Here is a 70981-nt window from a genome sequence, read left to right as displayed (position 1 = left end):
CCCAGAAGGCCACACAATGTTGACCAAAACAGAGCCAACTCATCCCCACATGTCCATCTCACACAAGCTAAGACACTGATCCTAAAATCACCATTTTTAATAGCCTTAAGTCAGGAGGTTCCAAACAAAATTGGAGGTATGGGAGAGGCACTGGAAGTATTACATATTTCCAAAGAATCCCACAATTTCATGGAACACGCTTTGGAAAAACGCTGCTTCCGTGCCACTGCTCCGGCCTCTGCCAGTCCAGAAAGAGCAAAGAGGTGGGATCCGTGCTCTGCGCAGAAGCTGTCACTCGCCTCACGCAGTTCGCCCTCCTGGGAAAGAAAAGGGGCTCCATCAGCCTTCCTCACCCTGGTGCCATCCAGTCGAGTTGGACTACAGTGCCCATCAACCTCAGCCAGCACAGTGGGGGTCAGCTATACCAAGTAATGAGGAAGCAGCAAGGACCTCTGAGAGGAGACTGGAGAGTCTTCCAGTTTCGTGCTCCAGCAGGGAAGCCTCTTGCATTACACAAGCCCCATCCCCAGATTTCAGAATGTGGGGGGGGGGGCACCACACAGCTTTGCTCCCTCCCCAGCAAGAGAACTCCCACATCTGTCATTATCATGGTGGAGGCAGCCTGTGAACGGGAAGTGGCAGCCCAGGGCAGAGAGGAAGCAGGGCCGTTCTCAAAAACAGGGGGTCTTCCGGGGTCCCCAGGAGGCCAGAGCCCCTTCCCCGTCCCATTGGTACTTCCCCAGCTTTGGCAAGTGTTCCCCCCCCCATTCTAAAGGACTGAGGCTCCGAAAACGTTCAGCTCCGCCATGCTGGACCTTTTCACTCTGGTGCTTCCCAGCATGTCTCAGAAATGGACTCCAGCCATGAGGATGAGACAGATTTCACACCTGATATCATATAGCCCATACACCCACATGGCAGTGGGGTGTACTGGTTAGAGAGCTGGACCTGGGAAACCCAATTTCAGATCCCTACCCAGACAGTGGGTGAGCTCAGTCTACCCTACCTCACAGGGCTGTTGTGCAGATAAAACAGGGAAGTCAGCAATGTGTGATTCTCTGAGTAAAGCAGGATCTATGTATCTATCTAGCCATCTATCAGCCTGAGGCATAGAGGGATTAAGGGCTGAAGTTTGGAATTGCTGACATAATTTTCTTGGTCCGGAAACCATGCTCCAAGAATGGATGCTAAAAAGCGGCATCGTCCTCTGGGAACAGAGGTAAATTCTCAAGTACTGGAGGGTGTTAAGACGATAGGAGATTAGGAGGGTGCCTACCTGGAGAAGGGCCTTCTCTGCGGTGGTGCCCCAATTATGGGATTCGCTCCCCAGAGAGGTTCGCCTGGCACGGCTGCTTTATTCTTTTTGGCACCGGTTAAACCCTGTTTATTTTCCCAATGTTTTAAGATCTGATTGTTTTAATGGGGATTTCTTGTTAGCTGAATTTTTAGGATGTTGTGTTTTATTTTACATTTTGTATTGTTAAACCGTCCTGAGACTTTAGTAAGGAACAGTCTGGAAAAGTTTCAAATAAATAAATAGCCATGTCCCCAAGGAGAAGCTGGAGCCACGCCCCCCCCCCCCCCCCCCCCCCCCCCCCCAATTTTCACAGCATGCTCCAAAAGGCTAATACGCTGGCTAAAAACCCCGCCACGGGGCATAAGCATTGCAAACAAGCCCACCACTCAGAAAACCTGACATCTGAATCAATTGTGTGATCAAGTGACGATGTGGGCGCCAGCCTCACCAAACTCCCAAGCACTTGCTTCTGACTGCAAAGGGTCAGCTTGGAAATGGACAAAAGCAAGAAGTTGCAAGGCAACCTTGGTTCACATTTCTAAAGGAAAACCAACCTTGCAAAGAAGTTGCTGTCCTTGAAGTGGCCAGCAGGAAGTGGAATCTCCACCCAAGAAAAGCACAGGCAGATGAAAGTTCCTGCACTACTTATACCCTGTTTTTCTCCTTGAAGGGCTTTGCAAAGCTCTGCAGCAACTACCAGATCCTTCCTCTGTGCTAAACTGTGAGAAGTAATAGCGAAATTCGAAAGCCTCGTTATCCCCTCATTCTTTTGGCTTCGCAAGGTGGATCCCAGGGGAACGGAGCCACAGCTTCTGCCCTGAAATAACCCCCAGAACTGCACTTCCCCTGCTCTTCCCCTACTGGCCTGGCCTTTGCCACTGGTGCAAAGGCACAGTTCAGGACTTCCTCCCAGTGGAAATGGGCCATTGCTTAGTGTCTGAGTCAGGAGCAAATGAAACCATACAGAACTGCAAAACAGCAGTTCTGAGAGAGGTTCCTCTAAGAATGGGTAATGCTCAGCAAGAAGTCCGGGCCCAGTGCTCTCCAACATCTTCATTAGACTGAGATGAGGAAGTACAAGGAAAGATAATCAGATTTGCAGATGACACAAAACTTGGTGGAATAGCAAACACCCCAGAAGACAGAATGAAGATCCAGGGCGATCTTGATAAATTTGAACACTGGAAAGCAACGGGATGAGATTCAGTAAGGACAAGTGCCAAGTCCTCCACCTAGGAAAAAGAAACCAGATTCATTGATACAAGAGGGGGAATACGTGGCTCAACAGAACTGAACAAGAAAAAGAGCTCAGAGTAATTGTGGACAATAGGCTAAACATGAGCCAACAATGTGATGCAGCCACCAAAGGGGCAAATGCTATTCTGGGATGCATTAAGAAAAGTGTTGCTTCCAAATCTCAAGAAGTAGTAGTCCCCTTATACTCCTCACTAGTCAGACCCCATCTGGAATACTGTGTCTAGTTCTGGGCACCAAGATTTAAGAAAAATGCAGGCAAATAAGAAAGGGTCCAGAGGAGGGCAAAATGATCCAGGGTTTGCAAACACTGCCCTGTGAGGAGAGACTGAGAGAACGGGGCATGTCCAGCTTTGAGAAGAGAAGATAATGGGGGTCATGATATCCCTCCATAAGTACCTCAAAGGCTGCCACAAAGAGGAAGGTCAAGATCTCTTCTTGCTCATGCCAGAATGCAGGACACGGAAGAATCAATTCAAGTTGTGACAACCCGGATCCAGGCTGGGCATCAGGAAGAGCTTCCTCACGGTCAGAGCAACACGATAGTGGAACCAGCTGCCCAGAGAGGTGGGGGGCTCTCCCACACTGGAGGCATTCAAAAGAAACTGTGCAGCCTCCTGAATGTGATGGTGTAACTTGGAGTCCTGCAAGATCAGGGGGTTGGACCCGATGGCCTTCATGGCCCCTTCCAACTCTACTCTTCTATGATTCTGTGATAAGATGCTGCTTCCCAGATATTGCAGGATTGCATCTCCCATCACTCTGTCCCTTGGCCATACGGGCTGGGCCCGATGGGTAGAGTAGTCCAGACATCTGGAAAGAGTTAGAAGCCATCTCTATGCCCACCCCATGGATCACTGCATTGACTGAAGGTGCTTCTAAATTAGGAGACATGCCGTAAAAACGACCCCCCCCCACCCCACGTGTTTCTTGGACAGTCAATGCATGCTCCTCTCTTACACACACCCTTTTCTTGTCAGGCGGGGAGGACTTTGCAGCTACAAGTTTGGGCAGTATGGTGTTGCAAGAAGACTACAAGCCCTCAGGCCTTTGGCCAGAAACCACTAAACAGCACGGAAAGCTTTAGTTAGCAACCCAGAAAGCACTGAGGGAAATTTTGAAACTTTCCTTCCTCTTTCATGCTGGCTTAGTTTTATTAAGTGCTGGCTAAACCAACTTTTGGAGACGCACTGTCTCCAGGTGGAAAACTCATGATTAGACACACCAGATGATCCATTTGTGTGTGTGTGCTGCGAACAATGCCAGGAGTGCTGCGAAGCTGCAGTGTGGAAAAACGAAGGGCGCGTGTGGCGTTCCAACCGGATTTGATATTCTGGAATAGGGGAAGGGTGGAGAAAAAGAGCAGCCCTGAAGATGATTCCAGAATCCAAATATTAGCCGCAGTCCAGTGCGACACAAACGTACACGAATGAAGCTAATGGAATCGTCTCGAGGGGCTGCATTGGGCAGGAAGGAGGGATGTGGCCAGAGGAAGAAAACCAGATGCGAGAGGAGATAATTTCCCATGAACTGCAAGCTGGTGGAAATCTACAAAATGGCAGATCGAATGAACGGGGCCTGTTCGCACCTGTGTGTCCACCTGAGTGCACAGTCCAAGGTGCGACAGTTTGCGAGGCGGGAGCCATGCCTTTCGCACAATTGTTGCACACTCACCCCCCCTCACAACACACACACAGCTTTTGTGACATTTTTCCCTGTTCGGGAAGATGGGAACGGCTCTCCGAAGGCTTCGTTACCGGAGAAAAGAGCTTTGTGCCCAGATGGGCTGACATTTTGGGTATCTCAGGCCTGCGTCATGGCGCCTTCGGCCCCAGGCTCCACTGGCACATGCCCCCCATGGGGCACCTCCAAAATTCATGCAGCCTGAGCCTGAAAGGGTTTCTGCCCTTCCCTCCCTGAAATTTCCTGTTCTGACAGTGTAGAGACTGAACCTGTGAATTTTAAAGCAACGTTATCAGGATCAGGATTTAGAAGCCCTAGAGGCCTACAACTCCCATCAGTCACAGCCAAAGGCCAGGGGTCATGGGTGTGGTAAGCCAAAATCCCTGGAGGACCCCAGGTTGCCCACCCCTGCTTTAAAGACTCAGATTCAGACTCAGTTCTAGATCCATTTACTTGGGAGAGAGTGCACCATTGAATTGAATGGAACTTCTGATTAATGAGGATTGCGGTGCTATTGCAGAATAAGATGAATGAAGGGTTAAGCTACCTGACAGACAGAAAGGAGGGATAAAGGCGAGTCATGAGGAATGAGAGTTGAATCAGGTTTTTATCGTCTTCTTCTTCCATAGGATTTAAGACTGTTCATCCTCACAAGTCTACGGGGTTGGTTATGCTGAAAAATAAGGACTGACCCAGGCTCACCCCAAAAAGTGTTTGAGTGGGGGGTTCAAAACAGGAGACCCCCAATCTACATCCAAAAGATCCTATCCATGTTTGGACAGAAAGAACACCAACAATTCCCAGTATGCTCCACTCAGCATGGCCGGCTAGAGGAATCCTAAAATCTGTAGGAAATTTCTCTGTTTAAACCTGCATAAACCAGCCTCCCCCAGTCAGTGCCTTCCAGATGGGCAAGGCTAAAATACCCATGGACTCAATGGAGAGCAGGTTCTTCCTCCCACTGAAGGGTTCAACTTACATCCAGAAAATAAATTTAAGTTGTAAATCCAGAAAGATCGTGAGACCATCAGTCGGAGCTCCCCTCCCTGTTTCCCGAGAACTTGCAGCTGCAATTTCATGGAAAGAACACAGGTTCTTCTTGCATTTCATGACTGCAGCTCGCCGGCGTATTTGTTCGGCTATTTATTTCAGAAGGCTTTCCAAGCAAGAACCCTCTCAAGGCAGTTAACAACTAAACTGACAAACCCAACACAAACACAAAACCCCCCAACCTGATACAAACTAACACTATTTGCAACCTTTAAAAACTAAAACACACCAAGCGGAGATTGGCTGTTCAGCTAAACATGAAGCTCTTGCAGGGCCATAGAGAAACAGTCAGGGAGCAAACCAGGCGCCGCTCCGGCAGAAGAGCATTCCCTCAGGAGGGGCCATGGCAAAAAGGCCCTGTCTCTTGTGCCCACGGATCTGGTTATCCTTCAAAAGTGACCACCAGTACTTTAAACTGGGCCCCAAAATGCCTGGAGAGCCAGCATAGAATCAGTGCTCTGTGCGCTCATCAGCCACTGGAAGTGGCCGGATGGCTGGATTGCGCACCCATTTCCAATCTGTCTATAGAGCGCGCATATTGCACCAGTGTATTTGGAATGTAATGGGGACATGACTAGCAGGAGGGCAGCTGGCTTCCCTGGACAGAGATGCGCAGATGGTAGCAGATTCCCCCAGAATGCCTGCCCGGAGGCTCCCTCAAATGGCACCAAGTCCAAGAGAACCCCAAGAAGCATGCTTGGTCCACTGGGGGAACCCAGCCCCAGTCGACCCAAACCAGGAGATGCCTTTATTTTGCATGTATATATTTATTACCCTTCTATCACACCCCATGTCAGATGTTCTCAGGGAGGTTTGTGACAATTAAAACCATAAAATGCAACATACAAAGGGACTGGAAAGTATAAACATGCAGCAGAAATAAAAGCACAAGCCAAAGAAGAACCTGGCAGCAATGCAAAAACTGAAAATACCGTTAACAAGTTAGAGCAGAAAATGTGGGTGCGATTCTTCCAATGCAGCCTCAGGGGCCCAAAGGAGATCCTACTACCTGGGAGCTGAGACTCCGCAGGCCAAGGTCCAGGTGTCACCTCCCCTGCATCTGGCTGCTTTCCCAGAGGTCAGAAACGCACCTCAGAGCGGGGAAGGGAAAAGGAGGTGCAGAGCAGAGAGAACTGGACATCTGCTTTTATCTCTGGCACGCCAGCTGCTTTGCTTTCCTCTCCCTTTATCTAGGCCTCGTTCCAAACGTCCCAAAACCTGGACCCTGAGGTCATCATTGGGCGACCTTCTCTGGGGCATTTGTCAGCACACCTCCACCAGGCCCTTCATGTGCATAAGTCTAGATTCAAGACTTCTGTGCATCAAGGGTGGGGGCAACAGGATTAAAGGCCAAAAAGGCCTGGATGAGCCTCTCCAGGAGCTCATTCAACAACAAGGGTGCCTCCCTTAAAAAAAAATCCTCCACCCCCTTCTCTGGATCAAACTTTTACTGGTTTGCCGTCATCCATCTTTCCCTCTGCGCCTTGCCATGCATCTGCTCAGGGGGCAGGAGGGTCCCTGAAAGACGGTGCTGAGCGAGTCTGGCCACTGGCTGGAGCTGACCCCTGCCAGAGCGATCCTATTTGGACGACCCCTGCGAGTGTGGGGGTGGTCGGGCTTTAGGTTAGGGTGCTACTGCACTGGCAGGTGTCAAGAAAGGTATTTTGCACTCACCTGCTTATGCACTATGGGTAACAGAACAAGAATCCAAGAGTGCAACCCGGGGGGGGGGCGGTGCTCTAAGATGAAACATTTGCTCCAAAAAGCCCACTCCAGCAGGGAGGGGGTCCCCCATCTCCCCACTGGGGAAAACTGAACATCCATTTTGGGGATACCCTCTGCACAGACAACAGTGAAGGCATTCTCAGCCAGGTGCCCTCCTATTCCAATGGGCTACTGGTAGTCCAACACACCTGAAGGACACCTGGCTCAAGGAGGCTGATGTGGAAAGGCACCCGATTAGTCTGGATGACTTAGTATGCCTGTATTTTAGCGCACCCTCCGTGAGCTCACCAGAACCCTGCAAGGTACGGCTCAAAGACAGTCGTGGCTTTCACCAGTTGCCACAAACACACCGGCTCCTCAAAGACACACACAATCACTGGGGGCCAACGGTGCGGGTGCGCACCAAGACCCCACGTGACCTTGAGTTTAGCCTGCCAAAGTCATCCAAGAAAACAGGCTTCAGCCACTGGCGGCTTATGCCACAGCAAACAGGCTTGGAGACCACCGTTTACCCAGCCTCAAACACACAATTTTACAGGGGTGAGGGTGCCCAGCCAGCAACCTCCCTCCGGGGTGTTCCCACCACTTCTTCCCTGCTTTTTTATTCTCCCCATCATGGAGGAAAAGACGGAAACAATGCACTGCTTTTGGGGATGCAAGCAGGGGATCGGCCAGCACGCTCCCCGTGGCTCTGCCGCATTCCTCCACGGCCCTGGAGACGCATCCCGAGGAGGGGACCTGGAGGGGAGCTTCTGCTCAGGTGTCTGCTGCACTGGAGCCCAGGGCTGGACATGCCATAATGACCGTGCCCATAGGGGCAAACAGCCCCGCTCCAACCCGGCCTGCGGGGTGTGGGTAGAGAAGGAAGGGGACGCGGTGAGGGCCCCTGCGCCTTCCCCTTTGGGAAATCCCTTCCTTTCAACATGGTGCCATTCCCAAAATACCAGGGGGCTCCGAGCCTTCTCCTTCCTATCCAGCCCTGCGCGGCAAGGAAGAGCCACTGCAGTTGAGGGAAAGCCAGAAGCGTTCTACACACGCTCAGAGGCATACCTGAGAAGCCTTCTGTACGCGCTCCGAGGCTCGCAGCTCAAAGGCACCCGCTCCTTCCCCCTCGGTTGCCCTTCGCCCAGCCCCGCGGACCGATCCAGTCACCTCGGCGGGCGGGGCGGTCTGGCTTCCTCGCCTGCCGGAGGGCCGGCCGGGCTCGCGCATACGCGGCGGCCCCTTCGGCGGCCGGGGGGGGCGCCTCTCGCGCGGGCAGGTGAACGTCCCACCTGCGGGGGAAGCCGCGCGGGGGCGGGGCGGGAGGGGAGGGGCGCGCCAGCCCGGCACCCGCCTGTCCGTGCAGAGGGCCCGCCGGGGAGAGCCGCCTCTCTTCCTCCGCCCAGGTAGCGGCGGCGGCGCCGCCCGACGCGCAGCGGCTCACCTGGCCAGCCCTGCCGGGAGGCGCCCGCCGGCCCGCCCGGCGGCCTTCCTCTCCTGCTCCTCCTCCTGCTCCTGCTCCCCCTCCTCCTCCAGGCGCTCTGCAGCGTGCCTCTCGCCGGCAGCGCCGCGAACAAAAGTAACCCGCGCCGCCCCCAGTGCGCAGCGCAGTGCGCCCCCCCCCCCCCGCCCGGGCCGCGTGCGCGCGCGCGCGATTGGCGGCCGGCGGCGCCCGGCGAGCCTTATTGGGCGGCGCGCGGGAGCGCCTGGGCCTGGCCGGCCCTTCCCGAAAGCGGCTCGGTGTCCCAACCCACGAGGACTAGAGCCTTACTTCATTCTTGGGGCTAGGCTAGAGCCGCCTGTGCGCCTACACTTTCTCTCCCCCGCATGATCCGCCCTGGTATTACGTCAGGCTCACGTCCCTGCTTAAATCTGTCCCGCATTCATAACCAGGAGGACTAGAACCTTACTTTGTACGTGGCCTATGCACATACATTTCTTCCCTCTTTCATGGTCTGGTTGCTATGCCGTCCCGAGACTCGGATATTAATGCTTTAAAGAATTAACTAATAAATATAAAGGGGTTCCCTTTGCTCCTTCTTCAGTCTGCCTGTTAATCAAAATCATGAGGACTAAAACCTTTATTTTTAAATACAAGGCTGTAGAAGCATGTACACATATTTTCTCTCTCTGCCACCTGATCTGAGCTGGTATAAGGCAGCTTCTCACATTCACATTCACACTTAAACCTGCCTATTATGCAAAACCATGAAGACTGGAACCTTTGTTTTTAAGAGAAGAGAAGCAGTTCATTAGTTATACAGCAGCAAAGATTCGCAAAAGTCCCAGGTTCAGTCCCTGGCATCTCCAGGTAGAACTGAAAAAGACTCCAGCTTGAAATTCTGGAGGGGTGGAGGGATGCTGCTAAGTAATTTTAGACTTAGGACTCCTCTGCCCCCTTCTGTTGCAAAGCATGGCATTCCCATTTCTCTCCAGCCCACAACCACCATTTCAGGTTCTACATTTTTTCTGCATTTCTGATACATGGAGAGGAGAGGAGAGGGACAGAGCTGGGCATGTTTAGCATAAGAAGAGAAGACTGGGGGGAGAAAGGATAGCCCTCTACAAGTACCTGAAAGACTGCCACAAAGAGGAAGGCCAGAATCTTCTCCATCATCCCAAGAGTTCAGAGCATGGAATAACAGGCTCAATTACAGGAAGCCAGTTTCCAGCTGGTCATCAGGAAAAATTTCCTGATATTTAGAGAGTATGACAGTGAAACCAAAGACCAAGGGAGGTGGTGGGCTCTCCCACCCAGGAGGCACTCAAGATGCAACCCGACAGCTGTCCGAGAGGGATGGTTCAGCTAGGAGTCCTGTACTGAGCAGGGGGTTTGGCCCAATGGCTTCCTGGCCACTTCCAACTCTAGAATCTTGGATTTTATGATCCCTACAGGAATGAAATGTTTACTTCTGATGGCCTGAAGCTAAGCCTTTGAAACAAGCACATTTTTAATGTAGAAAATTATAATAATTGAGAAGGAAACTGTAGCCATGCTCATGCCCCATCAGATACCCCATATTGTAAACGGATAAGACAGGATTTTGTGGCATGAGATACCCATTGTGGTCAGCCACAGTCTTATTAATATTATTACATTGGATTTTTACTCTGCCTTTTTTTCCTCTCGCAAGGAGAATCCTTGCAGCAGTAACGATCTTTCATCTACACCAGCAGTTTTCATCGTTTTCAGAGCAGGGGAGTGGCGAAAACAGGAAAACCAACTCGGAGACCACCCAGGCAAAAACAAAAAGCACCATATACATAATACAGTATTCTGCATATTAGTTTCCAAACACAATACTAAAAAAATATGAAAATTCTCCAGCCAGAAACAAGCAACAAAAAATGCCAGCAATAGAACGAAATACCAACATCGGCATGGCATGTCTCCCAGTCAGCTCCCACCAAGATGTCTCTCCCACCAGTGTGACCCCTCAGGATGCCAACTGCAGGAGAGGTGGTGGAGCACAGCCAGTCCCCATGCCAGTTCACCGAGAGCAGGATACGGCCCACCCCACAAACTGGCAGGAAACCCCTGGCAGACCAGCGCTGGTCCCTGGACTGGTGGTCGAAAGCCACTGATCTAGATAAGCTTGAATGATGGGTGGAAAGCAAGAGAATGAGATTCAGAAGGGACCAACACCGAGTCCTTCGCTTAGGAAAAAGCAACTGAGCGCATCAAGACACGATGGAGAATACAAAGCTGACCAGTACTGCAAATGAGGAAGACTTCGGAGTTGTTGCACACAGCAAGCTAAATATGATCCAGTATGTGTCCTGCAACAGCAGAGGGTTGTTGGCCTTCATGGCCCCTTCCAATTCTACTATTCTATGATTCTGTGTCCTGAGGTCTCCTCCACGCCAACCTCACGACAACTCTGTGAGGTAGATCAGGCTGAGAGTCTGTGGCTGGCCCAAAGTTGCCCAGTGAGCTCCATGGCTGAGCGGGGACTCAAGCCCAGATCTCCCAAGTCCCCAGCCCAACCCGCTAACCAGTACAACACACTGGCCCTCCCCTGGCAACCCAGGTATTGCTACAGGGCCTGTTTCCCCCTGGCCCCACTACCTGCTGTTCTTTTGATCATTATGTAGGGTCTCTCTGGACTTTGAAGGACCTGCACTGTCCCATAATGGGGCTCACGAGCTCATAAGGGAGTGCTCCAGGCCTTTGTGAGCCGCCCCGGGGCTTTGTTGCGATGGGGGAGGAATAGAAATGTTTTAAATAAATAATAATAATGAGGGTCTGAGAACAGGCTGTGCAGAAAACTGACTTGCTGTGAAGCTACTTCCTGCATTCCTACTTAAATCTAAAACCATGAGGACTAGCACCCTGCTTAATTTGGGGGTAAGAGTTGCAGCAACCTGTAGAAATGAATTTTCTCTCCCACATGGTCTAACCTTGTGCTTTCCTTCTTAAATAGGCCCGTGATTCAAAACCCCAGGGACCTTAATTTTACTAGCTTTTAAGGGAAGAGGAACAGATGGTTTGCACCAGAGACAAAATACACATCCTCTCTTGAGAGACTGACACACCTTTCCTGACCTTGGGTTCCCAGATGTTGTAGGACTACAATGCTCAACAGTGCCAGTCAGCCTGGCCATTGGTTGGGGACAATGGGGGTTGTAGTCCAAAACCATCTGGGATGCCAAATTTCAGGGAAGCTTGTAGAGGCTCTGGGTAGGGGAGCTACACCCAGAACAATGACAAATCAAGCATTTTTAAAGAAAACGTTATTTCTCCATTGAGTGGAATATGAAAAACAAGATTTATTCCACGAAAGTGGAATTTCGCACCATCTAGTCTGCATTCCGCCTGCAATGCAGCCATAAATTATTTGAATCCCTTCCAGCCCATATTCAACCCCAAAGCCTGCAAGTGACAATTCTAACCTCTGCCAGATTTTTCTCCCCCTTTGCTCATACTAGAACCCAAAGGGCTTACCCTTTCCTGTCAGTATTTTGTATGTGTTTTCCTGTCTCCCCAAAATCTCCCGGAAACCTGCAGCTCCCTGCTCAGTTTTTTCCCAGCCAGAGGCATAAACAGAGCTCAGCAGCCTCCTTGTCTCTTGCCCCTTCCTTCATTCATATTTTCCACGTTCCCCTCCCAACTTGTCTCTGCAGCCGGTGACTCATTTGCAAGCCTGCTTTCCAGAATATCTGGAAAGTGACGAGATTTTGTCAGGATGGAGCGTATGATTCAGGGAGAACCCTTGGAAAGGCTGTTTAAAAACTGGGTATTTGGCGAACAGGGCAAAAGACTCAAGAGGAGGAAAGCTACTCAGCTAGAGCTCTGTCCAGACTTGTGCTTCTCACCCACATGCTTACCACGAACCTTTCCCAGCAATACAGTCTCATGAGCTATCTTCTACATTTCCATATTTATTGGAAGTATTTTTTAATCCAATGCCTTAGCACAAAAGACTTCTGAACTGGTTTTCTAGTAAGTCTAACTCTGCCTATGACTCACAAGCAAAAAAGAACGTCAAGGGGAGATTTAGAAACAGGAAGGAGAACTTGACCTACCAACATTTCTTAATTCTCTCTTTTAAATCCGTAGCAGGTTTTTTTTTTTAGGAGTTAAAGAAGGCTGGACACGTCTGAGTGTATTTGACACTCTCCAATTCATTTCATTGCATTTGCTTTTCGTGTTTATTAATGCTATTACAAAAGCTGGGGCTCGAAAGGTAAAGTCTGCTCACAGGTGGCATGGAAAGGACCGTACCACCTGCACTTTGAAGTCTCAACTGGGCCTTGGAGGGGAGAAAAAGAGTTGTACCAGGCCATTTCCTGCCGGAATTCCAGCTTCCTTCACACCCCATTCCCTGGACATTTCCCCCAGGCAGCTGGAAACAGCTCTGCCAGTTCCAGTGATGGAATTGCCAAACGGCACAGTTGGGATGCTCCAGGCTGGCACTGACCGCGCTTCGGAAAGAAGCCCACCAGTTTGGGTATCTGAATAACTCCAGTGAGGGGTTCAGAAGCAAGGAAGCCAGCTCTAGTCTGCAAAACGGTTTGGCCCGCCCCCGAAAACAGGCCTGCTTCTGTTCGGGTGGCCAGAGAAATCTGCAACAGCTGAGCCACGAGCGTCGCAAGTCTACTCCACGGATTCCACAGTGGATCAGCTTCCCAAGAAAAATGCACAAAATAAAAAGCACCGATCGAAAAAGCACAGATCTCCCCACAGAGGAAAGTATGAAAATATTTGCTCATTTTAGGCATATTAGCGATTTTGTGCAAACAGGGGCACGCACGAGGCCATGAAGCCGAAGAGCAGTTGCCTGCAGAGCCCGAAGTGGCCAGTCCCGCAGTGTCCCCTCCAGTCCAAGACGTGGTTGTCGTTCTGCCTGCGTGCAAGTGTGACTCATGCAAGTCCCAACCCCCCGCAAGTTCGCCTGGTGGAAGCCGGTTTTTCTCTGGAAAGTAACCTGATTAGGAACAAGAACAGTTTAAAACGCAGCGCAAGTTTTCACTGGAGCGCCCCCTGCTGGCTCCATCTAATCTTGCAGCGACGAGCCCTTCATTTCTCTCCCAAGGACCAGACCCTTTGACAGGGAGGCAGAGGGAAAGTGACGCCTGGTTCCGCAACCGCACTTTCCTTCCAGAAAAGTCCAGCCAAAAAAGAAACCTGCTTAGCAAAGGGGAGGGAACTTGGACTCTCACCCTTGTTCCCCAGCAACTGCCGCAGCAACCGGAGTCGCGGTCACAACAAAACAGAAAGCAGAAAACTGCCTGACTACTGAAGATTGGAAAAATAAATTAGCAGAGCATTCAATGATGGCAGACTTAACCATCTATATAAATAGAAGGCCGGCCAAAGAATTTGATGCTAAATGGAAACCTTACTATACATATTTTACTTGACAATTCAGAGAAAAAATAGAATTTATATAAGGATGACCGAGCTGATACATTAACAAACCAGCTATATGTAGAAGACCGGTTAAAGTATGTTATGCTAAATGGAAAGTCTATTATATATCCTTTATCTAGCAATGGGGAGTGTTGCTATTAAGTATTATGTACACAACCATCAAATTAATATAATTGATTTATGAATTTAACTGTATTATATTGTTTTATCTGGGGAAAAAAAGGAAAATTCAATTATTAATTGCTGGTAGGTTTGTGGATATAAGGTGAGTTATTATTTACTTGAAACCCATGATAATGCTTTTTTGTAATAACCAAGTATTAAATCTAAATTGTAGTTATAAAATTGATAGAAGTAACAATAAATATTGATTTTTTTGTGTAATTTCCCACACATAGTGCTATATGTAATTTTTGTGTAAGGTCCCTTGGTATCTCTTTCATATTAATTTTTCTTTATGAAGTACAGATTAGGGTATCTGAGTAACTGCAGTGAAGTACAGATTAGGGGAGCTCTGGATGCGAGTGATCACTCCATCCTTTGCTTTGAGATCAGGGGTCTGGGGACGTGCAACAGGTCAAGCACTGGAAGCTGGGACTTCAAGAGGGCCAACTTTCGCTATTGAAGGCCAGACTGGGGAAAGAATCCTGGGATAGGTTACTGGAAGGCAAGTGAGTTGAGGAGGGGTGGATGGCACTCAAAGGGGAGGTTTTGGAGGCGCAAGCCTTGATGATACCTCTAGTCAGTATGGTGGGGAGGCGGAGGAGAGTGCTGCCATGGATGCGAAGGAAGGTGGTTAGAGGGATTAGACGAAAGAGGAACCACCACAGGAAATGGGTACTGGGGGAAACAGACAAAAGGGTATACCAGGAGGAGGAGGCCCGTTGCAGAAGGATTCTTCGCAAGGCTAAGGCTGATTAGGAGCTGAGACTTGCCAAGAATATCAAGAGCAACAAAAAGGGCTTCTTTCAGCATGTAAATAGGAAAAGCAAGGGGAGACAAGTGGTGGGACCACTAAATAAGGAGGAAGGAGATCCAGTGACTGATATGAGGGAACAGGCACAGATGCTAAATGACTATTTTGCCTCTGTGTTCTCCCCAAAGCAGGATGGGGGAGATCCGCATAGGAGATTAGATGAGGCCAGGGACTTAGGGGCACAGATTAGTCAACCCCCTTGAAGTCGAGGGGCTCCTCAGGGCATTGGACATTACAAAGGCACCAGGCCCTGACGGGTTACACCTGAGAGTACTTAGAGAGTTGGCAGGGGCTCTCTCACGCCCGCTGGCCTCCATTTTTGAGACCTCGTGGAGAACGGGTGAAGTTCCAGAGGACTGGAGGGTGGTGTCAGTGGTCCCAATTTTCAAAAGGGTATTAGAAAGGACATGGGGAATTATAGACCGGTTAGCCTTACGTCCATTGTAGGAAAAACAGTGGAAAGCCTCATAATAGAGAGAGATCTAGCGATGCTAGATAGGGAAGGGAGGCTGGCAGCCACACAACACGGCTTCCACAAAAACAGGTCCTGCTAGACAAACCTTGTGGGATTCTATGACAAGGTTTCGAGATGGCTGGATGGAGGGGATACAGTGGATGTGGTATACCTGGATTTCAGCAAGGCCTTTGACAAAGTGCCCCATGATGTCCTGGTGGAGAAACTGAGGAGTTTTGGGATACACCAAAGCACTGTCCAGTGGATTAGGGCAGGGTTGACTGACCGTAAGCAGAAGGTAGCCATTAACGGGGAATCATCAGGATGGCGGCCAGCAACAAGCGGGGTCCCCCAGGGCTCTGTCCTGGGGCCGATCCTGTTCAATCTTTTCATTAACGACATGGAAGAAGGGGTGAACAGTCTGCTGATCAAATTTGCAGACGACACTAAAACTGGAGCAGTGGCCACAACTGAGGAGCAGGTACTCCAGATCCAAAAGGATCTGGACAGACTATGGAAGTGGGCAGGAGACAACAGGATGGTGTTCAATGTGGATAAGTGCAAGGTCTTGCACTTGGGGCATAGGAATGGGTGTCATAAGTACAGGTCAGGGGACAAGTGGCTGGAGAGCAGCACCTGTGAAAGGGACCTCGGGGTGCTGGTTGACTGCAGGCTGAACATGAGCCAGCAGTGTGATGCGGTGGTCAAGAGGGCAAACGTCCCCCTTGGTTGCACAGCCAGAAGCGTGGCTTCCAGATCGAGAGAGGTGTTACTACCACTCTATTCGACTCTGGTGCGCCCGCAACTGGAGTATTGTGCTCAGTTTTGGGCCCCTCATTACAGGAAGGATATAGCCAGGTTGGAGTCAGTGCAGCGCAGAGCCACAAGGTTGGTGGCCGGTTTGCAGGGGATGGGGTATGAGGCGAGACTGAGGGAACTGGGTCTCTTCAGCCTGGAGAAGAGGAGACTCAGAGGGGATATGTTGGCGACATGCAGGTATGTGAGGGGATGTCACATGGAGATGCATAGGAACCTGTTCTCCCCTGCAGAGGAAGGCAGGATGTGCTCTAACTAAGCGAAGCTCAGGGAACCAAGGTTCAATCTGGATGCCAGGAAGCACTTCCTGACAGTTAGGATCCCGAGGGTGTGGAATGGGCTTCCCCGGGAGGTGGTTGAGGCCCCATCGGTGCGGGTGTTCAAGGATAGGCTGGACGTCCACATGGTGGGCATGTCGTGAACGGAGCCAGCTGGTGCCAGAGGTCAGACTAGATGGCCCGGGAGGCCCCTTCTGACTCGCTCTGTTTCTATGTTTCTATGTTATCCTTTTATCCATAAAAATAAAAAAGGAAAAAAGGAGGTAAGCATCACTAGCCATGCCTCTATTGTTCTCCACAAATTTGTTTAAGTGAAAGCCACCACTTTTCCTAAGCAAAAGCACCCCATCCGCTAATCTTTCCTCCCGGGGTAGCTGGACCAGTCAAGCTTCTTTGGGCATCTTTCCCACACTTGGCCCCAGCTACGACGTGTGCCAAACCGAAAACAAGTCCTCCAACACTTGGGAATGCCAGAGGCTCATTTGCACAATGCACACAACGTACACAATTCTTTGTGTGAGGTACACAAAGCCTGCAGGTAGAACTTGCTTCCTGCTGGCCACCCTCATGAACACTCAACGTGAGGTGGACCTGGGGCAAAAGGATGCAGGCTGGGGCCTGAGAAGCCAAGCAGAGCAGGTTTGACGCTTTCTCACTCCAAACCAGATTCCTACACAATGCTAGGCAGAAGATAAATCCCCAACACGTCCGGGAGGTTCTAGGAATGACCTCTGCTTGGAACCCGGAGAGATCCTGCTGTGTTGGTGTGGATCAAGACCAATGCCAGATGCTTGTGAGCTCACGGACAGCTACCAGTGAGAGAAGCCCCGAGAGAAACAAAATTCTGAAGACTGGCCATATGTCCTGCATTTAATGTAGACCTCCACTGCACTTCCTCCCACAACCTGTTTTCTAAAATCTCTGGTTCTTCTCATTTAAGAAGAAATTTGCGGATTTGGGGAAACCCTTACCCAGTAACATACCAAACCGCCATGGCTAAAAGGTAGACACTAGAAGGGAAAATCACAGAGTAAAGCAAAATGAGGTAGTACCAAAACTAGAGCTTTATTTCTCTGCTTTTAAAATAAATTCTATTCTTTGGAAGTGTCCTTTTCCAAGCCTAATCCTTCCCCAGTTCACACAGCAGGAGCAGCAATGGATGCTGTGGAATGAAAGAGATGGAGATGCTTGTTGCGCTGGGAAGCAAGGGCCAGCTTTCACTAGCTGGGACCCTTTGGAGTGTCTTGGGCTATCGGCCTTTGGGGGGCCTGGAACGGATGATAGAGGAACTCCAGGTGTAGGAAATTATGCTCCCACTCTGGCGCTCTTTGCATGCCCCCTGCAAAAGCTAAGAAGACAGACATACAAACCTCCGTTCCACTCATCTTCCCCATTTTCCTCAGTCACTGTGTCCCAAATGCCACAACAAATTGTGATTTTATTTTTCACTTTAGCCTGCATGAAAATGGGTACGTATCTTCATGCCCTAAAAAAACCTGCATTTTTTGCACATTTTACCTAAATGGATGCATTTTTCTGCACACTGATGCAAATGCATGCAATTTTGCATGCTTTCCCCATCAGAAATAAAAGCAGTTTTTGAAAGGTATAAATTTTGTAGGGTAGGGGCAGAATGAACCCCATCTCATACTTCAGAAATGTAGTGATTCCTTCAGCAAACAACATTTTAGTTTGGGATTAGGTTTGGAAAAAGTTACAGTGATCATTTTGCATTGCCGTGCAAGCCAGCTGAAAGTCTCACCCAGCAAGTAATTGCAACAGCTTAGTGGCTGCTGTTTTCTCCAGATGTTTGATGGAAACCAAGTATGACCTGGCTGGATTGGGAGCATAACCCTAAGAAGATTCACCACGTGCTGCGTGCATTTTCCGGTTCTGCTTGGTGCCCAAGCTAAGAATTCCAAAGACCACCACAATTGCATCCCGGACAGCTCCCATCTTGTGGTTTACGCCAATTCCAGGCTTCTCTTTGCTCCTAAAATGTCTGTTCCCTCATTCAGACGCTCCGAGCTGAAAACTTTGAGCAATTCTGCAAAACCATTTCTCCCCAGTTCCTAGAAAGGATGGAACGCCAACGTGCACAAGTATAAATTCTACAGCTGTTTGCTTAGGGATGGGTTGATAAAAGTCCAGGATCATTGCAAGAGGAAGGAAGAGGAGGCAGGGTTTATGCTTAGTGTATGACTTCTGTAAATACAAGAGAGAGAGAGAGACTCATTAAAGGACGATCTACCATTGTTAATTGTGCCAGGGCTGGCATTTCTCACGCCAAAAACCAAGCAAAGATCAGCTGAAGGGATGAACCATGGAGGCCCATGATTGGCTATCCCCACTACTTCTCTATAAAACATCTGGAAACCAGCTGCCGAGAACTGCAGTGCTGGAACAGTGTTAAGCAAGGTGAGGCGTGGAGAAACTGTGGAGGTTTATACTTGTCCTTCATGCCATTTTCCTGATCGAAATTGCCCCAGCTGATGTTTCGGTGGTCAGTTGATCTAATTCTCTGTTCTTCCTCTTAAGTTCAAAAGAGCCCAAGCAGCTAACAATAACACAAACAAAATGCTTTAAAAAAAAACATGCAGCCATTTAAGCACCAGAGAGCATTAGCTCACAAAAGGCAGCAAGGGGAAAGCTGCATTTTGCTACAAGCGGTGAAGTTTTTCCCCTGCAGATCAAGTGCGGTTCCATCTCTAACATGGATCAGGGCTTGGTGCCATTTTAAAAACCTTTGTGCAACAGAGTCCTGGCAAGCTTATTTGAGCAGAGGCCATCAATGGTTAAAGAGAGAAGTGTGGGCAAGCGGGGGTCCATCTTGGAGGCAGAAATCCATGCACGCTCTCTCTCTGGACCTTGCGCACTTCACCGGATCAGCAGTGCCCGGAAATCCATCACGCTCAAAGGAGACGGCTCTCCTTGACGCAGCACTTTGCTGAAAACATGATCCAATGGGCAGAAGGTCCAAACATGAGTTCTGGCTCACTCACGCTGGCTGCCCAAATGCTGCCAAGCCCAATTCAAGGTGCTGAGCTTACACCACTTAAAACCATGCCACCTGCTGGAGGGCCTCTCTTGGCCCACCTGTTGTCAACCGAGGCTGCCTTCCAGCAGTTGTCTCTGAGGGGCTTGGAAAGCAGGAACGGGGCAGAGGCATCTCTCCAGTGCTGGCCAGCACCCTTCGCTGTCTTTCATTCCCTTCTTGCCTCAACGAAAAACTAGCACCAGCTGCATTTGGGGTCATTTTGGACCGAAGATGAAAGTACCTCAAGTAGGAGAAATGCAGCGCATGAAAAGTCTTGTTTCTGGCTGAAATTCACCCTCACTGTGAGGAGGGCTTCACCTGACCTAGGAACTGGCCTTCAGCAATTAGCAAGTTTAGGTAACTTCAGGTGTTTCCTCAGGTGAGAAAACCCAAATTACTGGGCTCGGTCCATTTGACCTTTTCTGTGCAGAATAATAACTTGACTTGCTAACTTTAAAAAATATTCATAGCACAGCCATCCCTTGATGGATTTAATACTGTTTGCTGAAGTGTTTAGCTAAGAATCTTAGCTTTAAAAGGTACTTGTTGTGATCTGTGCTGAACCTTCCTTTGTTTGGGGCATAAAAGTTATCCATACAATTATTTCCATGGACATTCCCGGGTACTTTTGTGCCCCCAGCATCTTTGGTTGGGGAAAAACTGGAAAAGGCATAAAGTTGAAATCTGGGGATGCTTTAGACTAGGTGCTTTGTGACGATGTCCTAGAAGGACAAACCATGATGCAGGATGTGGTGACTCCACAAGAAAATGATTTTGCGGGAGATCTGCAGCCGTCCTGGCTCCCCACGCATCAGTTAAAGCCCAAGGGAAGATGGGATGGACCAACTCCTTCCTTGGGGCTTTTTCAGATCCAGAAGTATGGGCAGCTGAGATGCCTGCAGAGGGGCAGCGTGCAAAGAAGAATGCGGGCAGCAGCCCCAAACACCTTGCAATAGCAAAGCAAATACAGAAAGAGCACCAGAAGAAATGCAAAACAGGAGAGTGGTGAGGGGACAAGCGGCTGGAGAGCAGCACTTGCGAAAGGGCCCTTGGGGTGCTGGTTGACTGCAGGCTGAACATGAGCCAGCAGTGTGATGCGGTGGTCAAGAGGGCGAGCGCCACCCTTGGCTGCATAGCCAGAAGAGGGGCTTCTAGATTGAGAGACGTATTACTACCATTCTACACGACTCTGGTGCGCCCGCAACTGGAGTATTGTGCTCAGTTCTGGGCCCCTCATTACAGAAAGGATACAGCCAGGTTGGAATCAGTGCAGCGCAGGGCCACAAGGTTGGTGGCCGGTTTGCAGGGGATGCCGTATGAGGCGAGACTGAGGGAACTGGGTCTCTTGAGCCTGGAGAAGAGGCGACTCAGAGACCTTTTGGTGACATGAAGGTACATGAGAGGGGGGCCACACAGAGGCGGATCATGACTTTTTCCCCCTGCACTGGAGGGCAGGATGCACTCCAACAGAATGAAGCTCAGGGAAGAAAGGTTTAGGGTGGATGCCAGGAAGTACTTCCTGACACTTAGGACCCCGAGGGGGTGGAATGGGCTTCCATGGGAGGTGGTGGAGGCCCCATCGGTGCGGGTGTTCAAGGAAAGGCTGGACGTGCACAGGGTGGGCATGTCATGAGCGGAGCCGGCTGGAGCCGGGGTCAGACTAGATGGCCCGGGAGACCCCTTCTGGCTCGCTCTGCTTCTCTGTTCTGTGTTCCAGTACATAAGGCATTATATTGTTGCATGTAATTCCTAACTCATGAAAGATCACTGGTGCTTTATATGACGCCATGCTCTTCCAGGAACTCTTCTGTACCTTGAAACCATTTCTGTGGCTTTTTATTATCGTTAGATTGAGGGAAGGTGACATTATGTGGAAATGGCAGAATGGAAGCAAATGGGCCCACCTGTATTCATGCCATTCTGCTGCACCACAGTGCCACCTTGTGGTTGTTTAATGGAACACACAGAAAGGCAGAGACACAAAAAAGCTCTGGGAAAACACCTGTATAAAGGAGTAGATCTTAATTCCTCAAAGAATTTCAAAACAGCAGCAACAGCAAAGTGGCATATTAAAAACATTATGCAGAGAAACCTCCAGACAGAAAAAGACAATCCTGTTTTGCAAGGGAAAAAAACTTTCAGGAAAGCAGAGGACAGATTTTTTTTTTTAGCAGTTCTTCAACAAATAAAATTCTGTATTCCCACGTACCATTTCACTGAGAAACCTTTTCTTTCTCCTGTAAATCACACGTGAAAGAGCTGACAGCATCTTCTTTTTCCTGAGAAAATATCACAGACAAACAAAAAAAAGCAAAGCAAAAAACAACTCCAAATTAGAAGGGATTCTCTTGATCAGAGTATCAAGAGCAACCAGAAGAACTAAATGGAATCTCAAGACCATAATCTGAGGGGAGAGGATGGACAGGTGCCCAGGTACTCAAAACAAAGCAGGACTTACTCCTGGATCAACAAAACATGGGACCAAGGCACTTGCAAGATCTACTTTGTAAGATCGCCTTTGAGAAGGACAAAACTCAGAGGCGGCCTTGAATGCATCAGTTTCCCTCTGAGCCTAACCCAGTGGGGATGCTGAAAACTGCACCCAATTCTTTTCTCTCTCTCTCTCAAAACCTTTAGAATTCATTTTCAGAAATACAATAAAAAGAGAGAACTATATAGGAAAGAAAGTGCCAAGGATCATTCCTCAACCTGTAGCAAGCAATATTAAGATTTAAACACATTTAAACCCATCAGTCACTGTCCCATCCAAGCCGTTCGAATCTCCATCAAAAATTTGTCCGGTCTCTAAAATTAGTTATAAATTATAAAATCTGCTGCTGATTCAAAGGGTGCAGATTTCCATGACTCTGAAGTGTGGCTTCTGCAGTGGACTAGCTTTCCCTGAGCTGCATGGACTTCTGGATTGGTTTTATTTTCTTTTGGTACTTTCTGGAACTCTATGTAAGTCTTGTTATGGGAAATATAAAATAAAATAGCACTGACCAAAACTGTTCTCCTGCTCTCATAGGCTAAAGCACGACAATGCACATTTGGGGGAAATCTGTGCACTTGGGGCTGATTTGCACATTTCTAGAAGTGCATATTTGTGCAAGTGTGTGTGAAAACAAGTTTGGGAAATGGCAAAAACTTCAATTCCATCCATGAGCAGAAGATGGAACGGAAGGTGCTTGTTGATCTGCAGAAAGCGAGGGGAGGCAATTTAACAAAATCCATCTTTTCCAACCTACCCTACAAAGTTGTTGCGAGTGTCTACCACTCCAGGCTTCTTGGAGAACGGAGCTGAATTTGATACTAGCTTGGCCACTTTCAGACTTGTGACATCTCCACCTCCGTGGGAATATATTTTAGGCAAGCAATGGGAACGGTGGGCCTCACAATGGGGCAACCGGGTTCCCTTTGCGTATGAGTCATGGAGGGGCCTGCGGGGGCCTTCGCGGTGACGGTCTCTTTGGCCGGGACTGACTCTGCCCACCTGGGCTGGTCACTGGATCCTCCCAGACAGGCAGGAGCACAGCAGGTATGTGAGGGGTGTCACAAGGAGGTGGGTCGTGACCTTTTTCCCCTGTGGAGGAGGGCAGGACGTGCTCCAGCGGAGCCAAGCTCAGGGATTCCAGGTTCCATCTGGATTCTGGAAAGCCCTTCCTGACAGTTAGGACCCCGAGGGTGTGGAATAGGCTTCCATGGAGGTGGTTGAAGCCCAATCAGTGAGGGTGTTCAAGGATAGGCTGGACATGCACATGGTGGGCATGTCATGAGTGGAGCTGGCTGGAGCCAGGGGTCAGACTAGATGGCCCGAGGGGACCCTCCTGGCTCTCTATGTTTCTGTGTTTTGAAGAGGCCTTCCTGTCCCGGTCTAGTCTTCCTTGAGCATCAAGGTGCTCTGAGCTCCAGGACGGCTTAGCTTCTGCTTTCTCCCCAGCACTGACTTCTGCCTCTACTTAATCTTTGATCCGTTGGGTGGCTTCTCTGACAGCTTGGCTCGGAGCAAACCCAACACGCAGAAATCCAGCACTGTGGGGCAGAAACCCAGGGGTGGGCTCTTCCCTGTGGCATCCAGATTCCCCTATGGAGAGGTTCGTTATGTACTTTTCAGGCAGGCCAGCGAGTCTGGCCAAGGCTGATTTGGGCAGTGGCACGGAGAGCCAAGGAGCGGAGACACCGAGCCAGGAACTGGCGCAGGATGGGCACAGCTGGGCTTTTGCATGATGGTCCCTGGGCACTCTTCTCATCTCCCCCATTGCCACCTCCTTGTTCTCCTCCACCCTTTGCTCTGACCAAGCTCACGGGAGGAGGAGCAGCTCCGTGCAGGAAGGGAAGGAGCTTCCAGAACAGCTGCTGACCGTAGCAGTGAGAAGGTGGATTTGCTGAGGGAGGGGAGCCCTGGAGGGGGTCTTCCTCAAGGATCCCCCAAAACCTGGAGCAGGCACGGGCCAAGGGACCGAGAGGTGTGGGGAAATAGCCCTGATCCTGGAAAAGCACTTGCTCAGCCCAGGGCAAGGAACTCTCCCCGGGAGGAACCTTCCAAGAGCCCTTCCGGTTTCCGAGGGTCCAACGGGCAGCCAGGATGGGTGGGAACGGCCCAGAGCCTGAGAGGGCCAGTGGCAGGCCCAGGCCTCCATTCAGATAGCCTGATATTCCTGTTTTAAGGAATTCTTCGGTTCCTTCACAGCAAGTGGATAAGAGAGTGGCCCGGAGCAAAAGGGTTTGCTCCTACTCACAGGTTTGATGGAATCCAGCTCTGCGTTCTTGAATTTCTTCTGCTTGTAGTAGTGCCGGTTGGATATGAAATTCAACAGAAGCAGGTCACAGAGCACGGAGGCCTGCCAGAAAGAAACAAACCAGCAGAGCCTGAAATGTGGGGAAACCGTTTCCCAGACCCGCCAAAGCCAGAGCTGGGGCACAGCTGAGCAGTGGCTTCCGTCCTTCTCACTGGGACCCTAAACTCTGCCCGAATTTTTGCCTTCTATGGAAATAGCAGGTCTCCCGAATTTACCTCGGAGGAACTGGGGGAGAAGATGCACCAGTCCCTGGGCTGCGGGAGGGCAGTGTGCCCTGTTTTATGGAAGGTGGTTCTCCGTTGGTTCATTCATGTCATTTTTATTTTGTCCAATAGCCAAAGCTCTTGAAGGGCAGGCAGAGGAGAATCAAGTATCTGGATGGACCCCCCCATTTCATGGGCCAAGTGTAGCTTCAAGATCAAGAATGCCTGGAAGGGAGAGCAGGCAGATGGGCCTTGATGTTGCCCTTGGTAACTAACAGCACCTGGAATGCGAGGCACAGCAGTTTCGGCACTGGGGTGAAATGTGTTGTATTTTAATTTAAAATGTAGTCATTTTTTCCAGCTTTGCACCTAGCTATATACATTAGTGTGTGCACTTTTTAAGGAAAATCTGCATCTGTTCTGCCCTCTTTCTGGATAACCCCTTTCCTCCTTTTTCGGCATGGGGCTTCAGCACATATGGCTTCCCTCCCAGGGAAGATGGGCATGGATCGTAAATGCCCTTGGCTGGTCTTGAAGCGGCAGCTGTTCTTCACCTAGAAAATAGCTGAACTGATTGCTTTCCGAGAGGAATTTCTCGACCACTTCTTGGAGCAGAAGCTTCCCCACTGCCGGGACCTCATCCATTCCAGCTTTCATCCTGAGCCTCATAGGAGCTGTTCATGGTGTTCCGTGATGGCAAACCCATTTCGATGGACGAGTTGAGCACCACAGATAGCTCCCATAAACCTTCCGGTGCAAGGTGGGATGGACACAGTGCCGTCGGCATTGCCTGCCTCCTTCACGTGCAGCTCTTGCGGGAGGGAAGGAAGCAAAACCGACACGGTTCTCAGCAGCAAAGGCCTCCAACTGGTGGAGAGAAGTGGGAGGTGACGGCTCCCTGTCAGTGGGGCTGCTTATCCACTACGGATTTTACACTGAACTTGGAAGTTCCATCGTGCCAAACCTATTTTGGAAATAGTACCATGAGTCACTCCTTGGGAGTTTAGACTAAAATCTGGAGTAGATAAGGAGCCCTGCTTGACACTGCAGACTAAGCCTCTGCTGGCGAGGACGTCTGAGCCCTGGGCACTCGAGTGTGGGGAGGCAACCTTCTTTCCCATAATAAATGTCCTAGAACAGCCACTTCTGCCCCCCAATTTCCTTCCTCTGCTGGATGGCTTTAGAACTGGATCTGAGATCTTTTGCCTCCTCTGAGACCAGTTTCGGACCAGTGCTCCATCCCACAGATCTCACTCAGTGGGGAGAGGTCTGTTGGACATCACAGTCCAGCTAAAGTGCTGTTCCAAGAGGGTATTCCCGGAAACCTCGGATGATGGAGAGAAGGCACAGGCAGGGCATATCTGTGCCACACGCGGCTCATGAGTTTCCCAGAAGCTTCAGAAAACGGATGCTGCTTCGTCCTGTGCCAAAGGGCTCTTAACTCCATCTGGCAGAGTCCTGGAAGCACATGACAGCCGCATCCTCTTTTGGACCATGCAGAGATGGCCCCAAAGCATCCACACTCACCACTCCGAAGATGCCGATCCCAGAGCCTATGGTGGTCATCGTAGGAATGATGTCGAACTTCCCTGCCTGAATGCGCACAGAAAGAGCAAGGAGAAGGCTGCCAAGTTTTGCCAACATCCCTCTGATGTGGCTACTTGCCCTTTTACCATTTAAAGAAGTCACGTGAATTTTAAGGAATGAATCAACAGTTCAGTCCACATCCTAATTTGCAGTTACCCCGGCTGGGAAGAACAGCACTGGCTAAAATGAGTATATTACCAAAGCTTTTCTTTTTATTCCAAATGCTTCCCATAAAAATTGATAGAAAGTTTTTTGATGATTTAAATTTCAAATTTCAAGATTTATATGGAGAAAGAAGAAACCAAGGATTAAACTAAAAATACTTCAGGAGGCTAAAGAGAATGGGGGCTTTGGTCTCCCTGATTGGATGCTGTACTACCAAGCTTCTGTTTTAGCGTGGCTAAAAGAATGGACAACTTTAAGAAATAAGAGAATCTTGCATCTCGAAGGGCATGATTTGCAAATGGGCTGGCACGCTTCTATGTGGCAAGAGAAGCGTAAGACACATGGTTGTTTCTTAAATCATTTTATTAGAAAGTCATTAATGTCGGTTTGGGAAAAGTTAAAGACAAAACTGTATAATAAATTACCAAGATGGCTTTCACCCATGGAAGCTTTTGTGTATCCAAATGCATTGCATTTTGAAGGGATTATAAGATATGATGACATTTTGGATAAGGATGGAGGACTGAAATTGAATCAAGAAACACAGGAACAGGGATTTAATATCTCTTGGTGGCACAAGGTGCAGATACAATCGAGATATGCTACAGACTATAAAGTGTGGGGCTTTTATGAGGATTTAACAGCGTTTGATCAAGTGATGCTTAAATCAGATGAGAAAATGATTAAAAGATTATATAATTTTTTTACTTGATAAGAGAAGGGAAGATGAACAGGTTAAGGAAACTATGATAATGTGGGTACAAAATTTTGGATATAATATTGAATTAGAAGTGTGGCAAAAGCTATGGGAGAGGAATATTAAGGTAACATTAGAAACTTCGTATAAAGAAAACTTGTTTAAAATGTTTTATAGATGGTATCTGTTGCCAAATAGATTAGCTAAGATGTTTCCAAATATGTCAAATGAATGTTGGAAATGTAAACATAAATTGGGTACGTTTTATCATATGTGGTGGACTTGTGATAACGTGAAAAAGTATTGGATTAAAATACATAAATGGCTTGAGGAAATGTTACAGAAACCCTTAACTTTTAAACCTGAAGTCTTCTTATTAGGTATTATACCTGTTGATATTAGTAAACAAGGAAAGTACTTGATTTTACATGTAATCACTGCAGCGAGGAGTGCATTTGCTCAGTACTGGAAAAGTGAAGAGCCACCCACCGACGAACTGATCCTAAAAAAGATCCTGGACTGTGCAGAAATGGATAGACTGACTTTATCATTGAAGGAGAAAGAAGATACTGACTTCTATCAAACTTGGGACTCTTTTTATTACTGGCTAGAGAAACGGGACTTTACATAGATTTAAATATGTTTTTAAGTTATCATAAATGGAAAAAGAAGGGTGTGGGGGCTGACCCAGCAGGCCCGATGTTTTTGATGATTGATGTTGTTTTTAGTTTTTCTTTGTTTTTAGGATTATAATTTCAAATAAAACTTACTATAAAAAACAATTCAGTCCACATAAATAAGCAGGAGATTAGTTGAACTGGAAAATATACCCTCAATGCTTTTGCCTCTTTGCAACAGCACCCCTCCCCACCACAGGGGCACCCCAAAAGATTGTCCTGCAACACAATCTTTTCCCATTTCTAAAAGAAATATGCATAGACAGATTTGAATGAAATGCAGACAGTTTTCTGGCTGTGGCACATGGGTTTCCACAAAAGCAGACCAAACATTCAAACACATTGCAAGGTCCTCAACAGCATCACGGAAAGTGACTTTCCGTCCTTTTCCATTTTAAAGGGCAGAGATTTTAAATTAGAATTTTGTGATAGCAGAGCATCTGTTTCCCTTTCCATTTGTTCATGTCCATGAAGCAGGTGAATAATTTTAAAATTCAACAGAGAGGGTCACGACGTCTGAGGTCATGTGCCCACATTTTTAGAGGACAATCCTGTGTTTGAAGGATTCTGGAAGTCTGTCTTATATCCTGAAGGCATCTTCTGTTTGAGATTTCCCATCCAAGACCACTTTAAAACAAAAGGTGAACAATTCTGCAAATGCATTACCTTTCCATTCACCAGAATATCAAAGCGGATGCCAAACACCTTGTACAAAGTCCTCAATTCTCTCCCATTTTCTCTGTAATACCTGGCGTACCTTTCAAAGCAAAAAGAGACATCGCAATGAAACAAAATGGAAATTTCATCTTTAGTTTAAAAGTTCTACCTCATGTTTGGCCTGAAAGGTTCTCCTGCTTGCTGCCAAATTAAAACATAGGGATATAGTTTTTAAAATAGTGTCAACTTAATTAAAATATGATTACATGTTTTACATCACCCCACTGTATCTTTCTCCAAGGAGGCTAAGGTGCCTTACCTCATCCTCCTCCAAAATGTAATTACTAAAAGAAAGACAGCAAAACAAAAACCAAGAGCATAAAATCAGTTATAGAGGAAGTCAGTTCAAAATAAAACAAAAGGACAGCAAAGGGGAGAGAAAATTCTTTACTTTTTCTTTCATTACTAAGAAAAATGTCAGATGGAGATTGTCTTCAAAGCTGTCATGAGATGCAGTGTTTTTGGTGAGGGCTGAAATTCTCCCTACAGAGATTACAAGAGGTAAGCAACCCACAGCCCTCCAGTTATTTTGGATCACAACTCCCACACTCCCAGCCGGGGATTATGGGAGCTATGGTCCAAAACATACAGAAAGCACCAAGTTCCTGTGTCAAAAGTATGGGAAACTGCTCTCATGTTGGATGTAGGTCTGAACTTCACGGAGTGTGATGCCTGTGGTGCGTCTTATTGTGTAAGCGTACGACTGAAATCTGATTCTCCCAAGCAGCAGATGAAGGAAAGTCTGTTTTGAGAGTGTATTGCTTTAGACTCCAGATTTGGACATATGTGACAGAGTTTCCTTCAAGCAAAAGAATAGGAAAAAAATCCCTGCACACGGACAACTAGCTTGGCAGGAAGAAGGGGCAACTCCCTGAGATGCTAGCTTCCTATGTGCAAGGAGAGGAAATATGGGCTGGTATGGTGCAGCCTTTAATTATGGCAGCTCTACATGCAGGCTGCAGTGGTACACCCAAGAAATGGGTTTACCACCACTATTTACCATTTATGAGAAATTAGGCCTTATTAATTGTGCAGTCCTTGAGGGGTTTTCACAGGGGAGGGGCCACCATGCAGAAGTGCTGATTTAGAAGATGCGTAGTCCCAGATTTGCAAGTAACGGGCTATATTTTCTTGAGTGAGCTGTTTTCACTTCCATGCATAGAGTGGTTTCCCCCAACCAGATGCTGTCCAGATGTTTTGGCGACATCAAGGTATGTGAGGGAGTGTCATACGGAGGTGGGTAGACATCTGTTTTCCCACCTCTGTCATGACCCACCTCTGCGAGGCACCCCCTCACATACGTGTATGTCACTAGCAGGTCCCCTCTGAGTCTCCTCTTCTCCAGGCAGAAGAGACCCAGTTCCCTCAGTCTCGCCTCATACAGCATCCCCTGCAAACCGGCCACCCACCCTGTGGCCCTGCGCTGCACTGGCTCCAACCTGGCTATACCCTTCCTGTAATGAGGGGCCCAGAACTGAGCACAATACTCCAGTTGCGGGTGCACCAGAGTCATATAGCGTGGTAGTAATACCTCTCTCGATCTCGAAGCCACACTTCTGGCTATGCAACCAAGGGTGGCGTTCACCCTCTTGGCCACCGCATCACACGGCTGGCTCATGTTCAGCCTGCAGTCAACCCGCACCCTGAGGTCCCTTTCACAAGTGCTGCTCTCCAACCGCTTGCCCCCTAACCTGTACTTATGACAGCTATTCCTATGCCCCAAGTGCAAGACCTTGCACTTACCCACATTGAACACCATCCTGTTGACTCCTGCCCACTTCCATAGCCTGTCCAGATCCTCTTGGATCTGGAGCACCTGCTTCTCAGTTGTGGCCACGGCCCCCATTTTAGTATCATCTGCGAATTTGATCAGCGGACTTGTCCCACTTCTTGCACAGGGATAATCTGTCTCCGGGAAGACACCCTCCATTGGGTCCAGTTTGTGCTTCTGGCTTTGGACTGTCCTCCCTGGCTCCTAGTCTCTTCCTCTGCTTCCTGGCTCCCGGCTCTCCCAGCGGCAGCCTCAATCACAAGCCCGGCACAGGCTAAAGGGAGACAGGTCCCTACCTGAAGTTGAAGCCAGGAGAGATGCTGCTGTCTTCGTTGTAAAGCCCGTGGAACTGGTACACCGGCATGCAGTGCCTCACTGGCCAGTCGAGGTCGCAGTTCCAGCTGATGGAGATGCCCAAGACGCCGCCCTGCCAGGAAGGGACGTACCTTTCCTTTCCACCAGGGCCTGGGAGGAGCCCTTGCCCCAGCTGGCCGGCCGATGTCACGCAGAGCAAAGGGTGTGACGCTCCGGGCTGGAGCACCAGCGATGCAGGGAGTGGGCCGGCCACCCACCCCCACACTGACTTCCCAGGGTGATCAGATCCTGAAGGGGCACAGAGGAAGAGGGGCTGGGGGACAGGAGGGTCAAGGGGGCAGGAGTCTAAGCTCCACCAGGGTCTCTGCCCACTGTTTCCCAGGCTGAGTTGCAACTTTGGAGGAGCAAAATCTCCACTCTGCTTGTGGGCAGAGAAATTCAAGAGCAGTGGAGAGACGGAGAAGGAGAAACTCTCCAACAATAGGGTTAAGGCAGGGCCTGGGTTCACACAACTCCCTGCACCATTTTTACCCTGGGAGCTGAATGTCAGCAGAGCCCTCAGTGCCAGGAAGTAAGTTTTAAGAGGGAATCTTTGAGGGGTTTAGAATGGAGAAACCTCCACTGAAGCTGGGAAAGCCTCAGACAGTCTGGGGAAAGGGTTAGGGGAAGGAGGGGCGGTCTTTTAGGGAATACGGGAGGGCTGGATTTTGCCCCAGGCAAGCAGGATTCGCCCCACTGGGCCAAGTTTCAGAGCTCTGCAGTAAATGGCCGGGGGAACTGTCCTGTGATTCGTTTCTGTTGCCATCACCTTCCGAGCAAGCATGGAAAACTTTTGGCCGGATTCTTCCACCACATATCCCAGTTGAAAGACGGGGCAAAGTGGATCTCTCACTTTGTGATAGGTGCAGTTTCTCAAGTAGTCCTTGGTGACTCGTTCAACAAGGTTGCGCCTGTGGAAGCAAGTGCCAGACTTGATTCCCTCTGTGCTGCTTGGTTTGCTTTCTTGCTTTTAGTTTGCTATGCAATTTTTGCTGATGCACTATTGCCCAAAACCGCACATGCGCACACAATGATGGGGTTCAGACAGCACAGTAAACCACACTCAGGCAGGGAGTATGGGCTTCATGGGTTGTTTTGGAAATGCAGGTTGCCCAGCTCTGAGCCCAGCTGTGAAAGCAAACCACGGATTTGCTTCAAGGGGTCTTTGTGGTTAACAAGCAGTGGCCTGTTAGCTTGGCTCAGACAAGCCAGATTTGCTCAGAGCCTTTTCTGTCTAACATGCACCGGATTGCAGGACTATTTTCCATCTAAACAAACCTACGATTGCATACTTGATTGGCAACAATCAGAGTAGAGTTGGGTTGTGGTAGAACCAGAGGAAGGAGGCGAATAAGGGAAGGCCCTCTGGAGTCTGCAGCTCTAAATGCATGGATCGGGGAATAAGCACCATTGCATTCCATGGAATTTACTCCTGAGGAAACATATAGGCTGGGGCTGTGGTATTGGGAAGTTGCAGTTGGAGGGAAACTTATTAGGCCCCTCTAGCCTGATCCTCTAACTGAAGTTTCTCCAACCAGTGCGGCTGAAATGCTTCTGCTTTCAAGAAGTTTCTCCTACTGTGGAGCCGGGCTCTGCACTGCTGCAAAGAACTGTCCATTAATTCTAGGAGAGAGGGGCCGAGAAGAAGCCCTGGACCTTGTCAGGGTCCACGGCAGGAGTTGAGGGGGGCACCGGGACCTGGGCAGTGGGGCCTGAGGCAGGCAGAGCCCGTCCAGAGTCCAGGGTGGAAGCAGAGTTGTGCTCAAGAAACAGGCCGATGTCAGGAACCAGCCAGTGTCAGGAACCAGCTCAGGAGCGGCAAAAGTAAGCCAGCAAGGTGAAATCGGAGCCAAGTCAGGCAAGGTGCCACTGAAACACACTATGGCTAACAAGAGGACCCTTGTTGCTGAGAGGTAAGAGCTCACTCAGATGTAGCCATTCCCAGTGCTCCCAGCTGGGGCTCCTGGGATGGCTGGAACCCCTCCCGGCCCCCAGGTCCTGGCTTCATCCAACGGTGCAGCAGCTGTTCCGTTTCTGGCCACCAGATGGCGCCCCACAGCTGCCTGCATCCTGCCAGCCCTCTTGGCAACTTTGCACCAAAATGTAGCTGAGAAGCATATTCAGTTTGCTCTTGCTAAACCACACGTGTGCCCTTCACTCCTATCTTTGAAGGCCCAGACAGTGCCAGTCACGGCCAAGTCAGAAAAACAGCCCTATGTTAGACAAAGATTAGGTGGAACAAGCAGATGGTAGGCCGTGTGGCTTGCTGCTTGGCTGTTTGGATTGTACGCCCCTAGGGGACAGAAAGATATAACTGACTGTGAACAGTGGGGTGGGCGGAAGCCCTTTTGTGGCATGAGGCAGGGTTTTCACCCCAGCCGCAGCTGGCTTTCTGCAAAAAGTCTCTTGGACCAAGAGCTGCTGGTGTCTGTTTTTTCTGCATCTCCCCCGAGACTATTTGGGATTGAGGATCAGGCCTCTCCGGCGATGAGCAAGCGAGCGAATATTTTCATAACAGTAGGAGGGATGGCAAGAACTGCAAAAGGCAGCAAATGGGGAGAAGATTTTGGGCCAAGGGGGGCAGCTTCTGTGTGCTTCTCTGGTCCCCCAGAGTCGTCTTCAGATGGCCTGGGAAAAGGACCCCTTGACTGTTTGCTCGACTGCCCCACTGTAAGTGGAATGGACAGTCCAGAAGAGGAAAAAGAACAGGAAAGGAATTCAGGGGGAATGGAACACTCCGGTTTTTAAAAAAGGAAAAATTTGCCCTGGAAATTTGGCCGCTGTTACAACGCCTTGCCTCTGAAATTTGGCAGCAAACCCTAGTTGAGCTTTTAAAGGACAAATGTAGCTGATTTTTGAGCTATCTTTGTCAAAGGTGAGCTTCCTGTCGGATTGCTACCTGCAGTGGGAGTGGTATCCAGGCCACCCAACTGGCAAACTGGACAGTTTACAATCATAAAACCCAATAAAGAATGTCGACAGAAACCTACATAAATAAATATGAACTAGAGTAAACAATAAACTTATCAAAGTATAGTATTAAACATGAAAACATTTTAAAATATTAAAGTGTTGAGGCACCAATAGGAAAATGAGTAACAGATAAAGAGCATGTTTCTAGGCAGGTTTAAACAGAGCCCCCCCACACACACACACATACCCCCAAACAATTCCAAACATGCCCCAGGTGACTCTGCCTGGGGCATGCTGGGAGACCTTTTATCCACCTAAACCCAGATAGGATGGCACCTTAAACTTTAAATGGCTGTGTAAAGACGACAGCCTTAACCAAGCATGCAGTGAAGGTGCAAGACGAATCTCCCTGGGAATGAAGCTGCACAAAGCGGGGGCTACCACCAGAAAGCCCCCTCCCTTGACAAGCAGCTGTCCCCTTGTTCCCTCCTGTTGTCGCTGTGGGCCTGCCTGCCCTCTGCAGGGTCTGAAGGGGGTGGGCAGAATCGTGCCCCACCCTCTAAAAAAGTTGCCCACCCCTGAAAAAGAAGGCCAGAATGTGAGTGTTTCACTGGAACAAGGATCTCTTTTCTCACCTGTTCACCTTGAACTTGGGGAAAGTAATGCTGTTCTTGATAAATAAGGTGAAGTTTTCGGCTGCCAGAAGCAGTGGTGGGCTGCAAGAGACAGATGTTGGTGTCTGGGTGCCAAAATAACTGTGTCTCCAGGAAAAGGGGTGTCTTTCTCACCAAGATTCAGTGGTATTAGAATTTCTATGGAGGTTGCCATTGTGCACTTACTTAAAACCTTCATGGCCTCCTGCTTTTAGTGAAAATCATTCCCAGAGCAGTTCACAGACTAGCATGACTGCCTGCTGTCAGGCATACAATCAGACTTTGAGGCATGGCATGCAAGGTAGAAGGGGTGGGGAGGGTAGAAGAAAAACACAGGTTCTGGTTGTACTTCTGACAATGACCTTCTGGAAGGGAATGTCTCCAGGGATCGTGTCGGAATGGCTGCCGCTAGTTGAAGGAAGGACATTCTCAGCAGAACTGTCTGGCTTTTCCTGCGGATCCAGGGCCTGGGCTCATAGGGCAGATATGCACAGAGGTGCCCTTGATGATTTACCAATGGTCTAAAGTCTGTGTGTGTGAGTCCACAGAAGACCCTGTCTCCAGAGGATGCCCCTCACTGTAAAAAGGGATGCAAGAACTGGAGAGCCACGGGGATTTGATCCTGGAAAAGGACCCGAGGCAGAAAGATGCAAGAGAGGGACAGTGGGAGGTGACTCTGGGGAGATCGTATGGGGCAGGGACCATCCAAGCCTCTGTAATGGGACAGCAGAGTGGTGGGGCAGGTGGCTACCCCAAGGTCTGGGCCCCGTCCCTAGAGAGACACCCGAGCATCACCTCTGAGCGCAACCCTGCCCCGTGGGCTCCTCTCCCTGCACTCCTGCCCCTCGCACGGCCCCTCCTCAGGCTGCTGTGCCAAGGGGGCTGCCACAGTGGCCAGGGCCTGTCTAAGACCCGAAGCCCTGCACTTTCCCCTCCCACCCTCTGCCCCCAAAAGACTGTTCCGCCAACCCAGGCCTGGATCCCGCAGTGATTTCCCCGTTGCCATTCTGAGGCCCAAGCCGGGGAGAGAGAAAACTCAGAGGATGGAGGCCCTCCTTGGCACCCCGACGAGGTTGAGTTTCCCACTAAAGGTGGGAAGGACCCCTGTCGGCCTGAAACTGTGCCAGACTGAATAGCTAGAACCCAACCCATCTGGGAACAATGAGGACTAGTGTCATTAGGATCAGAAAACAGAGGCCTCACTGCTTACTTAGGGACGTGGTCATCGATCTCCACCGGACACCAGCCAAAGATCTCACAGGTCCTCTCCGTGCGGCTGAAGTTCACACATTTTCCTGTCATGATGCCTGAAGGAGGACACAGCCAGAGAGCGGAGGAGGATATCCCAGGGACTCCTCAGACTCCAACCTTTCCCAAATTCAGCTGCCCTCCAGAGGCGTGGGGCAGTGGCACCCGTAACGCCAGTGGTGCCTCCACGGTGGCCCCCTCCTGGCCAGAGTCATTTTGGGGAGAAAAGCAGGGTACTTCATGTGGAGTGGGCATGACACGGCCCCTAAAATGGACCCCACTCCTGGCAAGTCCAGGGTCTACAACTGAGGCCTGCGCACTGTCCAAGCAGGGCTGTGTCAGCTGCAGGCGCAGCGCCAGGGGGCGCTTTCCCAGGCCGTGGGGCAACTGGCATGGAGTGCATCAGGTTTGGCTGGAGGCCTTTTGGGGCTTCCCATTGTCCGGGATGGGCAAGGCCTCCCTCCAAGCCCCCCAATAACACCAACCCCCACAGGATGCAGCTGTGATGTACGTGCATCAAGGGGATGGACGAGTGGCTTAAAAAGCCACGCATTTGTCAAGAAAGCCTCTTGGCCACACGCTCTTGCTCACCTTGGCCCTGGCGAAGGAACTTCCCTGCAGTGCACATTCTGTCTTCCTCACACTTCCCTGCCTCAGGATGCTGAGACAAGAAAGAAAGAAGGACAACAGGCTGTCATTCAGCCACCGACGCGCAGATTTATTTAATTAATGTGGTTAATGCTGCTTAACTAATGCTGCTTAGCTAATCTGCACACTCGATAATTTGCCTTCTCGCTGTTTCTATTAACATTTCACAGGTACAAGCATACCAAAAAAAGGTCTGCATGGATGTGTGAGGTTTTGCATTTAAGGAATAGTCTTTTTGGAAAAGCTCCATTATTGTTCCTACCTTTCTATGGGGACTGCACCTTTTCAACAGAATCAGTGGGAGCAGTGGGGTGGGGGCATATTTCTACTGATGGCCATGAGATGCTATTTTGACAGCCAGAGTCCCTCCTCCAAAATCAGAAACATGCTCCAAGCTCAAAGATTCCTCCCGTTTGCCTTTGCAAGTGGAGTGGCTCCGAGGCCCAAAATCCACCCCTGGAACCAGCGGTGGGAGGAGGGAGGGTCCACAGGGTAAAACGCAAGTCTCTCTTCTCCAGAAAAGACACAGGTGGCTGAAATCAGCCCAAGGGCCCAATCCAACACACGCAAGCCCAAAATGTCTCTCTGGGCATTTCCTCTACATGACCTCTAAGCTGTGGAGGGGGATGGAAGGGGCATAGAGTCCATTTTAAGTACGACATAAACTATCAGCCCCAACTTCCTCCTTTCCTCTGGCACACCTTTTGAGTCTCTCTGGGATGACTTCAGACCTTAGAAAGGCAGAAAACAGGGCCTTTGACAAAGTGCCCCATGATATCCTGCTTGAGAAATTGAGGGGTTTTGGGATAGACCAATGCACTGTCTGGTGGATTAGGGCATGGTTGACGGACCGAAAGCAGAGGGTAACCATTAGTGGGGAATTGTCAGGATGGTGGCCAGTGACAAGCGGGGTCCCCCAGGGCTCTGTCCTGGGGCCAATCCTGTTCAATCTTTTCATCAATGACATGGAAGGAGGAGTGAACAGTCTGCTGATCAGATTTGCAGACGATACTAAAACCAGGGCAGTGGCCATAACTGAGCAGCAGGTACCCCAGATCCAAAAGGATCCAGACAGACTATGGAAGTGGAAAGGAGACAACAGGAAGGCGTTGAAACCCCATCGGTGAGGATGTTCAAGGACAGGCTGGACATGCACATGGGAGGCATGTCATGAGTGGAGCCGGCTGGAGTTGGGGGTCAGACTAGATGCCCCAGGAGACCCCTTTTGACTCACTCTGTTTCTATTTCTGCACCAGCTGTGAGGGGGGTGGGCCAGGAACTCCATGTTCAGAGTCCCACTTGCACAGTCAGAATGTCTCATAGCTGGAACTCCAAATAATTCTATTCCCTATCCCGATATTCCCCCACATGATTGTTCGTGGTGCCATTTGTAGAGTGGGAGAAGCAGAAAAGTGATCTTTGCCTGCATTTTCTTCCACCTGTAATAAGATTTCCACAATCCTTTAAGTGTGGAGGGTTATGGGTCACCAGACAGAGCATTAGCTGCATTATAGTTATATTGCATTATGCTTACATATCTCCCTACATATTTTGAAATATATTTAATAATATGCCATTATTAAAATACAAGGCTGACTGCCAAGGAAACAGGGATCATCTCTTGCAAGTCTGGGACAGTTGGACTGGCCATGCAAACGAGGAGGAACTGCAGGGAAAGGACGCACCACGGAGCGGTGGCCCTCAGGGCTGCAGCCGGTCCCCTGCACCCTGCTCCAACGTACTCCATTCCCACCCCCTCTGCCCCCAAATGATTGCCCCCTTCCTCAAATTATAGGGCACCCTTGGTGCTTATGGAACTGTTTTTGAGGAGACCACCCTCTTCTCAGGGTTTTGAGGTTGGAAGGACCAAGTCTTAGGAGGGCCATCTGCTGTGAGGAGCCTAAGCTGGACAAGATGCTGGTCGTCCAGCTGTGGGGCACTGCCCCCCACCTGGCTCTGGCCTTTTTGTGAGGATGCGGTGCAGCTGCCAGGAGCTTCTCCAGAAAGGGAGCTGCCTCTCCAGCTGCGGGAAGGGCTGTGTTGGACCACCCCAAACTTGATGGCGGGCCCTGTGCTCTAGGATCCTGGACGAGAAGACCAGCAAGAACCTGGACACAGATCTAGAGGTGCCCTCGGAGGAGGCGCCAGGCCCAGCCCCCCATGCAGAGTTAGAGACCCCCAAGGCTTTGGCTCCAGAGATTGGGCAGGCGGAGACACGAGGCCCTCAAAGCTGCGCACTGCACAGGGAAGGGCCCCCTGCCTGCCCGGGAGGGGGGGCAGGAAAGGCTCGGCCTGATTTCACACCATGTGGGCACATGGCTGCGAAGAGCTCTCCTCGGTGCTACAGCCTCTTCCCTGCTGTGCCATGTTCAGCCCTTGAAAACAGAGCGTGGCACAAACGCTCAGCCCTGAAGCTCCCAGGGTGACGCTTCGCTTGTCACTGCCTCTCCGCCTGGCCTACTTCACAGGGCTGTGGCGGTATGGATAAAATAGAAACATAGAAACAGAGTGAGTCAGAAGGGGCCTCCTGGGCCATCTAGTCTGACCCCCAAGTCTAGCCAGCTCCACTCATGACCTGCCTATCATGTGCATGTCCTTAAACACTCTCACCGTTCAGACTTCAGCCACCTCCCATGGAAGCCAATTCCATGCCCTAGGGAACCAAACCATCAGCAAGTACTTCCTGGCATCTACCCTAAAACTCAGTTCCCTGAGCTTTGCTCCATTGGAACAGGTCCTGCCCTCCACTGCAGAGGGAAAAAGGTCGTGCTCCACCTCTGCGGGGCACCCCCCTCACATACCTGCATGTCGCCAACACATCCCCTCTGAGCCTCCTCCAGGCTGAAGAGACCCAGTTCCCTCAGTCTCGCCTCATACCCCATCCCCTGCAAACCGGCCACCAACCTTGTGGCCCTGCGCTGCACTGACTCCAACCTGGCTATATCCTTCCTGTAACGAGGGGCCCAAAACTGAGCACAATACTCCAGTTGTGGGCGCACCAGAGTCGTATGGAGTGGTAGTAATACCTCTCTCGATCTAGAAGCCACACTTCTGGCTATGCAACTGAGGGTGGCGGTTGCCCTCTTGACCACCGCATCCCACTGCTGGCTCATGTTCAGCCTGCAGTCAACCAGCACCCCGAGGTCCCTTTCACAGGTGCTGCTCTCCAGCCACTTGTCCCCTGACCTGTACTTATGACACCCATTCCTATGCCCCAAGTGCAAGACCTTACACTTATCCACATTGAACGCCATCCTGTTGTCTCCTGCCCACTTCCATAGTCTGTCCAGATCCTTTTGGATCTGGAGTACCTGCTCCTCAGTTGTGGCCACTGCTCCAGTTTGAGTATCGTCTGCAAATTTGATCAGCAGACTGTTCACCCCTTCTTCCATGTCGTTAATGAAAAGATTAAACAAGATCGGCCCCAGGACAGAGCCCTGGGGGATCCCGCTTGTCACTGCCCGCCATCCCGACGATTCCCCGCTAATGGCTACCTTCTGCTTTCGGTCAGTCAACCATGCCCTAATCCACCAGACAGTGCTTTGGTGTATCCCGAAACTCCTCAGTTTCTCTACCAGGATATCATGGGGCACTTTGTCAAAGGCCTTGCTGAAATCCAGGTAAACCATATCCACTGCATCCCCTCCATCTAGCCATCTCGAAAACTTGTCATAGAATCCCACAAGGTTTGTCTGGCAGGACCTGTTTTTGTGGAAGCCATGTTGTATGGCTGCCAGCCTCCCTTCCCTATCTAGCATCGCTAGATCTCTCTCTGAGGCTTTCCATTGTTTTTCCTACAATGGACGTAAGGCTAACCGGTCTATAATTCCCCATGTCCTTTCTAATACCCTTTTTGAAAATTGGGACCACTGACGCCACCCTCCAGTCCTCTGGAACTTCACCCGTTCTCCACGAGGCCTCAAAAATGGAGGCCAGCGGGCGTGAGAGAGCCCCTGCCAACTCTCTAAGTACTCTCCGGTGTAACCCATCAGGGCCTGGCGCCTTTGTAATGTCCAATGCCCTGAGGAGCCCCTCGACTTCAAGGGGGGTGACTCTAATCTGTGCCCCTAAGTCCCCGGCCTCATCGAATCCCCCATGCAGATCTCCCCCATCCTGGTTTGTAAGTCACCTTGAGTTCTGCTTCAATGGAAAAAGGGGGGACATAAAGGCAAAATCATAATCATCACTATAATGTTATTATAATATAATATCATTATATTATTATTATTATTATTATTATTATTATTATTATGATCAGGTAAGGGTTTCTTAGCAGCCTGACAAGAGGTGGGATAGAAATGCCATGGGATATTTATTTTATATTTATTCAATAGTTATTTATGTATTATTTATTGTTTATTATTAATTGTTTACTATTCATTTTACATTTATTAAAAGTGTTTATATTCTGTGCTTTCCTAAAAGTCTCAGGATGGTAATACGATAAAGCCATAAAAGCACAACATTAAACATCAACTAGCGACAATAAAACCCATGTTTAAAATATCAAAACTTAAAATATTGGGCAATATAAAGGTTTTAGTTTTGGCACCAAAATGAATAAAGTGTTGGCACCAGGCACACCTGTCTGGGGAGTGTGTTCCACATCCGGGGTGCCACCGCTGGGAAGGCCTTTCTCCAGGTAGCCACTCTCCCGATCTCCAATCCCACCATTTTTTTTCTTACAAAGAACTCAAGGCACCTAACAAAATTCTCCTCCTCCTGCACTCAATCTTATCCTCACAACAACAACCCTGTGAGGTAGCCTGGGGTGAGAGTCTGGGACTGGCCCAAAGTCACCCAGCTGGCCCCATGGCCAAGCAGGGACTCGAACCCGGATCACCAGAATCCCAGTCATGCGCTCTTCCCCCCCACCCCCACACACACACACGCAGTCTATATAATAATAATTATAGTGAAGGTAGAGATGAATTAGAAAGAAAACAGGGGCGCATTACCTCTGGGCATGTTTCCTGTTTCTGGTCACGGGTGACGATGAAGTTGGTCATCACCACGAAGGAGCTGTCCCCCTGGGGAAGGAGACCGGTGTTACTTGCCGCAGCCACGCAACAGGGGCCAGAAACGTTGGCCGAGCCACCCTAACCCCCAGGCACCTGCCAGCAGCCCCAGGCCTGCCTCCTGCCCCCCCCCCCCCCACCAAGCAGGGGCCAGGAAAAGCTTCCCTGCAGGCATAAGATGCCTCTCTCTCTGGAAGCAGGGCCTGAGGAGGGAAGCGGGCAGGTGCCTGCAGGCTGGATGGAAAGCCTCGGGCCATGAGAGCCAGTCCTGGCTGGCACATGGCCCCATTCCAACCCTCCAGGGTCCCCAGGTGGCCACGCCCCTTCTTCTGGCTCCACCCCCTTCCGCCATCAACCCCGGCCCCCCTGCACACTCCACCGGGCTTCAGTCCCTCTCCGCAAGCACCAGATTCCCCTGGCTTTGCTCCCGATCCACCTTCTAAAAGGCTTCTTAGTTCTTGGCTTGACGAGCTTCAAGCTACGGGCATCCATGTTATTGTGGGGAATCGCTCTTTTCTGTCAGCCCTGCAAAGGTCAGCCCCAAGAACGTCTCCAAAATGAAATCTAGCAGACAGGCAGAGAGGAGCCTGCACCTTTGCCAAGCGAGAAGTAAGGGCACATGGACTGAAATCCGTTCTTTCCGCATCATGCGGATTGCCAGGCACCTTCACTCCCTTCATTCGTTCATTGGCAAGACTGGAATGTTTTCCATTTCCCGAATTTGTGCTCACGCACCCTCATGCAAATTTGCACGTGCACGAATTTGACTTCAAATTCCCTCCAAATCTGCAGCACCCCACCCCACTCCGCAAAAGCATGTTTTCATCCTTGAGCAATAGGGGGAAAACTCATCTTCAGGCAGCTTTTAGCGTTTTTCATGTGTCTCAGACCAAATCTGTGCAAAATTCTGGAAAGTAAAAAAAGAGACTGCAAGTGTGAGCAAATCTGGAATGTGTGTGGCTTGGGAAAAGTGGGAGCACTGCGGAATCCATGGTGCAGATCTACAATGACCCGAACTGACTTGAATGCTATGTGGACGTCTCCACCATCAGTAGCCACACTCGTGTCTGTACAGAATCCAGCTTTTTATTTGCCCCAAGGAGAGAGAAGGGAGAAATCCCATGGGGGAACTCCCCCGTGGCTCTAAATTCCATACCTGTGGCGGGAAAACGTAATCTGCCACATCCCAGATGTAGGGACCCAAGTCACTGGAATTGGTCATGGTTAAACCTTTGAGCTTCACGGAGACGGAGCTTATAATGCTGTCTTTTGACTGGTAGCCCTTCTCATAAAGGAACACCCATCTAAGGGAAAAGGCAGGAGAAGAAAACCATGAACGCTTTTGGTGAGTAAAAATAGCTCTCCAGAAAGGAAAGGGCATTCTTGCCCATCAGCACGAACCAAAAAGAACAAGGACAGCGTGACCCAAACCCAACAGCCGGCCACCATGCCACCATTGCCAATTAGGACTCCATTGGAAGAAAGGAGGGCAACCCCCCGCAGCCCTTCAGACATGGCTCACTGAGGAGATTTGAACCCAGGTTCAGTCCCCACCCCACCTCACATCTGAAGTTCTTCCCATCCCATTTATGAAGAAATGCCCACTTTTGGTGAATTGCTTTTGTGGCTGGGGGCTGCCAAGTCATCTCCGACTTATGCTGACCCTGCGAAGGGAAGCCTCCAAAATGTCCCATCCTAGACAGCCCCCTTGTCAATTTCAGGCTGTGGCTTCCTTGGTGGAGACCATTCACCATTTACTCTCCCTCTTCTTCCTCTGCCTTTGACTTCCCCTGCCGTGATCGTCTTCTCCAAGAAGTCTGGCCTTCTCAGGATGTGGCCAAGATAGCACAGCGTCAGTCTTGCCATTTTTGCTTCCAGGGAGAACTTTGACATGATTTGATCTAAGACCCGCTTGATGGTCTTTCTGTTGGTCCTGCAAAACTGTTCTCCAGCATCGTGTTTTCCCCTTCCAGCCAGCTTTCCCACTGTCCAGCTTTCACACCCATGTACAGGGACCAGGAATAACAAACACTCCTCAAAACAGCCACATATCCTAGCCTCCAAGCACATCCTCCAAGGCCTTGAGGTGCCTCCTCGGTCAGGGGGGCTCAGGGAATGAGGGATTCCACTAGACGGGCCTGGATTAACCCTTCACAGAAAGCGTCCTTGCTTGAGTGTGGGACCAAGATGAGTCCGTGCTGAAAGCATCCACTCTGCATGCCAAAGTTCACGGGAATGAAACCCACAGCCGGGATGGGGGGCGGAAGCCAGATTTCTCTCCTTTTTTAGCCTGGCAGACTCAAGTAGACCTCTTCCTCCTGTCTTACATTTTCCTGCGAAAGAAATAGCTTTCTGCAGTTGGGCAGGACTGAATTAAGCCCTGCCACTTTGCTTGCAATCGTAGAGGCGAGTTACAGCGTTGGAAGAAAAAGAAGTTCAGGTCAGGGAAAGCCAATTTGAAGAGAATAGGTTGGCTTGCAGGCCACAAATGGCCTTTTGGAGAGCAGTGAAACTTGTTGCTGAAATACTTTGCATTTTTACTAAACATAACTGAGTTGCAACCTTGGGCAGGGGCTTTGCTCGGGAAGTGTAGCTCACATGGGAAATGGTCGGTGGGGCGCTGCTCTTCCGACCCCACTTGGTGGCCCTTCCCACAAGCTTTGTGCATCCCAAAGAGGCTGGGAAAAGCATGCAGGCTGACAGGTGGGCCACAGGGTTTGGCCCCAAGACGACACACACAGGTACATTTGCTTTCTCTCCCAGGATGCTGCGTGTGCATCACCAGCCCATGAGGACAAAGAAGTCTTCACATTTTGAAAATGACATTTGCACGTGTGCGTGAGCACCTGTTTTTCAGCCTCCTGTCTGAGTGCCGACTATGGCCAAGTAGTTTTAAGGCCCTCCAACTGCTTTACATCCTTTCTGGTTCTTTGCTTTGCAACCAGACTTGAACAGCTCTTCAGACAGAGAATGTCAGCCTCTGCCAGCTCTCTAAAACAGAGAACCACCCTTTAGACAGAAGGATACCTGATCCAACAGTGGCGAACACTTCAGCTATGCGATACCTGTGAAAGTTGGGGTGGGAGCGCAAGGCCAGGACTAATGGCGGGGGGATTTCTTTGGCTTTTGCTTTATTGCAGACTCCCCTAATTCAGTACTTTTGAACTCTTGCTGATGATCTCGGGGAGAAGCTATGGGATGTCAGAGCTTAATTTATGTATGGGAGGAAAATTAAGACATGCTTGACTTTCTGTCTGCATTTGGCTCCCAGTCTCTTGAGAGATGCCACATGCCAGTTCTGGAACAGCAGGAAATGTCTGAAAACATTTGCATTGAAGGAAATTCCCATGTTTACTTCATCCAGCCAAAGATGATTCCAGAAAAATGGTAAAGGGATTGAAGATCTGCACAGGCATTCCCATAAAATCCCACCCTGGATATGATTTCTGTGCATAGAACAGGAATCAAAATCCAAATAAATTGTTGTAAGCCGCCCCGAGGCTTCGGCGAATGGGGCGGCATAAAAATGTTTTAATAAATAAATAAATAAATAAATAAATAAATAAATAATGTGAGTTTTTAAAATTAGGCAAATGCAAAGATCACATACTATACAAGCAGTTAGAAAGTTAAGAGAAGATGCAGAAGGGTTAGGGACATTGAAACTGGGTACTGCTAGAAGATGGAATGGTTCTGAGTTTGCGTTTCCCAGCGCTTTCGGGACTAAGGAAGTAGCAGACCAAGTACTGAGTCTCCATTTTGGAAAATATTTAGCCCAGCTCTTCACTCAAAACTATCTCCATCCAGGATGGTCCAGCCAGGTCCTTTGGCTGGTAAGAAAAGGGAGCAGAAGTCATTTTGGCAAATTTATTTTAGCCAAGCCAAAAATAAATTAAGACATGTGTTTCTTTGTTGTTGTGTTGTTTTTAAGAACAGGTGGTGTCATCCAAGGCCAAATGCTGCTGGCCTCAAATCAACCAATCAAAACACTAGTTCATTGGCTCACAATCCATCAATCAAAATACCAGTCCACTGGCCCACAATCAATCAATTAACCAATCAAAGTATCAGTCTACTGATGTTAGATCTGGCCCACAGTTAGAAGTTCTATCTGGCCACAATCACTCAGTGAAAATAACAAACCATCAGCCCACAATTAGTCAATCGATCAATCAATCAAAATACCAGTCCATCAGTTCACAATCAATCAATTAACCAATCAATCAACACATCAGTCCACTGATAATATATCTGGCCCACAATTAGGACTGGCTCGAATTAATCCATCCATCCGTCTGTCCATTTGCTCACAGTCAATCAACATATCAGTCCTTTTCCCTTCATTCGAACTCATTTTTCCCCATGGAGCCCTAAAAACCCAAGACAGGTCCTGCTGGACCAGACCCAATGGACCTTATCCAGAAGTCCTGTTTCCCCAGAGCAGCCAGCAAATGTTCTTTGAGAAGCCCACAAACAGGACCTTAAAGAAGGTGCACTCATGCTATTCGGAGGCATACCTGCTTCTGAATACAAAGGTGAATTGGGACAGGTGCATACCAATTGACCATGCCATGGCCTGCCTCAGGTTTTGCTTGAGGTTGAGGCCCCATCGGTGAGGACAGGCTGGATGTGCACATGGTGAGCATGTCGTGAGCGGAGCCGGCTGGAGCCGGGGGTCAGACTAGATGGCCCAGGAGACCCCTTCTGACTCGCTCTGTTTCTGTGTTTTCTGGAGGTAATTCATTAGAGGCTGGGTGGGCACCTGGGGAAGATGGGCAGCTATGGCATTCTGCATGATAGACCTTGCACTGAAATCTGTCAATTAGGCAAGACTGAACTAGAGCAGGGTCTGGACTAGATGACCTCGTCCTGACTCTGTAATTCCGATTCCCAGACCCTTCATTCTTTCCTTACTTTTTAAGCCACCTGACAGGGAGCCCACTGAGCGCTGTGTGAAGACATGAGTTCTTGTTGGATCAAGTTCCCTTTAGTTTCTTGGAAAAGAGCTGAACACATCTAGGTTATTAGAGCAAGAAAGGCACAGAGAGCCAGAGAGAGAGGAAGGAAAAAGAAATGAAAAGGACAGAGAGCACCTGAAATGGTGAGGAGGAAGGATAGAAACACCTTTCTATGCATTTCCACTCTGAAGCAACACCTACGTAAGCGTGCAGAAGAAGGCCCCTTCCATCCAATGGGCCGCAGGGTTGTGTGAGGCAACTAATGGGAGATGAAGAGGGTGCCTGTGATTTGGGTCCTTCCAGTTCTGGTGCCAACTTTCTGTGGTTCAAGTCCATCTGGTATACAGACCAGAATTTGCACATCTTTCTTAACTGCTAATGAAATTTGTGCAGATCGGCACCCCTGAAAAATATGCACGTCTGTGTGATTTTTGCAAAGTGGCCAATTTGCACAAATTATGCTTGAGGCAAATGGGCCGATTCTGCACTAGTGGGCAATTTTGCATAAAGTGGACTGGAGCCATGGGTTTTCAGAGGTGTCTTGGGGCACATTTCATTAGCAGTTAAACTTGCAGAGCTGTAACCAATCTCAGAGTGGACCTATGCGAGTCTTTTTTTGAAAAAACCATATAGAAACATAGGAACATAGAAACAGAGCGAGTCAGAAGGGGTCTCTCAGGCCATCTAGTCTGACCCCCGGCTCCAGCCGGCTCCACTCACAACATGCCTGCCATGTGCATGTCTAGCCTATCTTTGATCTTCGGTCTCTTTCCTATCCCACCAACATTACACACACACCCCTAAGCAACATCTGCATATTTCCGCTTGAGAAAGCCCTTCCTCTTATGAAGTGAAATTTAGTTTCCCCAGCAACACTTATAATTTGCAGATCTGTCAGATAATACACATTATTATTGTTATTGTTATTAAATTATTATTATTAATAATAATATAGGCCATATTGAAATAAATGTTAACCCCCCAAGAGTCCCCTCCCTGCAGCTCATACGTTCTTCAAACTCTCTTCAGATCAGCCAGAATTTGTGCATTGAAAAGGAAATTTGTGTAAAATCTGAAAAAGCACATGGATCTAATATGATCTGGGTAAACTCAGCTGATCTGAAGAGGGCAAGGTTCCTGCAAGATTTACAAATGCCAGCTTCTGCAGAATGTGCAACCCCCCCCCACCGCCCTGATTTGTACAAATATTTTAAACTTGCTAAAATTTTCTTAGTGTTTTAGAAGATGTATGAACTATAACCCATTTTAGAATTGGAAATCCACAGAAAACTCTGCTGAGCTGAGATGAACTGGATTTCCCATGGGTAGCACATCCCTTCTTGAATTTCCCACCAATTTCTTTCTTTCTTTATTATATTTCCACCCTCCCCATCTGCTCAACATCTCTTTATTTACCATAAGAACACAAGAAGAACCCTTCACATCGAATCCTCATTTAACTATGAAACCCCCTGGGTCACTTTGGGCCTGGCCAGCCTCACAGGGTTGTTGTGAGGATACTATTGGAGCAGGTCCATGCATTCTAGCGAGGCAAGATATAAATGCAGTAAGTAAATACCGGATTAAATCAATGCCAGAAATCAATCTTCCACTGCCCAGCAAGCCAGCACCAGGCAAGGCGCAGCGCAAGAACGAGTCCACCGGGCCGCTCTCTCGTTTTGACGGTCACTTACCCAATGATGTACATGAGGACCACCAGCTGGATGAGTCGGAAGGTCACCCCCACCTTCTTATTGTGCACCAGAACCATCCGCGGGGTGTCATATTGGAAGAGGAAGGAAGACGCCTTCTCCTTGAATTTGTGGCCCATCCCAGCTCCTCTTCTCCCCGAGGGCTGCAGGTCGAAGCTCCTGGCTGCGCCCCACAGCGCCTTCCTGCCCACAGAACACTTCGGCTCCCTCGGCTGTGACTCTTGTTTTCCCCTCTGGAGACTGTCGGGAGTCTTCTCTTTGGGTTTAGCAGTTAATTTTCATTTCCTTAGATGGTCTGGGGTGGGGATGGGCGTGTTTGTAGGAAATCCGGTGCAAACCACCAGCCCCAAAAAGCCGAATAGCTTGCTGGCCTCTCTACACCCAGCACAGGGTGAACTCATCCCCAGTCCTACACATTTGCCGAACATCATTCCACTTCCTGTATGCTGTAATTATTTACCCAAAGCTGATTTATGTTTGCTCTTTGGGTTTAAAAAATACACTGGGGGGAAAAGGTCCAATCATCCTCGTATGGTAAGTCATCAAGTTTTCAGCATTTGTAGTGCAGGGTTAAGAGCACATGACCTGTGCGACCAAAATCCTGTTATAGTCGTTAAAAAGGTAAGTTCTTTCTGTCCCAAAATAGGCATTGAAATTTTATGTCCCAACATGCAAAAAAAAAAAAAAAAAAATTAAAATGTTGTTATTGCATTACATGGATGTCCCACCTTTTTTTTTGCACCCTTAGAAAAAGACAAACTTAGAAAAGAAAGAAACCGCTTTGTTGTTTTTGCTAAAGCTGAGCTTCCGCTTCTGGAGTGGGCAAAGCAGGCATACCATGTTTGTCTCCGCTGAGTTATTTTTAAAGAATCAAACCCTGAACGGACCAGTTGGGGGAAAATTGGAAGGTGCCCGCTCCATGGCCTATGGTGTTTTGGCCTGAACTCCCTTATGGTGGGTAAGGATGATGGGATTTGTTTGTTTATTATATTTTTATCCCACTGCTTTTTCTTGCCGGGAACACAAGGCAGCTTGGACAAACCTCTTCCTGCTCTCCACTTTATCCTCACAACAACCTTGTGAGGTCAGCTAGATGGAGAGTCAGGGACTGGCCCAAAGTCACCCAACCAAGAGAGGATTCGAACTCAGATCTCCCAAGCCCCAGTCCAACACTTTCACCAGCACACCAGCAATTTTGGTAAATTCTTTGCAAAAAGGAGTCTTGAAACAAAGTTCTTTTTTCCAGGTTCTTATAGCGTTCTCAGGCTGACAGCTGCTGTAGTCTAGCAGCACCTGGGCATGCTGGCTGGGGCTGATGGGTGTTGTAGTCCACCAACATCAGGAAGACCACGCATTCCTCAACTTGGTTTTAGAGCGCTTTTACAATTGTTGAGGCTGAGACTAAAGAGAGCACCAAGCCAGTTCCCACTTAGCTGTGAAAAGCCCATAAAACCTAGCCAAGCCTACTTCTTAGGGTTGTTGTGATGAAAATGGGGGAGTGGGGATGAGTTCCCAGGAAACAGTGGATGGAAATGTCATGCATAATCGTATCTTGGAGGGCTAGAATGGCTGCAGGGTCTGAATTGTGTCTGCCAGGACGGAGGACTTCGGTAGACCAGGATTCCTCTTCCTGATGGTTCCCACATCTGTCATTGCCCAGCACATCTGGACTCCCCCCCACCCCCGGTACCTTGTGGCTGCCCTAGGAACATCTCCAGTGTGAGGATGAGGGCCTCTTTTGGCTGATCTGGGAGGTGCAGTCTGGCCCGGGGGCTGGGATTCCCTACCCCAACTTTTAGAAACTGCTAGTGGAAGCAGCCAAGTTTGGAAAAGTGCTCAGGAGAAGCCAGGGTGACCTTTTTATGACTGTACTTTCTGTGCCACATGCCCACATTATCCAAAGAACAAAAATAGCATGTACTTTAGAAAATGAAAACACTTTCTCTCTAAAAGTCATGTGTGCATGTATGCAGGATCAGGCCAATGAATTTAAACAGAAATGCTTTGCATTGATCTTCTCTGCTTGCTCACACAGAGCGAGGCCTCACACAGAGTGCGGAAGGCATCTGTGGGCGAATCACAGAGCAGCCCTGGGACTACAATCCCTGACATGCCTTCTGCAGCTGCATCCTGAGCAAAAAAGATATGTGGTTAGCACAAAGCAACCTGGTTTTCTACCCTTCATGGGGAGCAGACCTCTACCCTATCTGGGTTCCGGAAACAACCTTCTCCTGGCAGGCTGCATTGGTGAGACCTGATGCTGGAAGCATTTTCATTTACAAAGAAGTTTTTGCAGCCAGTAAGAATACATTAAGGTTTGATTTTTGTTTTCAGGAAGAATGTGGTATTTTCATGTACATCTTTATATACTCTCACCACCTTTGCATAACTTTCCATCTGGTTTAACAACAAAGCAAGCCCAAAACAGACAAAGAGCAAGAGTGAAACAGAAAATGGAGGCAGGAGAGGAAGAGAAAAGAGAGAAAGAGAAAAGCAAAGAAAAAGGGAGGCAGAAGGAAGAAAGGTGCACATTGATAAAGGGGGAAGAAGGTGTCCATTTTGAAGCCACATAAAACTAATACATTTGGAAAAATGTATGTGAATATATATACAGTTCTATGAGCAAATAGAAAAAAAAATGAGCTTGCCATGAGAGAGAATGAGATTCAGGATCTTGGGGTGCTGGTCAACCACAGGCTGAACATGAGCCAGCCGTGTGATGCGGTGGCCAAGAGGGCGAACGCCACCCTTGGTTGCATAGCCAGAAGTGTGGCTTCTAGATCGAGAGAGGTATTACTACCACTCTGTACGACTCTGGTGCGCCCGCAACTGGAGTATTGTGCTCAGTTTTGGGGCCCTCGTTACAGAAAGGATATAGCCAGGTTGGAGTCAGTGCAGCGCAGGGCCACAAGGTTGGTGGCCGGTTTGCAGGGGATGCCGTATGAGGCGAGACTGAGGGAACTGGGTCTCTTCAGCCTGGAGAAGAGGAGACTCAGAGGGGATGTGTTGGCGACATGCAGGTATGTGAGGGGGTGTCACACAGAGGTGGGTCATGACCTTTCCCCCCCTGCAATGGAGGTCAGGACGATTTCCAATGAAGCAAAGCTCAGGGAACCAAGATTTAGGGTAGATGCCAGGAAATACTTCCTGATGGTTAAGACCCCGAGGGTATGCAATGGGCTTCCATGGGAGGTGGTTGAGGCCCCATCGGTGAGGGTGTTCAAGGACAGGCTGGATACGTACATGGTAGGCATGTCATGAGTGGAGCTGGCTGGAGCCAGGGGTCAGACTAGATGGCCCAGGAGAGCCCTTCTGACTCGCTCTGTTTCTATGTAACTTCAACAAACTGGAGTTTGGCTACTTTGCACGTCTCTTCTTTCAAGGATTCATTCTTCTTCCGAAACAATCTCTTCTAACATTCAGCACTCTAGCATCCTGAAGCATCCCTTGAGGGTTTGTGGTTCTTCTAAAACAGGTTCATACAAGCCTGGAGAACATCCAAAATACATTTCAGGATGTTGACAAAATATGTCATTTTATTCCTTGAAGTACTCTAATTGATTTGGCTTCATCTTGATTAATCTTGGAGTGAGTACAAAAACAGAAAAGCAGTATTAAAAATATAAAGCACATGGGGATCTGAAACGCATCAGGGTGCAATGCTTATAGGGTCATGCAAGAAAGGCTGCTAGATAACAGAATATACTTTTTTGCTACCCTCCTCTCTTTTTAACTTCACAACAACCCTGTGAGGTAGGTTAAGCTGAAAGCCAGATACTGGCCTGAAGTCACCCCAGTCTCAGCCCAGCATACATACCATTCAATAAGGGACAATCCTCTGTATGTTTGGATAGAAAAGGTCCTAAAATTCCCAGAATTCCTCAGCCAGCCTTGCTGACTAGGGAATGCTGGGAATTGTCAGGCTTTTCTCAGCTGAAGGATGCAGAACACTGGACTCTAAATGGCTTTGCACCAAAAGGATAATAAAACCAGGATTAAAAAAAAATAATAATCAATGCCCATAAACAGGCCCCTACAGCCAAAAACTCCCTCTCTCTAGCTGCCACCCACCCCACCTCTGAAGGACCTGAAGGAAAGCGTAGACCAGGGGTCCTCAAACTTTATAAACAGGGGGCCAGTTCACTGTCCCTCAGACTGTTAGGGGCTGGACTATAGTTTGAAAACATATGAATGAATTCCTATGCACAGTGCACATTAAAAGTTAATTAAAATTAAAATAAATTTAAAACTTAATTAAAATTTAAGAAATTAAAAAATGTTTGCTCCGCTCCCTCAGGCTGCAGCAGAAGCCCCAGATGAGGCTGGGAAGAGCATGCCCATATTCGAGAGACCGCTGTCGCTACAACATGACCAAGGCACTAAATATGGTACTTTGCATAATGCAGCTGATGAATTCACTGGCATTTACAAAGAATGAAGCAAAAATACGAAGGATAAAAACTGTTAATGCCACTCTGAGTATTTGAAGCAAGTCAGCCCAGAGCAATTCCCACAATACACAATGGCTGCATTTGGATGCAGAGCTAAAGACTACCATATTTTAAGTGCAACCTTGCCAAAACTGGTACTGTCCAGATGAGTTGGACTACAACGTCCATTGGCCATGCTGGTTGGGCATGATGAACTTATAGTCCTTGCCACCGCCCCGCTTCTGAGGGAGCGGAAGTGGGAGGCCGGAGAGGTGAGCACAAGGTGGCTCCCTGACTGGAGAGGCCGTGAGGAAGGGCTGCTTTCCGAGGCGAGTGGGGCGAGGGACGGAGCCACGGCCGGCCAAGTGGGGCGCCTCCCGCCTCTCCCTGCCGTGGGGGGAAGCATGGCAGCTGCTCCACAGCAGCGGCTTCCTCAGAGAAGGCTGTGGCGGAGGCGCAGGAGCCGCAGCCCCGCTCTGCCTCAGCCTTTCCGCCCCCAGGCTCGGCAAGGTGGCTCACATAATTAAAACGTTTTAAAAAGTTTTGTTCTTCTTATCTTCAATCCTTTTTTAGTGTCTTCGTCTCTCTCTCTCTCTCTCCTGCCCTCCTCTCTTCTGTTTCCCGCTCTGTATTCCCACTCTATATATGCGTGCAATGGCGGGGCAGGGGGAGCCGGTGCACACACAGTTGAAGGGAGCTGTCACAATTTGGTGCGTGCGCCGGCTCTCTGCTCAGGTTCAGAGAACGCCTGCGCCGGCCCAGAGCTTCTCCAAGCGAGTCCGAAAGCTCTGAGGCAAGCCAGGTGAATGACCATGGTGGGCTGTATCTGGCCCACGGGCCATAGTTTGAGGACCCATGGCTTAGACAAATAGCCTCAACTGCCGGAATATGGATGCTTTCCTTTATGTTCCAGGTAAGGATCCAAGAAGAGGCCTTCATAAAATCCAGCTCTTCTCATGTGGCTTGGAAACAAATGGTCAGCCAGAGATGCTCTTTACTAATACGTGCACCACACGAACCAGCCCGGTTAAAAGTCCTGCAGCTGCCTTTTGGGCTCACTCCAGTTCCTGACCTGACTCGAAGGGCTAATCAACATGAAACAGATTGCAGTAGCCTAAATGGATGAGATTTTTCTCCCCCTCCTGTGGCACTTGAACCCAGGGTCACCCCATGAAGCCGACTGGTGGGGGCTTGGCAGGATCAGAAGAAACCCTTCTTCACGCAGCATTTAGTTAAGCTGTGGAATCTGCTGGGAAGCGGTGATGGTGCCAACCTGGATGGCCAAAGGGGATCGGGCAGATCCATGAGGGAGGAGGTGACCCATGGCTACTAGCCTTGCTGGTCATGGGCACCCTCCTTCCCAGAGGCATTCTGCCCACACACCTAGTGGCTGAGCAGGAGGGGGCCTCGCATCCATCCTGCTGGAGAGCTCCTGCTGGCAACTGGTTTGCTGGCATCTGGACCAGATGGACCGTGGGTCTGATCCGGAGTGGCTTCTTGTATGTTCTCAGCTTAACGAGATGGGTAACTGTGGCCAACACCGTCCAGGAGAACTTCCTACAAGCACCTTCAACAAGGCCAAGTCTCCTCCAGAGCAGAAGCTGGTGGGGGGAACCAGGTTGCAGATTGGTCGGCCCCCCCCACCCCTGATCCAGCCTTCAGCCGGGCAGTCAAGAACAGAGGACCCCCCCCCCCCCCGGTCCTCCCAGCAATCATGGCATGGCTCAAATCCTGGATTCTTTTCCACAAGAAGCTGCATTTTGCAAAAATGCTTTGTTGTTAAATTTAGATGCCCCGATTTTCTTGTCACCGCCTTGGCATTGTGGCCTGCTCCATCTTCCTTAGAAGGGCTTCATTTCTTACTGTCGGTTGTGATGCATTTCTCCCCATGGGAAGACCTCACTTTATAAGGTCTGCCTGGTGCACTAGATGGCCAGATCGTAAATATTTCATCAGATTTTTAAGTTCACATGTGGCCCATCTGATGTGAGGGTTAATCGGTCATCGTTTCAAGTTTAGCCCTGGCTAATGTCAACTTGATGGAGCCTCTTATCTTCTGATCTACAGTTCCCCACTTGCCTCATGCCCTGGCGGTGCCGATCCGACCGTTTCAAATCCATTTCCAAGCAAAATATTTCCAGTGCTCGACCCTTCCCACCCCGCAACCCTCCTGAACATATTCCCTGGCCAAAACCTAACTGATTAGTTCAGGTCCTTCAATTGCCTGAATGTTTGCCACGTACTGAGCTTGCATGCAGAACCAGGGCCATATGAACCGTCGATGGACAAGGGAAGACTCTCCAATCCATTTTGGAGAAGATGTGCTATTCTGGGATGGAAAGTCACATATTCTTGTTGCAGATCTTAAATTACATTGTTTAGGATTGAGCTGAATTTGCATTAGCAAATATTCTTGGTGCAGATAAGAGAGTTTGGGGGCCTCCTAAAAGGTTTTTCTGAAATACATTTTCCCCCACAAATATTTTTTAAACACCATTTTGTTCCTGTTTCACTGTTCCTTAAAGCAGCTCCCTGGGCACTTTTTTGAAAAAAAGAATTAGTATTACTCTTGCAACCTGTACGAATCAGCCAATCAGGGATCATGTAGTCCGTAACCAGCCAATCAGGGATCATGTAGTATGCATGATGACATCAAAATGCCAGGTAGCCACTTGGATTTTTCTGTGTGACAAGATTTCCAAAATAACCCACACTTAAGGCTTGAATATGGAATGCATATGTGTTGTTGAAATGTGGCTTTGTGTTGTCTGATCCAAGATGCACTAGCAAACCATGGTTCGTTAACCCAGAAAGAGAACCCACAATTTGTGGTGGGGCTGTCAATGGTGAGTTCATACTTACTACAGTTGGGTTCAGATAACACACTATGCCACCTTTCAGCAACAACCCGTGGTTCGACAACAAGCCACATGCAAACCCAGAATGTGGAGACTGTGTTGTTTGAACCCAGCCAAAAGCAATGTTTCCCCACTCACTCTCAACAGGAGACCATCCTTGTTCTGTTTTAGCTTCGTATCTCAAAATGCAAGGGGGGTATGTTTCTCCGAAGGTTGCTTTTTTTTTTTTTAATGAAACACGCCTCCAACCCTCAATTTCCGCTCTTGCATTCTCCTAAACAGAATTTTATGGGATTGTTGGACTGATTTCTCTTTGGCTGCAATTATTGATGGGATCTTAATATTTTCATATGGTTGGATGCATTTTTTTATTATTGCTGCTGTTTCCCATTCATTGTTAAGTTTAGCATCGTGGTTGCATTATATTTTAAGTTCCTTAAAATTTACCCTCAAAGACACGGCTAGCTGGGGAATACCTGGAGTTCTACAACTTTCCCCCTGTCCAAACACATGTTGGATTGTGTGCTAAGCCAACTGTTTTTCAGGCTTCCCCCTCCTAAGAACACTTGTTTGTGTTGACTCTGTCACTAAACCTCCATATCCCATAATGACTCATCAGTTCCTATATTTCATGGAGTTGATACAGAAACAAATCCCTTTGTTTATTACAAAGCTTGGATGTTTGACTTGTATTAATCCCATCAGGATAAGTTAGAGCCAGGATCTGCCAATGCTGAGAAGTTTACTTGTTTTCTCTGTTTATGATATTTATGGCTGACTTTTTTCCTTTCAAGGAACGTGAGGCAGCTTTCCTCCTCCTTCTCGCCATTTTATCATCACGACAACCTTGTGAGGTAGGTTAAATTGAAACATAGAAACAGAGCGAGTCACAAGGGGGTCTCCTGGGTCATCTAGTCTGACCCCCGGCTCCAGCCGGCTCTGCTCATGACATGCCCACCATGTGCATGTCCAGCCTATCCTTGAACACCCGCACCGATGGGGCATCAACGACCTCTCATGGAAGCCCATTTCAATCCCTGGGGGTCTCAACTGTCAGGAAGTGCTTCCTGGCATCCAGATGGAACCTGGGCTCCCTGAGCTTTGTTCCGTTGGAGCATGTCCTGCCCACCTGAGACCAGCCCAAAGTCACCCAGGGAGCTGTAGGGTTGAGTGGGGACTAGAACCTGGAGCTCCCCAATCCCCCGTTGAGGACTCTAACCACTATACCATGCTACACCAGCTCTCTGTTTCTGCTCAGTGTCTGTTTCTAAACTTTTAATCATAAGTTGGCTGAGCTGGGGGTTTTTTAACCCTCACAGTCTTCCCCCTCTAAGGAAATTTGCAGAAATAGTGTGATTGGCCTACAGAGACACTGTACGCACATATTTACACCACCTGCCCAAATTGGGGGAGAAACTTCTAAGGTGTAGAATGAATTGCACATTTGCTCTAGAACCGCTTAGCTGGCAGTTTGTGCAAATAGCACCAACAGCATGACTTGTGCAAATTTCTGTTGTGCTTTTTGGTTTGTTTTTGTCTCAGTGTTCAGAGTGGTTCTCATCTTCGGGGTGGCACCCACAAGCAGGTTCATCCTTTGCCACATCAGTGCAAGGTGAACAAACTGGAATCTAGATTGCCAAATAATGAATAATTTTCTCCAACTTCGTGCACTTCCTCACACAACCCTGGAGCTGAAGGGAATTTAAAGCATAACACCAAGAACTAACCCTATGTCAAATTTTAGCTGATACTTTTTCTTGGGTCAGGAACTCTACATGCTCTCCATCTCAAAGAGGCAAAGGAATAAACTTGGCTACTAGTGGAAGGTGCTGAAGAATTGAGGCCTTTGAACTGTGGTGCTGGAGGAGACTCCTGTGAGTCCCTTGGACCACGAGGCGATCAAACCGGTCAGTCCTAGAGGAGATCAGCCCTGACTGCTCTTTAGAAGGCCAGATGCTGAAGATGAAACTCAAATGCTTTGGCCACCTAATGAGAAGGAAGGACTCCCTGGAGAAGAGCCTGATGCTGGGAACAATAGATGGCAAAAGGAGAAGGGGACGGCAGAGAATGAGGTGGCTGGATGGGGTCACTGGGGCTTGGGTGGACTCCAAGGGAAGGTGGAGGACAGGAGAGCTTGGAGGAATGTTGTCCATGGGGTCGCAAGGAGTCGGACGTGACTTCGCAACTAACGATAACAACAAGTGGAATTGACCGCCAGTGCAATGAGAAATCCTTGCTCTTCATTCATTCATTCAAAGTTTTTATATGCCGTCCCCTTGCTACATAGCCTCAGGACGGCTCACAGGAATAAATGAATAAAGCAATAACAATTACAATCAATTACAATTAAAACCAGGAAACACACTGGCTGCACAATTAAAATCTATAAATATTAAAGACTATTAAAATACTGTTTGAATAAAAAGGTCTTTGCCTGGAACCGAAAAACAAATAATGACGGCACCAGGCGGACCTCTCTGGGGAGCGCATTCCAAAGATGGGGCGCCACCGCAGAGAAGGCCCTCCTCCGGGTACTTTGCTTCCTGATGTCTCTCCCAGAGGGCTCCCGGAGGAGGGCCTCTGCTGCCGATCTCAAGGGGCGGGAGGGCAAATTCTTTTCTTTCCCTGGAGCAAGTCTGTAAAAACAGTTCTTCCCAGTGTCTCTGCCTACAGACAGGGTGGGGAAATTTGTAGTGCCATTTGTGGCCTAGTCCTCAGGGAGAGGCCAGAGATACGAGTGGAAGTGACTGGCTCCATTCCAGAACGGCTTCGAATGCCAAATAGTGCCAAATTTCAAGGGTAAATTTTGGTACCATTTGCTGAAAAGAACTAGTAAGTTTCAGGGGGACTGCAGGATTTATTTAATTTATATCCCGCCTTTTTTCTGTTAAAGAACTCAAAGCATCTTCCATCATTCTCTTCCTGCTGCTCTCCATCTTATCCACACAGCAACAACCCTGTGAGGTGGGTTGGGCTGAGAGTCTGTGCATGGCCCAAAGCCACCCAGTGGGCTCCATGGCCGAGCGGGGATTCGAACCCCAAGCACCTGAGCTGCAGTCCTGTACTCTTAACCACAACACCAGAGATAACACACAATTAACATATCACTGGTTGTACTTCACATTCTCCAGTTTCCATTTTCAGCCTGAAGAAAAGAATTTGGCAAAGGCAGAAACATTTCCTTTTTTTCTCTTGTTTAACCCCTTTGGTGATGTAATTTCCTTATGAGGTGAAACTGAGGGAATTGGGTTGGCCTGGAGAAGAGGCAACTCAGAGGGATCGGTTGGCGACATGCAGGTATGTGGGGGGTTGTCACATGGAGGTGGGCAGAGACCTGTTCTCCCCTGCAGAGGAAGGCAGGACGCGTTCCAACGGAGCAAAGCTCAGGGAGCCAAGGTACCATCTGGATGCCAGGAAGCACTTCCTGACAGTTAGGACCCTGAGGGTGTGGAATGGGCTTCCATGGGAGGTCATTGAGGCCTCATCGGTGTGGGTGTTCAAGGATAGGCTGGACGTGCACAGGGCGAACATGTGAGCGGAGCCGGCTGGAGCCGGAGGTCAGACTAGATGGCTCGGGTAACCCCTTCTGACTCGCTCTGTTTCTGTGTTTCCTGCCCCTGGTGATTTTTTCCTCTTAAGCTAGTCACTGGGCTGATCTCATCTGTTAGATCACACTGATCTTTGCTGGCTGTAACTGCAAAAGGCAACTGTTACTGCAGTGCGCTCTACGTGGGGCTGCCCTTGAAGACGGTCCGGATACTTCAGTTGGTTCAGAACAGAGCAGCCGGGATGTTGATGGGGACCGGCAGGTACTCTCATATAACACCAGTTCTGTATTGATTACACTGGCTGCCAATTTAGGGTGCTGGTGATGACCGATAAGGCCCTAAACGGCCTGGGTCTGGGATACCCGAAAGAGTGCCTCCTTCCCTATGTGCCCCCCGCCCCTTGGGATCGGAGGCGGAGGCCCTGCTCCAGGAGCCCTCCTTGAAGGAGAGTAGGTGGGTGAGTACCTTCTCTGCGGTGGCACCCTGACTATGGAAAACGCTCCTCAGAGAGGTTCACCTGGCACAAAAACTTTATTCTTTTCGGTGTCTGGTAAAACCCTTTTTATTTTCCCATCATTTTAATATTTAGATGATTTTAACTGGGGTTGGATGCTGCGTTGCTTTTTTTAATCTTACTGGTTTTCATTGTAAGCCATCCCAAGGCGCTAGTGGTGGATGGTTTAGAAGAGCTTTTAATAAACAAACAAATAAATTTTTAAAAAGCCATTCAGAGACTGTTTGCTGTGACCCAGGGGCCAGACTCTGACCTTTTTCTAAGGGCTCTGGGTAGCTTTTCCTAGTGGCAAGTATGTTTTAGAAGTAGAACAAGGCACACACTCTGAGCTATACCTGATAGGGACTTGCAGAAACCTCAGGCCTCTCTGCAAGGATTCAGATAAAATCACCCAAGGGAGGCTACCTGGCCGAAGCTGCCCAGCCTCCCCACAATCAGACATTGAGGCATGAGCCACATGGCCTCACCTCAGATATCAAAGGGGCAATCTTGCAGTTTGTCCTTGGAACTGCGAGAAGAGGCGGGTTACCTAGAAATTGTCAGCCACAAGCATTCCTTGATGGCCTCAAAAAGTCCCCCCACATAGATGCAGTTAGAATTAACGTTAGAATCCATTGTTAGCCTGGAAATGCTCTGCTGTGTACAATTGTTAACCTATAGACTATATGATGGAAAGACCCTGACTTGTGCAATGCAAACTAATTGTTAACCTGTAGACTATGAGAAGTCACATTCAGCCCTGTGCTTTCTAGTCAGCTCCAATTTTGGGCATGGACCTCACTGCTGACCATCCTGCCTGCCAAAAACGGATTCAGATCTCATCTGGGCACTGCCTCCCTTTTTCTCTGACCATTGAGACCCTCTGGGAAAAAGACCAAGGGCATCTTTGCAACACAGCCAATCAGGGATCACGTAGCAAAGCAGATGCGACCCTCCGCACATCATGGCTTCAGGTGAAGGCAAAGTTAATGGTCCTGGATTCGTCACATGGGCAGTGGATGGGTCAAAAAAGGGCCCAAGGGAGTTTGCCAAGCAAAAACAGAATTGGCTTTGGCTCAGCCCTCATAAAAATAGCCACAACTTTAAGAAGTTCCAAATGAGTACGTCAAGGAACAATCCTTTAATCATTCCTTGGAACCATGCCCTGTTCCAGCCTTCCTTGACAGGTTGCCCTCCAGTTATTTTAAACTGAATTCACATCATTCCTGACCTGCGTGCCTGAAGCTGATGGAATTTGTAGTCCAGGACATGTGGAATGCATGGGTTTTAGGAACGTTGCCATGTTCTGAAAGGCGCCCTTGAAATGAATTGACCCTAAAACGGGCACTATGGTTTTACTTTTCTGGAAGGAAGTTGATTGCATGTCTTCTAGCTTCCTAACTCCTCTTACATTCATGCCAATCGTAATTGCCTTCCTTTTACAACTGGGGATGATTCTCTGCATGCTTAGACAGGAAAAGCATCTAACAACTCCCTGCGTTCCTCAGAGAATTGTAGGTTTTTACTTCGTCTGAAGAGGTATAGGATTGTTTGGCCTTGTTCTGTCTAAGCACACATAGGATTGTAGGATTTTGAGGCCCCATCGATTCGGGTGTTCAGGGATAGGCTAGACATGCACATGGTGGGCATGTCATGAGCAGAGCCGGCGGTCAGACTAGATGGCCTGGGAGACCCCTTCTGACTCGCTCTGTTCCTATGTTTCTACTTTGCTTCTAGAATAGGTGCTACCTTCAGATATTTGGAACTTCAGCTCTTGCAGGTTGCAGTCGGCAGGGCCAATGAGCAGGAATGCTGGGAATGGTAGTTCCAGAGATCTGAAAGCCACCATGTTGGGGAAGGCTGGGCTAGGGATGACCAATGTGTGATGTCCATCAGCTGCTGAATGCAGGTCCCTGTTTGCTTTGGGTGGGGAACATCCAGCTCTCTACCCAACTGTGGGTTTCTTCTACCCAAAGCAAACAGGATCCAGAGTTCTGCAGCTGTTGGAGGTGAGATGCCAGCCCATGGCAGGGCCTTCCTGTAAGCTTGGAACCCGGGTTTCAGTGAGCAGTCATATGCGGAACAGTCGCAAAACAGCCGGAAGCAAGTTCCCCTAAGTTTGCCCAAAGTCCCGATTGCCAACATGATTTCTATTGCTCCCCCTTGCTGCTCATTATGCACACTGACACATCTTTCTATTATAATTATTAATAATAATTAATTTGGATGTATTTGCATGTCATACTAAACCACCGCGAGACTAAGCCATGCAAGCTGGTTTCCTGAGCAACCAATGCACCACCCTCCCGACGACTAGGCTTTCTGTGGGTGGCTCTCCCCTCCCCACGAGTCCTCCACTGTGCATCCCATGTCTTTCGCAGCAGAACCCCTATGCTCTCTCCCCACCCCCACTGCAATTACTACCCCTTTTTCTTGGTTGTCATTTTTGGAATTTTGGCTTTGGAGCCTCAAGAAAACAAATTCGAGGTCTTTTTTTGGCCCCTGAAATTGTGCAATTGTGCTCTTTTTAAGTTCACAAGTGTGCAAACGCACTCCTATAGCTAACTGATGAGTAGCCATGGCTAGTCAATTGCCGTGTCTGTTGCAGCTGTAAGAATTATCTGCAAAGTAAAAGAGGTTATCGGACGAGGAAACTGACAAGACAGGACTGCCTTTTATATCCTGCCTTTCACCATGTCTCAGGGCGATAATACAATGAAACAAATAAGGTAGAGCATCTAAATTATAATAGATAAAATCCAAACTTAAAAACATTACAAACTTTTTAAAATAATGGGAAAGTAAAAAGGGGTTGGCCTGACACCGAAATGAAAAAGCGTCGGTGCCAGGCACACCTCTCTGAGGAGCATGTTCCAGAGCTGGGGCGCTACCACCGAGAAGGCCCTTCTCCGGGTAGCCACTCTTCTGATCTCCTTCAAAGAGGGCTCCCAAAGAAGAGCCTCTGATCCAGGTCGTAGGGGGTGGGCAGGTAGAAGGAAGGAAGGAAGAAGGAAGGAAGGTAGAAGGAAGCTCCTTCAAATATCCAGGTCCTAAGCCATTTGGGGCTTTGTAAGCCATCACTAGCACCTTAAGTAGGGCCCAGACCTCAACTGGAAGCCAGTGGGGATGGTACAGGACCCATGTTGTGTGTGTACATCTGCCAGTCCCTGCTACCAACCCGGCTGTTCTATTTCGTAGAACTTTCAGGTGTTCTATGGACACTTCTTCCTGTCCTGTTGTTTTTTGACACATCTCCAAGGACTTCAGAAGTGGGGGGCATTCCCTTTCCCTTCTTTTTCATGGATCCATTTTGGGTGCACTTCCACTAGTCACAGGGGTTCCCTGATATCCTTCCTCACATGGCAGGAGTCGACAAGGGCACTGGGACCAGGGCAGCTGGAGACGAGGCAGTCTGGGGCCAAGCACTGCCTGGAGACCTGTAGTGAACTCAGAGGCGGGTCATCATTCGGGACTGGGAGTAGGTATCAAGACAAGGACAAGGTCACACACAAGTCAAGGGCTGAGGGAAGACGATGAGAACAGGGTGCAGGGACCTGAGGCAGGATAACCAGGTGGGATTCAGGAGCTGTAGCAGGCGAGGCGGCGAGGCAGTGAGGCATGGCAAGGGTGCAGCAGGGAAAGGGAAAATTATGCAGCAAGGCAAGGAACTGGGTGCAGCGAGAAGCAGGCCATAGGCAGGAGCCGAACAAAGCAGGACGTCCAGCACTGTTGATACAAGACAAGGTGAGGCAGGAGGCAGCCGAGCGCTTGCTGCTACACCGCTCCTCTCCCAGGGCTCCCAGCTGGCGCTCATCAGGAGCCGGAGATCCTGCAAGTACTACAGCAGCTGCTTTGGTCGTAGGCACCAGATGTAGCAGCCTCGATCCTGACAGCTCATACAGGTGAGAGAGACAAAAAGGTGCAGACATAGATGCAAATTTAATGGCTGGGAGGAAATGTGTACCATTTAAAGTGCTGGAATGTAGATGAAGGGGAAATTTGCTGTACAGGCAGTTTTTATATTTGTACTTGCTCTTTGTACAAGTCACTGATGCCGGACTGGAAAGAGGCAAGGAAAGAGTAGTGACTCATACAGAGGCATACAACTGCTGGCAGCTTCTGGGAATGGGCATCACCACAACTGAAGAGCAGGTACTCCGGATCCAGAAGGATCTGGACAGACTATGGAAGTGGGCAGGAGACAACAGGATGGCGTTCAATGCGGATAAGTGCAAGGTCTTGTGCTTGGGGCATAGGAATGGGTGTCGTAAGTACAGGTCAGGGGACAAGTGGCTGGAGGGCAGCACTTGTGAAAGGGACCTCGGGGTGCTGGTCGACTGCAGGCTAAGTGTGAGCCAGCAGTGTGATGCAGTGGCCAAGAGGGCGAATGCCACCCCCGGAAGGATATAGCCAGGTTACGGTCAGTGTAGTGCCACAAGGTTGGTGGCCGGTTTGCAGGGAAAGCCGTATGAGGCTGAGGCCCCATCGGTGCGGGTGTTCAAGGACAGGCTGGACATGCACATGGCAGGCATGTCGTGAGCAGAGCCGACTGGAGCTGGGGGTCAGACTAGATGGCCCGGGAGACCCCTTCTGATTTGCTTTCTAAGTTTCTAAGTTTCTTTCTCCATCTGGGAATGGCTGAATGGACCTACTCTGGACTCAGTCCGAATCTTTATGGAGCTCTCCACAGGGCCAAACCTAGTCCACTTCAGTACCAGCAACGGCTCCTGTAAAGCTCAGACTGAAACCCAGTGTGGATATGCTGCCCCACTGGCCTGCGGGCTGCCAGTCTCAAGGGACCAAAAGACTGCATGCCCAGTGCAGAGGCTGGGAGTCCAGCAAGCCAAGAGTGGTGGCGTCGTGCAGAGGTATCTTTGTGCAAAGGTGGAGCACCGGCTCGACTTGATTCCGTCCCCAACATTGCAGGGAAAAGGTCCAGGTGAGCGGGGACTGGAATACCATGTCCCTGTCTTTCTCGGTGTGCAGGATGACACCACTGGGCCAGGGGTGAAGGAGCTCTCCTCGGGCACTTGGGGACCCCAGTTCTTCGATGACGGCTTAACTAGAGCTCCAAGTTTGGGCCTCGCTGGCCGGAGGACACACTCCTTATACCCTTCGCCAGACTCATCCTTCGCCGTCAAGGGCACTGTGATTCCAATGGTGCAGGCACTCCCTTGGAAAGACGCCAAACTCCACACAGGACTGCAAAATGGCATGCTATTTATGCTCCATTTGTGATCCGTTTACCATCCCAGAATGCAAATATGTTTAAGGGAGGGATCATTATTTGCTTTATGCAGGAATACCCAGGTGTCTGTCTCTCAGCCGCCATCCACAGCAATTATTCTGAAATGGGAAACAAAAATTTTGGAGGTTCATTAGGAGGGCCGGGATTTGCCTTTGCCTTGCAACTGGTTTTCCTTCCATTGGTTGCATTATCCAGAACGGAGACTGGAGCAAAGGCCTTGGCAAGTTTTCACTCCTGGCCATCAGCAGCTGAGCAGCAAGTAATTTTACCCTTGGGTTTCATGACTTGATGGATGTGTGTGTTTCGGATGTGCATTACTTCACTGGAGAAGCACCCAACTAACGTTTCTGCTTCCCCCTTCCTCCCCTTCCACGCTTCACAACTGATCCTGCTTTCGTGATAGATTAAAGCAACCCTCTCCCCCACAGGCCTCCCAGGAAAGCAGCGAACCATCAGCCTGAAAGGAAGACTCTGAAGATCACGTCAAGCAGCTCCATCTTGCCTGCAACGAAATCAAGCCCCCGTTTGGTGGGACTCTGGAAGGCACCTAGTTCTTCCTGCCCCAGAGACTGAGAAAGTCCTGATTTACCATGCTAGGTTCAAACCCACCCGATGTCAGAGGGGCACAGGGCAGTTCAGGAGGCAGAACTCCCCCCTCTCTTCTGCCCCTTTGCAGCCAGTATGGAAAGAACTGCGCGCTCTGCCCCCCGAGGGCAGGAACCCAGCGAGGAGAGAGGAATGAGGCGGCTTTTCGGGGGCTGAGGGTCCCGGAGAAAGCAGGATACGTGCGTCACTGGTCCCTCCGCAGCCAGGCACACCAGGCTAGATGGCCCAAAGTCCGTCTAGCAGAAGGCCCGCACTGCAAGACTTGGGTGAATGTCAGACTCGGGGCTTCGGGCCATCACAAATAGGGCCGCGTCCTGCAGTCAGTCAGTCCACACTTCTGCCTGTTGGCAGGCTGGTGCTGCCACCTTTTGAGGCCCTGCTGCTGCGAGGGGGCCCAGGCAGGCCCCGCAGCCCCGGCCTGGGGGAACCGCTGGCGCTCCAAGGGCGCTTCGGCATCTGTCAACCAGGGCTTCACTCCGGCGTGCGGACGAGCGGTTCCAAGGACTTGCGCCCCAGCCGGTTTCCGCCGCAGCCTTTCCTCCGTCATTCACAGGCTGTGCCTTTCTTTTTTTAGCCCTCTTGGGCAGAGCACCCTTTGGAGCAGAAATGTGAACGTTCCACATTTTAAGTTGTGTTCTTCTGTGTTACAATTTAGTATCCATACATTTATGCCCAGCCTAGATTTTAGGGGCTCTGGCATTGCTTAGAAACCTCCCCGAAAGCTTCCGCTACTGGATGGTATAAAAGAAGATAGTAAGCTTGCTTCCCTCAGGCGTGATCCTATGCCCGCTTGGCCATAGGATTATTCAGTGTCCCAGCGCCGAAATCCTGCGATCTCAGAGCTGGGGCTCAAAAGGCTGAGCCCCCACTCTGTCCGCCTCTCGGCCAGAGTCATGCCAAGAAGAATCATGCCAAGTCCAACCTCAAATGCTCTCTGGAAGGGAGAAAGGGGCTGCTCGTGGGGCGAGGAGGGAAGGTGGCTGAAAGGCAGGACTGGGGCATCCTGGTGCCTTGGTGGGAGAAGAGCCATGTTGGTGTTGTCTTCCTTCCAGCCCCAAATGCTCACCGTAATTGTAGTTTGAGCCCACAACCCTCCAGGTCTGAAGGCATTTGTGCATCATTGGTGGGGCAGACAGCACTATACCCTAAGAAAGCGAATAAAGATCCAACAGACAAAAGAAACAGGACACATCCAAAAGGTGAAGAATGTTTTCTTTCTGTTTCTTTACACAACTCCCCCGCAACCAGACTTTATCTATAAAGGTGCCTCCCCTCCCCACCCTCCCCGCCTCCTCAAAAGCGCCATATTAAAATTCTGTGAATACAGCTATATATTAAATACAGTAACAACATTTCATGCACAGATTCGTTTTTCTGTATAGCAGAATCAGCTTCAGTAGTATCGTCTGGTCTATACATTCCCCAGCTTGGCAACTCTCCTGACCATTGAATGTTTTATTTTATACAATGCTGGTGATAAGGAACAGAAGGGTGATCGGAAATTGTTTTGGCATTTGCTTCCTATGAGATTGTCATCTCACATCATGCCTGCAAAGACTCCCGGAGGCTGACGTGTGAGCAATTTCTCCCCACAGGGTAGCAATCCTAGACTGAGGTTAGATGCACCTTTCAGATTTTGGCCCACTGAAATTGCAGGGTGACTGTTTGATATAAATGGAAGCTGTGGCTGATGCACTGCCTTGGAAGAAGACGAATTAGCAACTTGTACGAGTCCAGCTGCATTCAGTGAAACTCACTCCCAGGCAGAGTTAAGCGAAAGGTTTTTGCTTTCACCTTTTTGCAACCCCAATGTTCTTTCTGCCCTAAATATGAAGACACTGGTGAACGTGAGCAAATTTGCATCAGAATGACTCATCTGCATGGCCAAATTCAACAGGTACAGCTTTGTCCAGCGGAGACTGGCCATGTTTAGTGGTGATCACATTTATATGGAAGGAATCCAAGGTGGAATAGATGCTCCCCTCCACCATTTTATCCTCACAACTACTGAGAGCCAGGGATTGGCCCAAAATCACCTGGTAAGCTTCACAGTTGAGGGGGGGACTAAAACGTGGTTCCATCAAGTCCAGTGCTCTAACCACTATGCAGTATTATTATGCATGCCTGATGTATCGATGAGGAACCTGCTAGCAAAAACGATGTGGCAACCTCAATCCAGCACAATCCATACGTTCAAGAACTAAACTCCCCAGGCCTCTACAGAGGCATCAGACCCTTTCATTTCTTCCCACTTTCGCAATTTTCTCTTGTTCTCTCGACCCTGGATAGGAAGGAATGTGTGCATTTAGGTAACTCCTTAACAAAAACAAACTGAAACAAGAGAAGTGTGTTTAGCAGAGGAAGGGAAATGGTGCCCTGCACAGGTTGTTGGGACACAGCTTCTAACATCCCTGACTAAGCAGGCTGGGACTGACGGGAGTTGTAGTCCAACATCTGCAGGACCACAGGATACCCATACCTGGTAGAGGGATCGTATTCAAACAGTGTGGCCAGAGCTAGGACTGCTCAGGGTTAAGCCCCATTCACTTCAATGGGATGTCCACCCATGTATAGTAGTGTATTGGCACTGTGCTCAACCTGGTGCCCCCGTCATGTAGGCCTGTGGCCTGAAAATAAATACCACATATTCAAATTGGACTGGATCCTTGTTTAACAGTCATGGATTTCCCCTGAGAACTGTAGGCATTTTAACATGCATATTAAAATATGTGCTAAGAACCAGTATGATTAGAATGGTGGAAAAAACATTTCCAGTTTTGATTGTCAATGGGAACTGGCAATTTTGGCATGGTAGAGATCCCCCCCCCACCCCAATTTAGAAGAAATGCTCATTTTACTATCAGCAGCTCCACTTGGAGGAATGTAAGGAGAGCCCCTTGTGGGCAGTAGAAAGAATTAGGATAAAAAGCCACAAGAATGCACAAAAATTAAAAAAGAAATCTTCATTGCTTCAGGCTCTCAAGTTCCACACTCCGAAAAGAGACTCCTCCATGGCTTGTCTGGGTGGGAGACAGGACAGAAAAGATTCCGAAAAAACTGGTTTAAGTTCAATACCAGGTGGAGGGAAAGGAAAACGAATACAACACATGTTTCAGTTTGCCACCTTGTGTTCCAGAAGTGCTCTTGTGTCTTTAACCTGTCCGCACATGACCAGCAAGAACAGTCATAGATTCAGATTTTTAGCATGCAAATGAGCTCAGATAATACAGTAACCGACACCCAAGGGTTGAGTGTGGGTTGTTGTTGAACTGTGTCTAAACCTAATTTGCAGTGCCAAGGCCATGGCCAGGTAACCATAAACAACTAATGAGGAGAAACCATGATTGTAGGTCATTCACCATGGTCTATTCTGGCTGGGTTCAGACAGCAGAAAGAACAAACCATGATGAACTGTACAGACTTCACAACCCAACAATTACAAGCCATGGCTTATTCATGCAGCTGAGTTCAGACAACATGCTAATCCACAATTCAACAGCAATCCAATATCAAGCCACACACAACACATCCTTACGTTTCTGAACCGGGATATCTACTAGCTATGTTGGCTAACTATGTAGCTTTCCCCTTCCTGAATTAAAGAACAACTTCTGCTTAGTAAAAACATCCCAATTCCGCAAGTCCATGCTCTGAAGTCTGCATGGAATGATACTGGTGTGAACGATCCTGAAAGCTCTTGGAGAAAAAAAGAGTAAAAAGTCCCTGGATCAGGAGAGCAGAAACTCTCTACCCCTCTTCCCTATCCCATACTCTCAGCCCTGGCCTCCCCCTGCACCCCACATTGCAGCAAAAGCATGAGCCAAATTGTGGCAATTTTGCTGTACAAGAAGTGTTCCTGGCACGACCCCAAATACCCCGAGCTTGTGCTGCTGCAGGAAAGCTGGAATGCAAGGGGACCCCCCCTGAGATGACGGACAGGGGCCGTTCTCCGAGAAGCCCGTTCTACGGGGCCACATTCATTTACCAGTGCAAGCGGGCCCAAAGCTCCCACTTCAGCTGGATGGGGCCCAGCTGAATTGGGCTGACATTGCATCTCCCACAAAGAGAACGGCAAGAATTACACAACTGAACCCAGTCTCCCTGTCCCAAGCCTGGAATTTGGGGTGGGGACGGGACAGTTGGGGCGGGATGTGGGATGTGTAGACAATTCCTGGTACACCCCCTCTGCAATCCCCGGCATCTCATTATGGCTCATTCTGATCCACATTTAGCCATACCTAATGCAGTCTCGGATGGGGCTGAAATCAGCCATTTGCCGAAGTCCCACAGATTTCTTTCTGTCTGCTCTAAGTAGAACTAAATCTGGAATCTCATGAGGAACATCATGTGGGAACTTGCAAGTGTTTGCCTTGTAAGCCGTTTGTCTAGAATAATGCAATTTTAACAGTACTTTCAAGTCATGGGTCTAGTCCTGTTCAGGGCTGAAGGCAAGGTCTGGGTGCCAGAGAAGACTCTTGCCCGGGAGCCATCGGTGGGGGGGGGGGGGTCTTCCTGTCCTCGCAGAGGCATGGCAGCCTTACGGGATGGGGGCCACGATGCCAAAAGGAGGAAACCAGCAAATGGCTAGGGCACAACTAGGGCTTCAGAAAGGATGTTTTCAGCCCTGGGACTAAGTTCCCACTTCACTGGTATATTAGTTCAAAATTAGTTACCCTTGCATTAAAAATCTGGATGAACTCCACACGAACCTTCTTAGCTAGCTTTTCCCCCAGGGCAAGAACAGCCTCTGAGACGCTTCAGTGAATTTGCACCAGTCTTACCAAGATCTAGAACTCATTAACTATTTGTTAAAAAGCACCGGAATTTTCCTAGCCCAGCTCCAGCAGGGCCTGGTGAAAGTTTCTTTCACAGAAACAGGTCTAGAATTCAAAGACAGTGGGCTGATTTAAGTCCATCCTGCCTCCAGCAATACCCTGTTACAGCCAGATAACCTTCAGATTGGGTTTCACAGCATTTCAGAAATTTGTCCCTAAACATTATGCTCTGATAACAGATGGAAAGGCTTCAAATTAGGGCCGTACACCTGGGTATTTGCACCTCATTTCTGCCACTGTTCCCCACCAGGTGCATGAATGTCTGCAGATCATATTGCGTACCTACTAGTATCCACTGTCTGGTTTGCTCAGCAGATTTCCTCTTTCCATTTAAAAAAATCATTAGAAATTAGAAAGGCGATTGTCAAAGCTTAAGTATGTTGCCCTTTTTCGTCTACAAATATCAAAGATGGCTGTCCCATTCTTACAGCACCCAAATGCATCTATGGAGGCCTGTGGCTCAATTCTAATCTAGGACAAATCTGCCAAGTTTAATTTCTCATACATTTTCACTTTCCAGAGCTAATCTTTTCCCCATCCCCATCCCACGCTGGACTGCAATTTCATTTTTTGTCTGCCAGGAACATGGTATGCATTTTCATGTGAATTTCTTATATAAAAATCAATTTCTTTGTATGCATTTTTGTAAAGTACACTGTGGCCCACTGAATAGAGCAAGTTTGGTGCAGATTTTACAAATTTTGCAGTTTTTCTGTCTTATTTTTGCAACTGCATAAGCCACTTCAGAATTGTGTGGACTTTCGGAAGGAAATTCATGCCTGTTTGTTTCAAGGCCCCAGAAGGATGAATTTAGTATGCAATCCACTTGTATTTTCACCCATTTCCTAGTTGTTGCACCAAGTGACTGGGCCTACAACGCCCACCAGTCCTAGTCCCAAGTCTCCCATATGCTGGCTAGGGAATTACGGGCATTGTAGTCCAATACAACCAGAGGGCAAGATGCATATTCAAGATGCATATTCCTACATGTCCCTACTTCTCATGCAGTGGAGGTTGGTGACCCAATGTCAGTGGGGCGGTGTATCCATTGCAAATGTCAGTCTGGATGTTTCAGGACACAGTGATGGTGCTGAACCCTGACCCTAAAAGAGGTTCAGCACTATGAATAACTCCTTTCAAATTCTGGCTGAAATCTGGAGTGGGTGCACAGCCCCCCTGCCTTCCAAGACACCCGGCCACTGCCGGTTCTCAGGGAGAGACAAGTCCCAAGCATACAGTCTAGGCGGCCATGCTACTCTTCCACAGGCCCCATGCGCCTGACGTCACGGTCTTTACCGATCTGGCACTTTTCAAACCATCTGGAGTTGCGGGTGGCCCTTGTCTTGCGGCAGAGCTTGGAAAGCGAAGTGGGGACGGGGACGAGGGAACACAGTCGTTGCAAGGACAAGGCGGGGCT

General features: G+C 49.1%; 2 protein-coding genes across 4 annotated transcripts in view; both read right to left on the bottom strand.

The window, feature by feature from the left end:
• Positions 1–17430: 17430 nt before the first annotated feature.
• P2RX1 (purinergic receptor P2X 1) lies at positions 17431–47759 on the bottom strand. Of its 3 annotated transcripts, none has more exons than XM_044430324.1 (13): positions 47529–47759; positions 42033–42180; positions 40817–40888; positions 35802–35871; positions 35173–35269; positions 33945–34025; positions 31166–31307; positions 30339–30469; positions 28221–28311; positions 25956–26021; positions 24166–24267; positions 21636–21705; positions 17431–18594 (listed from the first exon to the last, which is right to left on the bottom strand). In XM_044430324.1, exons 1-12 carry the CDS (start codon positions 47663–47665, stop codon positions 21640–21642), a joined length of 1203 nt encoding a protein of 400 aa, XP_044286259.1. In that variant the 5' UTR covers positions 47666–47759; the 3' UTR covers positions 17431–18594; positions 21636–21639. The 3 variants fall into 3 exon arrangements, with proteins under 3 accessions (XP_044286259.1, XP_044286260.1, XP_044286261.1); XM_044430325.1 differs by having other exon boundaries at positions 17431–18461; XM_044430326.1 differs by lacking the exon at positions 33945–34025.
• Positions 47760–66169: 18410 nt separating this feature from the next.
• LOC123023400 (sarcoplasmic/endoplasmic reticulum calcium ATPase 3) overlaps positions 66170–70981 on the bottom strand; it is a 116011-nt gene continuing 111199 nt past the window's right edge. Inside the window, exon 21 of the mRNA XM_044430116.1 lies at positions 66170–70981. This exon is cut by the window's right edge and continues 774 nt beyond it. The gene's annotated coding sequence lies outside the window, so the exon portion shown is untranslated.

This window comes from Varanus komodoensis, unplaced genomic scaffold, assembly GCF_004798865.1.
Source record: "Varanus komodoensis strain SLA01 unplaced genomic scaffold, ASM479886v1 scaffold20_1, whole genome shotgun sequence".
Lineage (NCBI taxonomy): Eukaryota > Metazoa > Chordata > Lepidosauria > Squamata > Varanidae > Varanus > Varanus komodoensis.
This window is presented reverse-complemented; position numbering and strand designations above follow the sequence as displayed.

Coding starts and splice junctions, on each gene's coding strand:
- P2RX1 (XM_044430324.1), bottom strand. CDS start 47,665: ATGGGCCACAAATTCAAGGAGAAGGCGTCTTCCTTCCTCTTCCAATAT. Junction 26,022..28,220: donor ATATTCTGGTGAATGGAAAG/GTAATGCATTTG, acceptor GTGCGCATTCAG/GCAGGGAAGTTCGACATCAT. Junction 24,268..25,955: donor GGATCGGCATCTTCGGAGTG/GTGAGTGTGGAT, acceptor TCTTTCTGGCAG/GCCTCCGTGCTCTGTGACCT.